This window comes from Manihot esculenta, chromosome 5, assembly GCF_001659605.2.
Source record: "Manihot esculenta cultivar AM560-2 chromosome 5, M.esculenta_v8, whole genome shotgun sequence".
Classification (NCBI taxonomy): Eukaryota; Viridiplantae; Streptophyta; class Magnoliopsida; order Malpighiales; family Euphorbiaceae; genus Manihot; species Manihot esculenta.
In genome coordinates, this window is record NC_035165.2 from 3,677,901 (window position 1) to 3,738,848 (window position 60,948).

A 60,948-nucleotide genomic window follows, 5' to 3' on the forward strand; every position below is an offset into this window, starting at 1 on the left:
TCATCTCTTAATCAAATTATAATTCTGAAAATAATGTAGCATAACACAAAAGCGCTTGTTATGGACAGAAAATGATGGGCATGGGAGAATAAGAATTTGAACCATGCAAAGCTAGTTGAACTTAAAGGAGGGAACCATAAATCTAAAACATATGAACAGGTCTCAAGAGAAGCATGCTATCCCTTAATTGGCCAACACTCTTAACAATGTAATATGCTACAAGCGGATAGTTAACATATGCCCACAATAATCCACACTAATGGAAATCTACACTCTTGTTTTTGGGAAACAACAGAAAAAGATGCTATGCTATACTTAACGTCAGATGATAGAGTATATAAATTCCAACACCAAATAGCACAGCTAATTACTACAACATGAGACCTGCCATCTACTTACAGAAATTTTATCCAAGCACCATGCAATTGAACCTAAATGCTAGAAGGATAAAAACACCAAGAAATGGCAAACTGCTTGTATATAGGACATAAAAGTAACTGTGTAAAGCAAATAAAGAACAGTTGTCAAGGCACTGGCACATGCACCTGAAACAAACAAAAAAGAGACCCTATGCATCATCTTGCCTTTTTTAGGAGTAGAAAGTAGAAAGCAAGCTTTAAGATATGTACATTCAAGAATTTTAAAGAACTGAATAACACGCATTATAAGAAGTAAGGAACCACCTGAAAGTTGTGATTGTCCAGAAGATGGTTACAAATAGTCATAAAGTATGTGCAGAAAGCCCAATTGGGCGTACTTTACAAAACAACACACAACAAAGATACCTAAAAGCATGTGAGAAGCTCCAATCTTCAGTATACATAAATGTACAGCCCACTTCCACCAGACAGAATATATGAATGGGCAAGATATAAACTCAATGACTATGTTAGAGCGGGTTAACCAACTCTCCAGGGCTCTAAACAATCTCCCCATGTCTGAATCCACTGTCCCCACAATCTGCACTGGAGTCTAACCCACAAGGAGAATCATACCATTTAGGATTCTCTTGATAGAAACTATCAACCTGTATAAGACCTACATCTGCCACTAAAGCCTCATCATGTCTCATGGGCTTGGTTAGTTTAGTATCTTCACAATCAAGAATGCTCTTTTCATCAAAATCACCGCATTTCAACCACTTTTCAGGCTTACAAGGCTCACTCATCAGATCTTTGTCACTCCTACAATCAGTCCTCATCTGGTCCCAAGGAACAACATCTCCAAGCGTCTGTCCAAAACTATCTTCATCATCATCAATCAATTCTGTTTCCTTGCCATTCCCATATATCCTTTCATGATGGTGATCATCCCAGTGTGGCAAATCATTCTCCCCAACTAGCACATCATTTGAATGAGGCTTGTGTGAAAGCAACCCAATTGCCTTTGAACTTTCTTCCCCTATACTCCTAACTTTATTAACAACATGAAACAACTCCTGTGACACTGTGCCCAAAAATTCACTTGGGATTTTTCTTAATCTCCCCTCCAACAACCCAATTTCACTTCTCAACTCCTGCACCTGCTGCAAAACAGAAAGCTGCAAGTCCCCTTCATCCTTTCCCATCAACCCAAACCCCTCATTGTCAACATCCTCACGCACACCATAGTCCATTTCTTGGTCCATCATAAAGCTACCTTTATGCCCAACTACGCGATGCATAATCCTCGCATTACCATCCAAAGGCCCAGGTTCATGGCCTGAATGCACTGCATATAGCTTGAAGACGGCCATCCCCTCTTCTTGATACACAAATGTCTTATCCTTCTCATTATAATTAGTAATTGGCACTATTGCCCGAATTCTAAACCCACACCCACATCTCTTTGAAGCATAAGGCTCCCTCTTCAACATCCTTGACTTCTTGGCCACAGGCTCACCAGCTCTATGACAAGCATAATCCTTAACTTCTGCCATAAAAGGCTTATACCTAATATATTTTTGCCTAATACAAAGCACAACCTTATGTTTGGCAGCCAATTGCTGCAGCCTATGTGGCACCTCCTTAGCAGGAACATCAAATGACTCGGTATATTCAAAACGACGGCGCTTATTCCTGGAACCAGAACCCTCAGAGACCGAGCACACAGGGCAAGCAGCAACACAAACCCTAATGTAACTCTCGGGAATTCCATAAAATTTAGCACCTACAGTCCAGACTTGTTTAATTCTCTCTATGGTTTCTCTAAGCCCTAGGTGTTTTAAATCCGCGTCCCCATGAAAACTCATAACAATATCTTGCCACTGATTAACATGAGACACGCATTGTTGAGAGTTGTTCTTGAAGCAAAGAAATTCGTTACCGGAAGTGGGGTCAACATGGGCCGTGAGTTTCTCCTGGATGCGCTTCCAACCGGTCACATAGGCGGTATCCTCGTTACGGTCCTTCCAGACGGCCCGCCACGATTTCAAGACGGAGTGGGGCGTAGCAGCGCGGATCTCGTCGGGGGTAGCCAGGCGGTGCTCGAGAATGCAGCGAATCATAAGAGAGTGAGATTCCGCATTGAATGTGTAGAATTGAGAGGATATATGAGGCTCGGGGTTAATGTAAGCAGTTGCATGACTGTTATTGGGGTCATTGCTTTTGGGATTGGAGTGAGAAGGGTGAATCAAGGAATCATCGTTGTCGGAGGATGACTGACTCGGCGACTCAGGGGAAGATGAGCGGAAGAGGACGATTTCAGAGAGAGAGAGGTCGTCTTGAATGGACGGCTGAGATTGAGTTTGGTGAGTGGGGAAGATCTGGGGAGGTGGGCCCAAATCATGGTGATGATTGTGGAAGAGATCGTGTTCGGTTTTGTGGGGATTCATGAGACAAATTGGAGAAGGCAGCAGCGGCAGCAAGCGCAGGAGGAGGAGGAGGAGGAGGAGGAGGAGGAGATGAAGGAGGAGGTTTCGAAGTAACTTCGTGGGACTTTGTTTTGCTCAGTTTCTATCTGACATCTTGGAACTCATCAAGGGTTTTCTCTTTTTCTCTCTCTTCGCTTAAAACTTCCATGCTCTTAACCAGCCTTCACTCTCTCTCTTTCTTTTTCCATCAATTATTTTATTTATTCGAAAAATTCATTATCTGTAGTGTATGTAAATTTCATGCTTATTTCTTATTTCGTCCACTTCCGTATTTTACATTAATTAAAAAATATTAGTAAAAATTAAATAATTCATATTATTCATTGAATAAGTAAAATTAAATAAATATTTAAAAATAATAAATAGTTAATTATTTTAAAAACGAAAATAACTAATAATTGAATTTAAATAAAAATGTAATACTATTTTATCAACTATTCAATATTATAATATTTTAAAGACAATTTTTTAATTAGTAAAAATAATTTTAATAAATATATGAAATAACAAGTAAATTAAAATATAATATATAAATATATTTGATTACTAAAAATAAAAATTATTTGGTTTTGCACTTAACTTGGTGGAAAGTGCATCGTTCCACTCCCCAACCCCATATTCAAAAAAAAAGAAAAAAAAATTATTTGGTTTTTTTTTTATCTACTTTCATATTTATAGGACATAGAATTATCCTTATTTATAGCACCTCATATTGCTTCAAACCGCAACGATAAAAGGAGCCACTTACTGAAGTTTTGTAAAAATAATAATATAATATAACATACTCGTCTCTCCTAAAGTAAAAATTAGCCTCTTTTATTTTTATGTAATTTTAAAAAATAACTAAACTAATAAGTTTTTGTTTAATATTATATAATGCACTAAAAATAATTTTTATTTATTAAATTTTAATTTTAATACATGTTAAATATATTAATAAATCTGTTCTTTTCTCTATCTCTCAATGAGGTCTCTATGTCTCAAGGAGATCTTATGATATCTGTTTTTTTCTTTTTCTGAGAGTGTTAATACTCACAACAATAATAGAGATAATCATTACATTATTATAAGATGGTGTTACGTCATTTATTCATATTTTCATAGTACAAAAATTTTTTTTCACAAATATTCTAAGGATTTAACCTTTTGTTCCTCCAACGATCATATTAATGGTTTCACTGGACCCATCATTCACTGGCCCTGCTCCCATTCTCCTGAGTGTCTGCGCTGCTAGGTTCGGCTGAGGCCCTTGTCCTTCCGGTTTCTTTATAAAGTTCTTGAGGTGTCCCCTCTTTATCAGCCTTTCGATCTCAGCAATCAACTGGAAGCAGTTATTAGTGTCGTGGCCGTGCGTGCGATGGTACTGACAATATTTGTCAGGATCTCGCTGGTTTGCTTCCGTTTTCATAGGCCTGGGCCATTGGAGGAACTCCTTGTCCTGGACGGCCATGAGCACTTCGGCTCTAGAGGCATTGAGTGGGGTAGGCTTCTCTGGAACCCACGGAGGGAGTGGCCTATGTTCTGAGACCCGAGGAGGGAGAGATCTTTGGTCCCTTCGCTCCTAGGGTTGTCTGTAAGGCTCAGGCCTCTTGCCATGCTTTTTCTCGTGTCTTTCCGGCCTCCCTTCCTCCGGTGCTTTCCCCTTATCTGTCGCTCCCCTGGCGAACCTGCTTGTCACCAAGGCATCATCCTGCCTTATGTATTTTTCAGCCCGCTTCATCAGCTCGGCCAGTGAGGTCGGAGGCTTCCTGCTCAATGAGCCAAAGAACTCGGCAGAGGTCGTCCCCTTTTGCATGGCCTCCACCGCCCTTCCCTCATCGAGCTCGGGAATCTGCAGGGCCTCCGTGTTGAAACGAGCGATGTACTCTCTGAGTGATTCGTCTCTCCTCTGCCTGATCGTCTCCAGGTAACTCGTCTTCCTATCTGCGGGCACCCCGGTGATAAACCGGCTGATGAAGCGAGTGGCCAGATCGCCAAAGCTGCTGATACTTCCGGCCTCAAGGCTGTTGAACCACGCCCGTGCTGGCCCCGAGAGCGTCGTAGGGAATACCTTGCACATCAAGGCATCTGAAAGAGTTTGTAGCTCCATAAAGGTCTTCTAATTCAAGACGTGCTCCCGGGGGTTCCCAGCTCCGTCGTACACGGTCGTAGGTGGCATCATAAATTTCTTGGGAACAGTCTTCTGCTGCACCCACTTCGAGAAGGGTGAAGAGGTGGGCAGGAGAGTTTGGTTCTGATCCTTCGTTCCCAACTAGGCCAAGAGCTGCTCTCTCATTTTTTGCAGCTTTTGGTCTACACTTTCCTCCTCCTGCCTGGGTTTCTTCTCCAGGTGGTACTCTTCCTCTTCCATTTCGCTTCTCGTCCACCTGGTTGTTCCAGCAGAATAACTGTCGGCCCCATCGTTCTCAATCATCTCTCTCATCCTCCTTCCATGAACCCTGGCCTCCGGTTCTTCCTCTTCCCCAGCTCTCCTCTCCCTCTCTCCGGTTTCGCGGCTAACTGTTTGGGGATGGTTGAAGGTAGGTTGATGTTCATTGGTCTGGGGCTCTTCTACCACTGGTAATACGTTTGCTGGGGTGCTAAGGCCCTGTTGCTGCATTATCTGCCCCAGCCAGTGGGCGGTGTTTTGTAGTTGGAGGGCGATGGTTTGGAGGTCCTGGTTAGACAAGGTAACGGCGAAAATATTCCCTGCCAGACTTGGCGAGGGGTTGAAAGGGATGGGTGGTTGATTGTTTGGAGTTGTAGGACTGAAAAAGGAGAACTGCTGCCCCTCTTGGGCAGAGCTCAGATCATTTGGAGTGACGTTGTTTTTGTTGTGATTAGCCATCGTGGATATCAGTGGGTTTGTTTAGAGTGGAACTCCGGTGATGAAAAGATCTCCTTCGTTCCCACAAACGGCGCCACTTGATGATCTGAGATCCAGAAAAATAGGGTTTTACAAGGGTTCTGTAAAACTGGCAAAAGTTTAGACCTAGAGGAGAGTATTTATCCACTTTATCTATTTCCTTTTGTCCGCTAGTGACATATAACAAATTGTCTATCATTGGGCCACCTGCCCCAGCCACGCTGATATGGACGTACAAGGAAATCAGATCCCTGTTCCATGCGTAACGGCCTCCGATTCTCTCAGACACGCGTGCGGATGGGCTCACTAGGCGAGTGGGCTGGTCACCTTCCTTCCTCTGGGCTAGGCTGAAAGATGGGATTAGAGCCGGGTCTAGAGAGGATCTGATCGCCGGGCCATAAAGGCTGGGCCGGCCTGATTGTGGAGTCGGAATAGAGCCCGGTCTCAAGGCTGGGCCGGCCTGATTGTGGAGTCGGAATAGAGCCCGGTCTCAAGGCTGAGCGGGCTGGCAGGCTGGGTCTGGATCATAAGGGAGACTTGAAGGTCTCTAAGTAATGGGCTGATATCATGGACTTGACCCCAGACCAGGGTGGAGAAATCCAGCAGTCATCAATAAATATATGAAATGACAAGTAAATTAAAATATAATATATAAATATATTTGATTACTAAAAATAAAAATTATTTGGTTTTTTTTTTATCTACTTTCATATTTATAGGATATAGAATTACCCTTATTTATAGCACCTCATATTGCTTCAAACCGCAACGATAAAAAGAGCCACTTGAAGTTTTGTAAAAATAATAATATAATATAACATACTCGTCTCTCCTAAAGTAAAAAATTAGCCTTTTTTATTTTTATGTAATTTTAAAAAATAACTAAACTAATAAGTTTTTGTTTAATATTATATAATGCACTAAAAATAATTTTTATTTATTAAATTTTAATTTTAATACATGTTAAATATATTAATAAATTAATATTTCAAAGAGATTTTTATGATTTGAAAAATTAAAGTGAATTTTTTTTTAGCGAAAAGTTATTTTTCTTTATTTGATAAAGGAAAAAATTAATTTGAGAAAAAAAAAAGTTAATTTTATCATAATCTCTCCAATTGGAATTATATTTTCTATAAAAAATTTAAAATTAATTTTTATAAAATTATATACTAATTTATTTTATTTAAGAATAAAAAAATTATAAATTAAAAAAATCAATTTTTTTTTCATTTCAACAACAATTTTATAGATAAATATTGAATTAAATTATTATAAAATTTTAAATTATAAATAAAGGGAAGAGAAAATTGGGTGGGATTGGGTGAAATTTATACCATTTAAATTAAATTACAATTAAACTCATAATAATTTAAATTTAAATTTAAAAATAAAAAAATAAAATAGTAATTATACATAGTATAATATTTTATTTTCTCTAATGGAGCAATGAAAAATAAGTACAGAAATTAGAAATAAAGAGAAAGAAAAAAGCAACAAGAGTTTGAGTTAGGGTTTTGTAGGCCGGCGGGATGAAGGCTTTGATCTCCGTTTTCTTTCCCATCTGGTTTTATTTCATCTTGGTGTGTGTGAATTTTACTTTTGTTGTCGTGGGTTGTAGGTTCTCTATTGGATATTGAATCATCTGTTTGTTTTGATTATTTGTGACGTTTTGCTTCCATTTTAAAAAAAAATTATTCGTTATTAATAATATTTTGAAATCGTGTCGCACGTTAATGAAACTTAATTTTGTTATTTTTTTTATGTGGTGACGTCCTTAGATGAATCAAGTTGTTTTAGAAATTAAGTTATTAATTGATGCTGAAACTCTTCTGTGTCGGTATTTTTTTCGTTGCATCTGCATGTGTTGGTTTTCATCTTCTTGCCTCTTATGTTTAATTTTTGCATGTCTCTATTTAATACATGCAATTTGTTTTCTGGCATGTCTTCTTGCCTTTTTTTTTTTTTTTTTTTTAAATTACTGGTTATAAATTGGGTCTTCAATTGGATTTATGGTTGTGCTGTAATGATGAATTTGTATTTTTTTATTGTAAATATTGCTCTGTTATGGGTTTTATTAAATGTTATTTTGAAGTATTGATAAAAAAGATATATAATTATTTTTACTTTTTAGCGAAAAATATGTAAAGAAAAAATTTTTTTTCTTCTATTGACATTTTGCCAACACATGAAAATGAAAACATTTCTAAAATAATGTTTAGACTATGTTAGTAAATGTTGCTGTTTATTATTTTTTATTTTATTTTGTTTGAAAAAGAAAATGCGAAACTCGTGGTGTTAACTTTGTCGTTTTCTCTTTTCACCTTTTTCATAACTGCTTTGCAAAAGCGAAATAGAATTTTTGAAAACCACCTACTACAGTTTTAGTTTTGTAATAATTGTTTTCCAGTTATACGCAAGTTTTTATTTTTCTTTTTTTTTTTTTCATTTAGAATCTTAACTTATATATTTTTACATTTTCTTTCATATGTTTTTCAATTTTTTTAACTTTTGCTTAAGATTTTTGAATGTGATTGAAAAAACATTTTAAATTACAAAAATACATATCAATATTAAAGCATAATGCTGCTTATTTTTTTATGATTATAATTATATGGATAATTTATGATTTGATAATCTATTATCATGAAAAAATTGATAGATTATGGGAATTTTTTTATTTATTTACGATGATTATATATACCTTTTCTGTACTATTGTCAGAGAAAATAAACTAGTGTTCAGTTTACTAAAATTTAAAAACCAAATCAATTTAAAAAAAAAAAAACAAAAAACAAAGAACGGAAACGTCACCTTGCGTAGCCTATTGGATATATTTTTTTTAATTTTTTTATGTCACTGTACATGAAATTCATTCTCCTAACCAGGTTATACAATATATCCAAATTTTATCCTAAAAATTTAAATTATTTTTCTCTCCAAAAATTATCTAAAAAATATGAACGTATTTAAATCAAATTGAACTGAACTAAATTTAAATAAGTTTAGATTCAATTAAAAAATAAATTTAAAAATATTAGTCCAAATTCGAAATCGACTCAAATTTTATTTATAAAATCGAATTTAATTTATAAAATAAATATTAAACTCGATTTTAGTTTATAATAAACTCATTTATCATAAATCAATTCAAATTTTATTAAAAAAATTTAAATTTAAATTTATTCAACTTTAAATTTGAAGTCGATTATATTATAAAAAATTTTGAATTGAACAAATTGAATTATTTTATTCTAATAAAATTATTAAAAAATTAATTAAATTAATTTTTTATGAAAAATTTAATTCCAAACCCATGGAAAGAAAGAAATGGACCATGGGGACATTGTCAAGTTGCAGGATGTGGAATGTTGCTTGCTGCTGCCACTTTCATCCTATGGAATTCTCCATCCAGATTGTAAAGAAACCACAATCTTTGCTTATAGACCTTCCTAATTGTCGCGGATTCTTGTAACTTTTGGATTCAATTGTCACGGAAATAGTGAAAAACTATAAATATTGGACAATTCAAATGCATTTCGCTTCTGGAATTGAAAATTTAATGAACAAAGAATAATATTGGTTCAATAGCATTAGACTCCTGCTGTTCAAAGATTTGAATTGTAGTCATCATGAGAACTTAAGAGGTAAGCAAACAATCATTTTGATTTTAAATCAAATTAAAATAATTGAATTAAATAAAATTGAAAATATTAAATAAAATTGAATAAGTTATGACATATCACGTCTTGGGGATTTCATCATAAAATATTAAAAAAATACAAATTATATCCCGCCAATAAATAATACACGTTTATTTTTTTTGAATTTAAATTTGAATAAAATTATAAAATATTTTTAAAATTTAAATTATTATATAAAAAAATAAATTAAAACAAAAAATATGAAAAGAGTTGGATTTTTAATGGGAATATCCCTAAAAGAAAAAGTAAAATAAAAGAAGTATACTCTTTCCATTCTCCATTTACACTCCAACTTAAAGAAGCGAATATTTGAGAGCTAAAAGAAGGATATGCCAGCCAATATGCCATCGCCTATCTATTTTTCATAGATAATTAATTAGTAGTTATAGAATTCTATCTACCTTAATATATTTTGAAGCAAAATATATTTATAAGATTATCAACAGCCCACCAACCACATAAGTAGCCTAAATAACTAAACCATTTCTAATTATTTAATTCTATAACTTTTTTTTATGATAATTTGAAACTAATATATATATATATATATTAGCAAGACTAATAAGACGTTTGAGCAACTACTAATGCATGACTGATGACCCTACTTGATCTGTGCGATGCAACCGTGAGAAAATGGTCCATCCGTACAGTAACATGCATTAAAAGTAGGAAACAGGAAATGGTCTATTAATAAAGTTAGAACATTCATGCACATGACACTAGATTTTTAGGATCAACATCGCCTTCTCCCCCCAATCCAGAGAAAAATTGACATGAGAATGGGAGGGAACGAAAATAATTAATGGGAAGCAATCAAAAAAATAATTGCTTCCCAAAAAAAAAGAGGACAAGCATTATTTTTCTTTTCGCCAACTTTCCAACATCCATATATTGCTTCCCTTGTTCAATGAGTGTCAAAATTTGAAAACCACAGTTACTAGAAATTATTCAATTTTATATTTAAAATTGAGTGTATCTGATAATATTTGAATTGGAATTTATGTAATTTTAATTTAAAAATGACTAGAGAGGTGGATCTAAATTTGAACGGTATCGGCACGGCCACGGCAACAGCACCTAATCTTCAATTGCGCACCAAAACGTAACACGCTCCTGTCCATGGCACACCAGCGAGACCCCATTCTACAATAATGACGCGTCAATATTACGTTTGGATAGATTGCTTCTTTTCCCGATGTAACGGTTCGTCCCGCTCCTTCCATTTCCCTCCTCATTTCATCAAATTCAAGCGTTACTTTTCTGTCCCCCCTTTCTCTTTCTCTGGGGCTTTCCTTCGAACACCCACCTCGACACACAGTTCTATATATACTCTCTATTTCAAAACTCACTCCATCATCCAACACTTAACAATCCTCCCTCCGGTGTCAGCGTTTACTGATCCTTTCCCCGTCGCCATGCATAACAACCACAACGATCGCTTCGCCAGTATTGAAACAACTTGTGGTTTGTTGCTATTGGAATTGCAGGTTTTTTCTCCTTTGTTGTTTTCAATTTGATTTGTGTGTGTGGTTATCTTTGTTTGGGTGTTTGTGTGAATTTTGTTTTCTGATTTTGTTTTCGTGGATATCAGAAACTATGGGATGAAGTGGGAGATAATGACGTTCAAAGGGATAAGGTATTGTTTGAAATTGAAGAAGAGTGCCTCGAGGTGTATAGGAGAAAAGTTGATGAAGCGGGAAAGTGTAGATCTGAATTGCTACATGAAATTGCTTCGCTTGAAGCGGAGATCAAGGATATATGTTCTGCATTGAGTGAGCAACCTGTAAAAGTAAGTGAAATTAGGTTTGCCAAGTTCATATTTCATGGAACAAAAATTGAATTGTTTGTTTTGCATTCAGGATGAGCAGAAAGCCGGTGAAAGTTTAAGAGAAAAACTTCAAATAATTGTTCCACAGTTGGAGGAAATGCGGAAGAGAAAAGCAGAGAGGGAGGAGCAATTCGCTGAAGTTTTAGACGAACTAAAGAACATTTCGATAGAGATATTCGGTTCTGCTACAGAAATTAATATGTGCGGGAAGCTTGTGGACAGTGACAACTTATCTATGAGAAGATTAGAACAGTTAAGGAATCAGTTGTGTGAGCTTCAGAATGAGAAGGTTTGTCTTCCTGTTACGTGCCGATCTCAAAATTATCAAAATTTGGAAATTGACACCGCAAATGTTTAGGGTATGATTGTTAATAACGTTGTAGAGCTGTCGTTGAGATATCAGAACATTAAAAATATTAGTTAGACGGCATTAAAATTAAAGTTAATATTTTTAATAATAAAATTTAAAACTCTAACATAATTACTCAATTTTCTTTTTCCAATTGTTCTTTTCAACCACATCTGAAATGGACAAGAAACACTTTTATTCTCCAAATATGAAACCAAATGTTGCTTTAATCATTGTATGTTCTGGTATATTTTTTCATAGACCATTATGGAATTGGGAATTGTGGTTCCAACATATTTTGTTATCTGACTGATTTACTGTATATCAAATGTAGAGCAATCGTTTGAAGCAAGTAGAGTGTCATTTGGACACTCTGAGCTCCCTGTGTGAGGTTCTTGGTATGGATTTCAAAAACACAATTCACGAGATCCATCCAACTCTGGATGATTCTAAACGAGCAAAAGACGTAACCAGTTATACAATTGAGAGGTTGACTACTGTAATACAAAGTGTTCGAGATGTCAAGATACAGAGAATGCAGAGGGTTGGTATTTGAGCAAATTTTCTCATGCATTGTTCCAGAACATCTTTTTGTTTTTATAATTCCTTCTGCTTGGCATACCTAATATTTAAAATTCAATTAGCTTCAAGGTCTTGGAACCGTCCTTCTGGAGCTTTGGGATTTGATGGGCACTCCTATTGAGGAGCAACAGATGTTTCAGAATGTTACCAGTGTTATTGCTGCTTCAGAACCCCAAATTACTGAGTGTAATATGCTTTCCATGGATTTCATTAACCAAGTGAGTTATAATTGTAGGAGTGAAAAGATTTTATAATTTCCTACTCAATTCACTTTATTTGCCAATTTCAGCACAAGCATGACTAGACATACCAAGTAATTGCTCTTTTCTTCCATAGGTTGAGGACGAAGTCTCAAGGCTCAAGCAGCTCAAATCAACTAAACTGAAAGAGATTATTCTGAAGAAGAGGTTGGAACTAGAAGAGATATGCAGGAATTCACACATTGTGACAGAATTACTTACTGCAGCAACATATTCGATTGAAGCTGAACCATCTGGTAAGGGTTTGAGGAAATGAACAATCTAGAATTAGAGGTATCCTGAGAATATTATCCATGCCAGCATAGTGGGACATATGTCAATGCTGTTCGTCCCTGCCATGAAGGCCTGGAAATGCTTTGATGCCAAAGAAAGTAGATGAGACAATTGTTATCTTATGAATCAGTAACCATACAAATGTCTTAAAGTTATGTAATATCATCTACAGGAGTGGATCCTGTGAATTTACTAGAAGAGATTGAGTTTGAAATTGCTAAGGTTAAAGAGGAAGCTTTTAGCAGGAAGGAAATACTTGACAAAGTGGAGAAATGGTTTGGTGCATGTGAAGAAGAGTGCTGGCTTGAGGAGTATAACAGGGTTGAGCATTTTTCTGCTCTTGAAAATAATTTCATTTATCTAGTCCTCAGTTCGATCTCCTTATGCATTGTATTTTATAGGATGAAACTCGTTATAATGCCGGACGAGGTGCACATCTTACTTTGAAACGTGCAGAGAAAGCTCGTGCAGTTGTTAACAAAATCCCTGGTAAGGATATTACCTTGCTGCTGTCTCAAAATGGTTCCATTCATGGCAAATCCATTTTGCTTTAACCTTCTTATACTTGGGGAATAGGATATTCTTCTGATAATTAGCTTATCTAGTTATGATATTTCTTTGTTTTGGTTGGTGATGGAGCAGCAATGGTGGAGACATTGACTTCAAAAACAAAAGCTTGGGAGAAAGAACAAGGAGTTCCATTCTTATATGATGGTGTAAGTTCTCTCTCTAAGCCAATAAAATTAATGGCAAGGTGGAGATCTTCATTTCAAAATTTAATCTGGTCCTTATCTAAGTTGTCCCAGATTGGATTTGATATATTCCATTGTCCTTAATTCAGATTCCATTTTTGTTGAACTTGAATTAAATTATTTGTCTCATAATTATTTGTTGTGTAGGAACGGCTTCTTTCTAGACTGGAACAGTACAACAACCTAAGGAAAGCGAAGGAACAAGAAAAGATAAGACAAAGAGTACGTATGAACTTTGTTCAATTAGTCTTTGCAAAATGTTCTCTTCCTTTCTCTTTCTCATATACGATACGATTTTACCTTATATAAATAGTTTCTGTATATTTTAGGACCAGAAGAAACTTCAGGTCCAGCTGATAGCAGAGCAGGAAGCACTTTTTGGTGCAAAATTCAGTCCATCAAAGAGTGGAAAGAAGGCCTCTAGAGCTTCAGTAGGATTTGCAAGCAACCGGAAACTCTCTCTTGGCGGAGCGATGCTTCAGAACTTAAAAGCTGATAAATCATGTCCTCACATGCATATAAATAAGAAAGGCGATGGTTTGAAGCAAAATGTCTACTTGGGTTCCCAGCAGAATGGTGGTTTTGCAACTCAGACCTATGGTATCTCGTTATATAATCAGAGCTCTCGTTTTCCGCTTGCACACATAAGAATAGAGAACAACTTGTTTGCTTAGGCCATCTTGGATTTATAAACTATGCCGTATCTCAACTATTTGTAGGTAGGAGAAATTCAGAGATTGCTGGTCATTTAGTAAAGAAGCAGTCTTCTGCAAAGGCGTCTTCAACTGAATTGCGTTTGATAAGAAAGCCCTTGTCTCCGATTCCTTTAAAAATGACTTCTCAGGCTAATATAGCAAATTTATCAGAAGATCAGAAAGGGATGCAAGATGAGATACCTCAAACAGCTGTTCCTTCCATTAAGACACCAGTGGGGACACCTACCAAATCGATCTCCGACGGAGGTGAAGAGAACGGAACTCCAAAGCTACATCCAATTCTAGTGCCGACAACTCCGACCACGATATCGGCTCCTATGTTGATGGCCTTAACACCGGCTACCCCTTACGTTTCTTCTGCTGCTAAAACAGCAAAAAAGGCTCTGGAACGAATTGAGTACTCATTTGAAGAATTAAGAGCTGGCTTCATCCATCACATAAACAAGGAATTTGTTGCGGGGTTCATTTCACCAAAGCACAAAGGTGAACCCATCAGTCTAGTTTATTTGGGAGTAAAATGATTGGATACCAGAATAGATTTTGAGGCTATGCCGGCTCATAGAAGCTGGCACTCATGTTACAGTTACAGTTACAGGGATGATGCTTTATTTTAAAGGGTGATAGCTTCGGGTTTAATTACTGCAAATTCAGTAGCCCTTTTTGCCGTAAATCTTGGCAAAAAATTTCCAACAACCCATTAATAAAATGCTTGATGGTTGCTCATTCCCACAAGGAAACAATAACACAGCCCACTCAAGTACGTAATAATACTAGTATAATGGTTGCCTTGTAGACATTTGAGTGGATGGACAAACCTTAATATACATTGGTCCAGTGGTGACAGGATTAGATTTCTATGGGGACAGAACAAGACGAGATTTAGGTTGATCTTCCTTTTTTGCAATCAAAATGTGGGGCCCAGCGAAATACTTGGTCCGAGACTGGTTGGCATGTGCAACTGTGCGAGTGTGCAAGTGCAACCTCGGACAAGTGTAACGACTAGTCCACCAACCCGGTATAGCTGCTGACTCCTTTGCACGGGAAGATCCTTTGGTCAATTCCCCTTCTCCCCGCCAACTACGCTTTTGCAGGTGGGGTGGCTCACCTGTAAGGCTGTAACTGTTAGCGTTGTTTTTTTTTTTTTTTTTTAAATATATTTATCCTTTTCAAAATCTACCGGTAATATATCTCATTATATCTCTTCTCTTGCATTCTATATTAATTTTTTTAAAATTTTATTTATACTAATTATTAAAAATAGTTTTTTCTCTCTCTCATTTAATGTAAATAATCTGTAGACTAGTATTTTACAAATATTTTAAATTATAATTAAAATGAAAATGAAACTGGAAAACTCTACTGGAGCTTCAGACAAACTAGAGTGGCCTGAAACGGTTAAAGGTCACTAGAACAATATAATATCAGCAAAGGACATAATGAATGCGAATGTAGAGATAAGATGAAAGCATGATAAGCTTGCCAAGTAGTCAAAGATTTAATGAAAGGCAGATCAGGCTTCTTACGGCCTTTCCTCAAAACTGATCCATTGCAGGCCCCACGTAGGCAGGTATGAGTATATACTGTACATACACTGTATTCGCCACCCAATTATACAAAATATTATTTTTCCCAAAACAGAAATTGCACTACACCACACGTGTGGATTTGGACGGCTATTGGTTACAACAAGAATATCAATCAGTTCACATGTGCCAAGTTTTTATTTTCTTTTTTTTTTTTGTAATAATTGTTTTCCAGTTATACACAAGTTTTTCTTTTCTTTTCTTTTTTTTCATTTAGAATCTTAACTTATATATTTTTACATTTTTTTTCATATTTTTTTCAATTTTTTTAACTTTTGCTTAAGATTTTTGAATGTGATTGAAAAAACATTTTAAATTACAAAAACACATATCAATATTAAAGCATAATGCTGCTTATTTTTTTATGATTATAATTATATCATGAAAAAATTGATAGATTATGGGAAATTTTTTTATTTATTTATGGTGATTATATATACCTTTTCAGTACTATTGTCAGAGAAAGTAAACTAGTGGTCAGTTTTCTAAAATTTAAAAACCAAATCAATTTAAAAAAAAAAAAAATAGAACAGAAACGTCACCGAGCGTAGCCTATTGCATATGTTTTTTTTTTCTTTTTACTTTTAATTTTTTTATCTCACTGTACTTGAAATTCATTCTCCTATCCAGATTATACAATATATCCAAATTTTATCTTAAAAATTTTAACCATTTTTATTTCTTTAAAGACTATCTCAAAAATAGGCCTGAAATTAAATCAAACTGAACTGAATTTAGATAAGTTCAGACTCAATTAAAAGATAAATTTAAACATGTGAGTCCAAACTCGAACTCAATTCAAATTTTATTTATAAGACCGAACTTAATTTATAAAATAAATATTAAACTCGATTTTAATTTATAATAAACTCGTTTATTATATTAACGAACCAATTTAAATTCTACTTAAAAAATTCGAATTTGAACTCGTTTAATCTCGAATTTGAGATCGATTATATTATAAAAAATGTTGAGTTGAGCAAATTGAATTATTTTACTCTAATAAAATTATTAAAAATTTAATTAAATTAATTTTTTATGAAAAATTTAATTCCAAACCCATGGAAAGAAAGAAATGGACCATGGGGACATTGTCAAGTTGCAGGATGTGGAATGTTGCTTGCTGCTGCCACTTTCATCCTATGGAATTCTCCATCCAGATTGTAAAGAAACCACAATCTTTGCTTATAGACCTTCCTAATTGTCGCGGATTCTTGTAACTTTTGGATTCAATTGTCACGGAAATAGTGAAAAACCATAAATACTGGACAATTCAAATGCATTTCGCTTCTGGAATTGAAAATTTAATGAACAAAGAATAATATTGGTTCAATAGCATTAGACTCCTGCTGTTCAAAGAATTGAATTGTAGTCATCATGAGATCTTAAGAGGTAAGCAAACAATCATTTTGATTTTAATTACATTGATTGATTTTACGTTTGGATAGATTGCTTCTTTTCCCGATGTCTTTCTTTCTTGTATGAGTAGATTAATTACTGCTTGTTCTTTAATCAAATATTTTGGAGCTTGATCTTAAGCTACCACCATGGAGATGGAGCCCATTAATCACACATGAAAACTTTTTTTTCTTCATAGCCTTGCAATCCTTTTCTTGTTTTGTTAAAAATTTTCTAGCATTTGCTATTGTAAAATCTCTATCTGAGTCTGAAACTCTTAGATAAAGCAACAACAGCAAACTGGCGAGTTAGTATTATTTATTTCCCATAGATCATATTTGGCTGTCTCCTCAAAAGGACAAAAAAAATTAGGGGTCAAAAGTCATTGCTATAGCCTATAAGAAATAATTCCAACATCCAAAAATAAAAAAGAAAACAATAGTAAGACAAAAGAAAAATGTACTTCAAGAAATTGAAGTCCTCACCATGGTCTATTTTGAAAGCCGAAGCGAAATTACTTCAAAATCAATTTAGTTTGATTTTAATATATTTTTTAAAAAATAATTATATTGATTGATTTAGTTTTTTATAATTTTTTATTATAGAAATCAAATAAATGTATGTGTTATAAATTTAAATTTTATAAATTTATATATAAAATTAAATATTAATATTTTTTTAGAAAAAGAAATTGAAACTAAGCGGAATTCAAACTTCAATGGAAATTGTTTTGAATCATAACAATTTTAAAATCATAATTCTTGTGAATTGTAGTGGTTTTGAATCAAAATCATTTTTTAAACAAGAAATCAAAACCATTTCGAACTAAAACCAGTTTGGATTATAAAACTCATGAATCGGCATTCCAGCCCAAAATCATGTCAAAACCAACCTGTGGTCAGCTCCATCCATAGCTACTACTGTGCTTGTTCTGAAGAATCTCTAATCTATTGAGAGGTATCCATATTTCCTTTTCTCTCAAGTTCTAACTTCACTGGTTCCGAATGGAACTCTTCTTTAAATTTCATTGCCTTGCCCGGTCGCACAATTTTAGATCCAATTTCCTGCATAGGAGCCTTGTAAATATTTATTAATGGTTAAATTAATAAAAATAAATAAATAGATAAACAAAAGCATGAAAAACATACTAATTTTATTGAAGCATAAAAAATTAAATATCAATTATGATATGATATACAAATAAATATATAATTTTAATAAAATTTTTTAAAATGTAATTTATATGTATACTTTTGTTATTTGGATCAATGAATGCAATTATAATACAGAAAATATTTTGTTAACAAAATAATTTATTTTTTATTGTTTACTTTTAATTTAAAGAATAAAATATACAAATTTATATATGGATATTTTTTTATAAAGTTATATATATAGAGAGAGATGTTTTACTAAAATTTTAAAATGTAAAATTATTTATTTTTTTCATTAATTATTTTTTAAAATATTTTAAATACTAAAAAATATTTAAATCTGCCTGATTTTTTACTCTTCCTATTAGACAGAGGAAGGCCTTTTTCTTTATTGAGGATGTGGATAAATCTTTCTTCATTGATGAGTCTTTTTGTTTTTATTTTGATTTTGGTATGTGCTTTAGGGTTTGTAAATGGTGCTCTTATTGTCTATTAAGTCTGAACTACTAGCATGCATGTGATTGTAGGATATATTGTGTTTGACTTATTTGATTAGTTTTTTCTTATATGCTTGATGTTTCTTTAATTTTTCATGAAAGTTAAAAGACTCCCATCGTTGGTTTTGAGTTCGACAATTTAAATTATAATCCTTTTTATCTCAATATTTTTAAATTAAGGACGATGTGCTTTAGTATGCCACATATTGGATTTTCAGGTGTTCTGCTATGAGCTCCAGTGTTTTCTTCAGACAACAGCAATCTTGTTTTGGCTTTTTTTTTTAAATTAAAGTAATTATTCGGTCGATTTAGTTTAAAATCGAATTGAATAAATCAAAATTAAAATTTTAATATTTATAAATATCAAATATGATATGCTAAAATTCAAATAATAGGATTTTACAATGTATTTCTAAGTATTTCTAAGTTTAGTTAAGGAATATCACATTTTTTCACTTTTATCCCTTTTTCTTTTGTTTACTAGTGACGTATAATCGCCTTTTTATTATAATCCCATCTGTCTTTATCACTCAGACCGTACATACAGACGAATCACAGTGTCATTTCACGCTATTTAATTCTCTCGACGCGCATGCTAGTAGGGCTGCGAAGTGATTGAGCTGACTATTTTGCCCCACGTCACATCACCAGACTAGATTATCTCCTGTTGGATCCGCGCTCATGGCTGGTGTGCCCTGCTCCACATCACCGAATTAGGACTTGTAATATTGGGTCGGTTTACTTGAAAATGGCCTAATAGTTTATGAGCCTGTAATCTTATTCAGGACCCGGCCTCACCCCAGGTGTAAGACGCCGTGATTATCAAAATCAAACTAATTTTAAATAGAAATTAATTTGAATCAAATTGGTTTTTTTTATTTGGTTCGGTTTAATTAATTAAGTTTTTTAATTAATTTTTTATTTTTTACGTTTTATTTTTATTTTTAGTATTCTCAATTTTAATTATTGTCTAAACTTTTTATATTATAAAAAATAAAATACTATTATTCACTAATCGATTTAATTTTATTAATTTTTTATAATAAAAATTAAAATAAAATAAAATAATTAAAATTTTTAAAAATAAAAATAAAATAAAATTTTTTAAATTAATTCGATTCATCAATCTTTTAAATTTAAATCGAATGCTATTTACTTTTAGACTATGAGTTTATTGTTTTTGTGTTAAGAGCTTTCTATTTTCAGTTTGATTGGGTTTTCAATAGGCTTAAGGCCTAGGCTTTTTTTTATTGATTTTTTGTTATTTAATTAATAAATTATATCTTTAAAGAAACCTAAAAAAGAATATCTTCAGCTTGTACTATACTACTGTCCTAATAAAGAGACAAAATTAATTATTACTAATAAGAACATGTTTGAATATATACATATATCTATATTTATTATAAGACAATTCAAATATGAAAATTATTGAAAAAATTTGAAAAAAAACATAAAGAAAAAGGAGATTAAATATTGAATAATGGAATTGTGATGGTTCATATCTTATGAAAAATACCAATGTCAAATTTGAATTTTGTATATTTGAATACCCATAATCTAGAGTTATTTATATAAATAAATAATTAAATATAATTATATAATATTATTTATACTTTTTTTGTAAAATAAAAAATTTAAAATTAAGCTTTAAATGATATCAATTATAATTTCGAATATATTTACTAATAATAAGATGCGTAACGAATTTCGAGTATATTTACTAATAATAAAAATTTAAAAATTTGTTGATTGATGTTATAGATTATAGGAAGTAAATATATTAATATAGAAAGTAAATATATTAATATAGGAAGTAAATATTGATAGATGGTTGATTGATGTTATAGATTATAGGAAGTAAATATATTAATGTAGGAAGTAAATATTAATAGATGGTTGATTGATGTTATAGATTATAGGAAGTAAATATATTAATATAGGAAGTAAATATTTATAGATGAGTTAGTTGTTTAATCTTAGGGATTGTATAAGTATAGATTTGATGAGCAAAGCATAGCAAGTATCAAACATTCATCATGGCAAAGAAATCTCAGAGACGCCCTGTGCGACAGGAAAGAGACCAATCTGGGTGTATGTGGGGTTTAGTTAGTATGTGGGGTTTAGTTAGTATGTTTGACTTCCGCCATGGTCGATCAACTCAAACGCTGCTTTCAGATAGGAGACATGGGCCCAGGCGTGCTGTTGGTGAGAAACTCTCTTCTACATCCATAATCTAAACAATTGTTTGACATTTGTCAGCATATAGGTGGACACACACACATGCAGTGTAGAAATAACCTGTTAATGATTTTGTACTTATTATTGAACCACAGTGTTATAGTTAACATGTTAGCTATATCCTGAGAATTTCTAACAGATGAATTTTTATTATTCACTTTAAGTTTGCAAAACTTTTCCATAACTGTTGAACTGTGTTGTTCTTCTGCAGCTGCTGTGAATGCAATGAATAAGTCTGCCTTGCTGACCAATCTTGATGAAAATCATCAAGGAATTATTGTAAGTTTGTCAACTTTTGCATCCACAACTGAATCTCTCTTGCACAATTTTTCTTGTGATAATTTTCCTTTTGATGAAGGGATGTATAATTGTAGTGAAAGCCTGTGAAACTTTGTAGGCCGCTCTCTCTTTGTTGATTACTTAATATTTACTTCTTTGCAAAAATATCAGGGGGGTGAAGAGAGAATAACAGTAGCAGTTGATGATGGTAAACCTAGTGTGAAGAAACTAATGGAAGAAGAGATGTTTTGTGAGGAAGGCTTAAAGAAGCAGATAGACAGTGCGGAACCAAAACAGTCTAATTCAGAATATGGAGGCAATAAAAGGAAAAACTGCAAAAGAACAAACAGAGGTGTGGAAAAAACTGGAACGGAAAAAACTCTTGGGTCATCACCTGAATCTCAGAGTATCATAAGAAACAAAGGGACAAATGGAGTTGGTTGCTGCTTTTTTCTCACTGAAATTAAAAGAAGATTAAAACAAGCTATAGGCAAAGAGCAGCAAGAGATCGCTCCTGATGGTGCTTCAAAGAGATTTGCTAACAAGTATCGAGCAAGGGGTGATAGTGACAAAAAATATAGAGAGAATAATGGAAGAAATTCTCTTGGTAAGGACCACTTCTTTAATGAAAAGATTGCCAGGCCTCCATCTGCTGTCAGAAAGGAAGAGAAGACTGACATGTTGAAAGAATGTGAAATAGATTTGGAGCGGGAAACTGCTGCTTGCCCCAAGAATAGAATGGCTAACATTTACGTGGAGGCCAAGAAGCATCTCTCTGATATGCTTACCAGTGGCACAGGGGTTCAGAATTTTTCGAGTGGACAGGTTCCAAAATCTCTTGGGAGGATTCTCTCCTTTCCTGAGTACAACTTTTCTCCTACTGGCAGTCCTGGAAGAGAGTGGGGGCAAGGCCTTGTTACTGCACAGATGAGGTTTTCTAACAATAACGAGTTTCAGAAACATGAAAGTAATGGTGGCCATCGCGGTCGAATGACACTAAACTCAGAAACTGACTTGTGTGTTTCTAATGACCCTGCTTATAGTCAAGCAGTAACATCTGCAAACCCAAATTCAAGTTCTCCTTGTGAACTTGCCCAGGATAATGAAGTTGATAAAATCTTGTGCACTATTGGAGATACTGACATGTTGAAAGAATGTGAAATAGATTTGGAGCGGGAAATTGCTGCTTACCTCAAGAATAGAATGGCTAACATTTACGTGGAGGCCAAGATCTCCTTTCCTGAGTACAACTTTTCTCCTACTGGCAGTCCTGGAAGAGAGTGGGGGCAAGGCTTTGTTACTGCACAGATGAGGTTTTCTAACATTAACGAGTTTCAGAAACATGAAAGTAATGGTGGCCATCGTGGTCGAATGACACTAAACTCAGAAACTGACTTGTGTGTTTCTAATGACCCTGCTTATAGTCAAGCAGTAACATCTGCAAACCCAAATTCAAGTTCTCCTTGTGAACTTGCCCAGGATAATGAAGTTGAGAAAATATTGTGCACTATTGGAGATACTTCAGGAGGTATTACCTTCTCACTTGCCTATGGCAATATATGGGTGGATAAATTGTTTCCTCCTGCATTTTTCCTTAATATTTCATCGTCCATAAATTATGCAGGTGATGTGGATATTGTAAAATCAGCTGAAATTGGAGTACAAGAAGACTGCAATATCTCGGATACTCTTTCTGAACCAATCAACTCTTCTAGGACTGGAGATGACCAAAATGGTGACGTATCTGAAGCTTGTGATGGAAAAACATTTTCTCGCTGCTCAAAACATGTAAATTTTCTTGCTGATTTCTGTGTCCTTGGCTACCTACTAATTCTTCCTCCTTCATCTGTAACATTTTGAGCCTAAAAACTTTATTGTTCCTTGTCCAGGATTTAAATGAAGAAAACCAACTTCCACCTTCTGCATTAACATCCCCATCCACCTCTCCAATCACCAAGAACGATAACAATCTAGAAGGTGTTGTAGAAGTATCAGAGCGGCCAAGTCCTGTATCTGTTCTTGAGCCACTTTTCACAGAGGAGGATGTCAGCCCAGCAAGCACCAGACTCCAACCTGGTAGGAACTCATACAAAATTTTGGTGACAAAATATTTATTTGGTACTTCAATATCAAATGATGTTTGAGCTAATATCAGTTCATTTGGCTTCAGCTCCCCTGCCAATTCAACCCCAAAGAATTCAGTTTGAAGAGCATGCCCCTTCCTCTGTGGATATAGGAACTCATTTCAAAGCTCATATAGCATACAAGGAATCAATATTCGAGTATGAGAAAGCAGTAGTGCAAGCCTCTGGAGAGAACTGGGATGAATCTTATATCATGCCAATCCTTCTGACCCACTTTTTGACCCATCAATATTTGATGAGGTAGAGTTCTTTCCGAACCAATTTTGCTATGACAAGAAACTTCTCTTTGATTGTGTTGATGAGGTTCTCAAGGAGGTAGTTGATAGTAAATCTTTTTTGCCACGTTCCTATGACTCAGTAAAATGTTGGTGCAACGTGTCTTTTGTAAGCCTATAAATAGGCAGTCATTTCATTGAATAATATACAATCTCATTCGCAGCTTTATTCCTCCTGTTTTGTGAGTTATATATTCTTTCTTTTTGTCTTTCTTCTTGTCGTTTGTCAGCTCTTTGTTCATCAGAAATTATGTTAGGCTGTATAAGTGGGATTTCAGAAGGTGGATTTTTTCAAATGCAGATGAATTGAAGGATCAGAGTAGCATCAAGTTGTGAATGACATTTTACTTCTGTTTGTTCATACCAATAATTGACTTCCATTGTTACTGGGTGGGAAGGAAACTAACCAAGCCATTGCTTGTGTGGCCGGAGCAGTTACATTTCAGCAGAAGGCAGCTTCTTTGACCTATTGGGATGTCCAGGACAGACTTGACAGAGATTTTTATTTCTAACTTTGCCATTGAGATCGTGCACATATCCAACAGTTCTGACATAAAACCATGAGAGCTTGGGAACTCTACCAGGCACAAGTCCTCTAATGAAGGTTGCACACTTCATGGACAGGAATCAGAGGGAGCCAATCAGGCAAGTGCTTGTTGCTATCAACAAAGACTACTTGCTCTCCATGGCAATTTCTTCAACCATGACCAGATCAGGGCCTTACGCTCAGTTGAAAACAGAAGTGTTATCATTGTAGAATTTGTAGATTATGGTGATTGGTGTGCATTGTGTCCGTTAAGAATGCTGTGTTATTTCTTGTTTGCCCTGATTTCATTCATGCTCCAGTCCAACTTTTGTTTATTTTGCCTCTTCTTTATTTATGAAGTTGGGTTTCTGTGAGTTTGTGGCTATTTGGATGTATCATAGGGGTGATTTTGCACGAGTGCAATTACCAAGCCATTACTTTGTGATCTGATTTATGAATAATTAATGCAGGGAATTCATGGGATACATGTGATGTGCCTGCTTAGCGGCTCTGTCTCACTCTCTTTCCCTCTCTCTCCCTCTCCTTCTCTTAACGGTTCGTCCCGCTCCTTCCATTTCCCTCCTCATTTCATCAAATTCAAGCGTTACTTTTCTGTCCCCCCTTTCTCTTTCTCTGGGGCTTTCCTTCGAACACCCACCTCGACACACAGTTCTATATATACTCTCTATTTCAAAACTCACTCCATCATCCAACACTTAACAATACTCCCTCCGGTGTCAGCGTTTACTGATCCTTTCCCCGTCGCCACGCATAACAACCACAATGATCGCTTCGCCAGCATTGAAACAACTTGTGGTTTGTTGCTATTGGAATTGCAGGTTTTTTCTCCTTTGTTGTTTTCAATTTGATTTGTGCGTGTGGTTATCTTTGTTTGGGTGTTTGTGTGAATTTTGTTTTCTGTTTTTGTTTTCGTGGATATCAGAAACTATGGGATGAAGTGGGAGATAATGACGTTCAAAGGGATAAGGTATTGTTTGAAATTGAAGAAGAGTGCCTCGAGGTGTATAGGAGAAAAGTTGATGAAGCGGGAAAGTGTAGATCTGAATTGCTACGTGAAATTGCTTCGCTTGAAGCGGAGATTGAGGATATATGTTCTGTATTGAGTGAGCAACCTGTAAAAGTAAGTGTAATTAGGTTTGCCAAGTTCATATTTCATGGAACGAAAATTGAATTGTTTGTTTTGCATTCAGGATGAGCAGAAAGCCGGTGAAAGTTTAAGAGAAAAACTTCAAATAATTGTTCCACAGTTGGAGGAAATGCGGAAGAGAAAAGCAGAGAGGGAGAAGCAATTCGCTGAAGTTTTAGACGAACTAAAGAACATTTCGATAGAGATATTCGGTTCTGCTACAGAAATTAATATGTGCGGGAAGCTTGTGGACAGTGACAACTTATCTATGAGAAGATTAGAACAGTTAAGGAATCAGTTGTGTGAGCTTCAGAATGAGAAGGTTTGTCTTCCTGTTACGTGCCGATCTCAAAATTATCAAAATTTGGAAATTGACACCGCAAATGTTTAGGGTATGATTGTTAATAACGTTGGAGAGCTGTCGTTGAGATATCAGAACAGTAAAAATATTAGTTAGACGGCATTAAAATTAAAGTTAATATTTTTAATAATAAAAATTTAAAACTCTAACATAATTACTCAATTTTCTTTTTCCAATTGTTCTTTTCAACCACATCTGAAATGGACAAGAAACACTTTTATTCTCCAAATATGAACCCAAATGTTGCTTTAATCATTGTATGTTCTGGTATATTTTTTCATAGACCATTATGGAATTGGGAATTGTGGTTCCAACATATTTTATCTGACTGATTTACTGTATATCAAATGTAGAGCAATCGTTTGAAGCAAGTAGAGTGTCATTTGGACACTCTGAGCTCCCTGTGTGAGGTTCTTGGTATGGATTTCAAAAACGCAATTCACGAGATCCATCCAACTCTGGATGATTCTAAACGAGCAAAAGACGTAACCAGTTATACAATTGAGAGGTTGACTACTGTAATACAAAGTGTTCGAGATGTCAAGATACAGAGAATGCAGAGGGTTGGTATTTGAGCAAATTTTCTCATGCATTGTTCCAGAACATCTTTTTGTTTTTATAATTCCTTCTGCTTGGCATACCTAATATTGAAAATTCAATCAGCTTCAAGGTCTTGGAACCGTCCTTCTGGAGCTTTGGGATTTGATGGGCACTCCTATTGAGGAGCAACAGATGTTTCAGAATGTTACCAGTGTTATTGCTGCTTCAGAACACCAAATTACTGAGTGTAATATGCTTTCCATGGATTTCATTAACCAAGTGAGTTATAATTGTTGGAGTGAAAAGATTTTATAATTTCCTACTCAATTCACTTTATTTGCCAATTTCAGCACAAGCATGACTAGACATACCAAGTGCTTGCTCTTTTCTTCCATAGGTTGAGGACGAAGTCTCAAGGCTCAAGCAGCTCAAATCAACTAAACTGAAAGAGATTATTCTGAAGAAGAGGTTGGAACTAGAAGAGATATGCAGGAATTCACACATTGTGACAGAATTACTTACTGCAGCAACATATTCGATTGAAGCTGAACCATCTGGTAAGGGTTTGAGGAAATGAACAATCTAGAATTAGAGGTATCCTGAGAATGTTATCCATGCCAGCATAGCGGGACATATGTCAATGCTGTTCGTCACTGCCATGAAGGCCTGGAAATGCTTTGATGCCAAAGAAAGTAGATGAGACAATTGTTATCTTATGAATCAGTAACCATACAAATGTCTTAAAAGTTATGTAATATCATCTACAGGAGTGGATCCTGTGCATTTACTAGAAGAGATTGAGTTTGAAATTGCTAAGGTTAAAGAGGAAGCTTTTAGCAGGAAGGAAATACTTGACAAAGTGGAGAAATGGTTTGGTGCATGTGATGGCTTGAGGAGTATAACAGGGTTGAGCATTTTTCTGCTCTTGAAAATAATTTCATTTATCTAGTCCTCAGTTCGATCTCCTTATGCATTGTATTTTATAGGATGAAACTCGTTATAATGCCGGACGAGGTGCACATCTTACTTTGAAACGTGCAGAGAAAGCTCGTGCAGTTGTTAACAAAATCCCTGGTAAGGATATTACCTTGCTGCTGTCTCAAAATGGTTCCATTCATGGCAAATCCATTTTGCTTTAACCTTCTTATACTTGGGGAATAGGATATTCTTCTGATAATTAGCTTATCTAGTTATGATATTTCTTTGTTTTGGTTGGTGATGGAGCAGCAATGGTGGAGACATTGACTTCAAAAACAAAAGCTTGGGAGAAAGAACAAGGAGTTCCATTCTTATATGATGGTGTAAGTTCTCTCTCTAAGCCAATAAAATTAATGGCAAGGTGGAGATCTTCATTTCAAAATTTAATCTGGTCCTTATCTAAGTTGTCCCAGATTGGATTTGATATATTCCATTGTCCTTAATTCAGATTCCATTTTTGTTGAACTTGAATTAAATTATTTGTCTCATAATTATTTGTTGTGTAGGAACGGCTTCTTTCTAGACTGGAACAGTACAACAACCTAAGGAAAGCGAAGGAACAAGAAAAGATAAGACAAAGAGTACGTATGAACTTTGTTCAATTAGTCTTTGCAAAATGTTCTCTTCCTTTCTCTTTCTCATATACGATACGATTTTACCTTATATAAATAGTTTCTGTATATTTTAGGACCAGAAGAAACTTCAGGTCCAGCTGATAGCAGAGCAGGAAGCACTTTTTGGTGCAAAATTCAGTCCATCAAAGAGTGGAAAGAAGGCCTTTAGAACTTCAGTAGGATTTGCAAGCAACCGGAAACTCTCTCTTGGCGGAGCGATGCTTCAGAACTTAAAAGCTGATAAATCATGTCCTCACATGCATATAAATAAGAAAGGCGATGGTTTGAATCAAAATGTCTACTTGGGTTCCCAGCAGAATGGTGGTTTTGCAACTCAGACCTATGTTATCTCGTTATATAATCAGAGCTCTCGTTTTCCGCTTGCACACATAAGAATAGAGAACAACTTGTTTGCTTAGGCCATCTTGGATTTATAAACTATGCCGTATCTCAACTATTTGTAGGTAGGAGAAATTCGGAGATTGCTGGTCATTTAGTAAAGAAGCAGTCTTCTGCAAAGGCGCCTTCAACTGAATTGCGTTTGATAAGAAAGCCCTTGTCTCCGATTCCTTTAAAAATGACTTCTCAGGCTATAATATAGCAAATTTATCAGAAGATCAGAAAGGGATGCAAGATGAGATACCTCAAACAGCTGTTCCTTCCATTAAGACACCAGTGGGGACACCTACCAAATCGATCTCCGACGGAGGTGAAGAGAACGGAACTCCAAAGCTACATCCAATTCTAGTGCCGACAACTCCGACCACGATATCGGCTCCTATGTTGATGGCCTTAACACCGGCTACCCCTTACGTTTCTTCTGCTGCTAAAACAGCAAAAAAGGCTCTGGAACGAATTGAGTACTCATTTGAAGAATTAAGAGCTGGCTTCATCCATCACATAAACAAGGAATTTGTTGCGGGGTTCATTTCACCAAAGCACAAAGGTGAACCCATCAGTCTAGTTTATTTGGGAGTAAAATGATTGGATACCAGAATAGATTTTGAGGCTATGCCGGCTCATAGAAGCTGGCACTCATGTTACAGTTACAGTTACAGGGATGATGCTTTATTTTAAAGGGTGATAGCTTCGGGTTTAATTACTGCAAATTCAGTAGCCCTTTTTGCCGTAAATCTTGGCAAAAAATTTCCAACAACCCATTAATAAAATGCTTGATGGTTGCTCATTCCCACAAGGAAACAATAACACAGCCCACTCAAGTACGTAATAATACTAGTATAATGGTTGCCTTGTAGACATTTGAGTGGATGGACAAACCTTAATATACATTGGTCCAGTGGTGACAGGATTAGATTTCTATGGGGACAGAACAAGACGAGATTTAGGTTGATCTTCCTTTTTTGCAATCAAAATGTGGGGCCCAGCGAAATACTTGGTCCGAGACTGGTTGGCATGTGCAACTGTGCGAGTGTGCAAGTGCAACCTCGGACAAGTGTAACGACTAGTCCACCAACCCGGTATAGCTGCTGACTCCTTTGCACGGGAAGATCCTTTGGTCAATTCCCCTTCTCCCCGCCAACTACGCTTTTGCAGGTGGGGTGGCTCACCTGTAAGGCTGTAACTGTTAGCGTTGTTTTTTTTTTTTTTTTTTAAATATATTTATCCTTTTCAAAATCTACCGGTAATATATCTCATTATATCTCTTCTCTTGCATTCTATATTAATTTTTTTAAAATTTTATTTATACTAATTATTAAAAATAGTTTTTTCTCTCTCTCATTTAATGTAAATAATCTGTAGACTAGTATTTTACAAATATTTTAAATTATAATTAAAATGAAAATGAAACTGGAAAACTCTACTGGAGCTTCAGACAAACTAGAGTGGCCTGAAACGGTTAAAGGTCACTAGAACAATATAATATCAGCAAAGGACATAATGAATGCGAATGTAGAGATAAGATGAAAGCATGATAAGCTTGCCAAGTAGTCAAAGATTTAATGAAAGGCAGATCAGGCTTCTTACGGCCTTTCCTCAAAACTGATCCATTGCAGGCCCCACGTAGGCAGGTATGAGTATATACTGTACATACACTGTATTCGCCACCCAATTATACAAAATATTATTTTTCCCAAAACAGAAATTGCACTACACCACACGTGTGGATTTGGACGGCTATTGGTTACAACAAGAATATCAATCAGTTCACATGTGCCAAGTTTTTATTTTCTTTTTTTTTTTTGTAATAATTGTTTTCCAGTTATACACAAGTTTTTCTTTTCTTTTCTTTTTTTCATTTAGAATCTTAACTTATATATTTTTACATTTTTTTTCATATTTTTTTCAATTTTTTTAACTTTTGCTTAAGATTTTTGAATGTGATTGAAAAAACATTTTAAATTACAAAAACACATATCAATATTAAAGCATAATGCTGCTTATTTTTTTATGATTATAATTATATCATGAAAAAATTGATAGATTATGGGAAATTTTTTTATTTATTTATGGTGATTATATATACCTTTTCAGTACTATTGTCAGAGAAAGTAAACTAGTGGTCAGTTTTCTAAAATTTAAAAACCAAATCAATTTAAAAAAAAAAAAATAGAACAGAAACGTCACCGAGCGTAGCCTATTGCATATGTTTTTTTTTTCTTTTTACTTTTAATTTTTTTATCTCACTGTACTTGAAATTCATTCTCCTATCCAGATTATACAATATATCCAAATTTTATCTTAAAAATTTTAACCATTTTTATTTCTTTAAAGACTATCTCAAAAATAGGCCTGAAATTAAATCAAACTGAACTGAATTTAGATAAGTTCAGACTCAATTAAAAGATAAATTTAAACATGTGAGTCCAAACTCGAACTCAATTCAAATTTTATTTATAAGACCGAACTTAATTTATAAAATAAATATTAAACTCGATTTTAATTTATAATAAACTCGTTTATTATATTAACGAACCAATTTAAATTCTACTTAAAAAATTCGAATTTGAACTCGTTTAATCTCGAATTTGAGATCGATTATATTATAAAAAATGTTGAGTTGAGCAAATTGAATTATTTTACTCTAATAAAATTATTAAAAATTTAATTAAATTAATTTTTTATGAAAAATTTAATTCCAAACCCATGGAAAGAAAGAAATGGACCATGGGGACATTGTCAAGTTGCAGGATGTGGAATGTTGCTTGCTGCTGCCACTTTCATCCTATGGAATTCTCCATCCAGATTGTAAAGAAACCACAATCTTTGCTTATAGACCTTCCTAATTGTCGCGGATTCTTGTAACTTTTGGATTCAATTGTCACGGAAATAGTGAAAAACCATAAATACTGGACAATTCAAATGCATTTCGCTTCTGGAATTGAAAATTTAATGAACAAAGAATAATATTGGTTCAATAGCATTAGACTCCTGCTGTTCAAAGAATTGAATTGTAGTCATCATGAGATCTTAAGAGGTAAGCAAACAATCATTTTGATTTTAATTACATTGATTGATTTTACGTTTGGATAGATTGCTTCTTTTCCCGATGTCTTTCTTTCTTGTATGAGTAGATTAATTACTGCTTGTTCTTTAATCAAATATTTTGGAGCTTGATCTTAAGCTACCACCATGGAGATGGAGCCCATTAATCACACATGAAAACTTTTTTTTCTTCATAGCCTTGCAATCCTTTTCTTGTTTTGTTAAAAATTTTCTAGCATTTGCTATTGTAAAATCTCTATCTGAGTCTGAAACTCTTAGATAAAGCAACAACAGCAAACTGGCGAGTTAGTATTATTTATTTCCCATAGATCATATTTGGCTGTCTCCTCAAAAGGACAAAAAAAATTAGGGGTCAAAAGTCATTGCTATAGCCTATAAGAAATAATTCCAACATCCAAAAATAAAAAAGAAAACAATAGTAAGACAAAAGAAAAATGTACTTCAAGAAATTGAAGTCCTCACCATGGTCTATTTTGAAAGCCGAAGCGAAATTACTTCAAAATCAATTTAGTTTGATTTTAATATATTTTTTAAAAAATAATTATATTGATTGATTTAGTTTTTTATAATTTTTTATTATAGAAATCAAATAAATGTATGTGTTATAAATTTAAATTTTATAAATTTATATATAAAATTAAATATTAATATTTTTTTAGAAAAAGAAATTGAAACTAAGCGGAATTCAAATTCAATGGAAATTGTTTTGAATCATAACAATTTTAAAATCATAATTCTTGTGAATTGTAGTGGTTTTGAATCAAAATCATTTTTTAAACAAGAAATCAAAACCATTTCGAACTAAAACCAGTTTGGATTATAAAACTCATGAATCGGCATTCCAGCCCAAAATCATGTCAAAACCAACCTGTGGTCAGCTCCATCCATAGCTACTACTGTGCTTGTTCTGAAGAATCTCTAATCTATTGAGAGGTATCCATATTTCCTTTTCTCTCAAGTTCTAACTTCACTGGTTCCGAATGGAACTCTTCTTTAAATTTCATTGCCTTGCCCGGTCGCACAATTTTAGATCCAATTTCCTGCATAGGAGCCTTGTAAATATTTATTAATGGTTAAATTAATAAAAATAAATAAATAGATAAACAAAAGCATGAAAAACATACTAATTTTATTGAAGCATAAAAAATTAAATATCAATTATGATATGATATACAAATAAATATATAATTTTAATAAAATTTTTTAAAATGTAATTTATATGTATACTTTTGTTATTTGGATCAATGAATGCAATTATAATACAGAAAATATTTTGTTAACAAAATAATTTATTTTTTATTGTTTACTTTTAATTTAAAGAATAAAATATACAAATTTATATATGGATATTTTTTTATAAAGTTATATATATAGAGAGAGATGTTTTACTAAAATTTTAAAATGTAAAATTATTTATTTTTTTCATTAATTATTTTTTAAAATATTTTAAATACTAAAAAATATTTAAATCTGCCTGATTTTTTACTCTTCCTATTAGACAGAGGAAGGCCTTTTTCTTTATTGAGGATGTGGATAAATCTTTCTTCATTGATGAGTCTTTTTGTTTTTATTTTGATTTTGGTATGTGCTTTAGGGTTTGTAAATGGTGCTCTTATTGTCTATTAAGTCTGAACTACTAGCATGCATGTGATTGTAGGATATATTGTGTTTGACTTATTTGATTAGTTTTTTCTTATATGCTTGATGTTTCTTTAATTTTTCATGAAAGTTAAAAGACTCCCATCGTTGGTTTTGAGTTCGACAATCTAAATTATAATCCTTTTTATCTCAATATTTTTAAATTAAGGACGATGTGCTTTAGTATGCCATATATTGGATTTTCAGGTGTTCTGCTATGAGCTCCAGTGTTTTCTTCGGACAACAGCATTCTTGTTTTGGCTTTTTTTTTTTTAAATTAAAGTAATTATTCGGTCGATTTAGTTTAAAATCGAATTGAATAAATCAAAATTAAAATTTTAGTATTTATAAATATTAAATATGATATGCTGAAATTCAAATAATAGGATTTTACAATGTATTTCTAAGTATTTTTAAATTTAGTTAAGGAAGATCACATTTTTTCACTTTTATCCCTCTTTCTTTTGTCTACTAGTGACGTATAATCGCCTTTTTATTATAATGCCATCTGTCTTTATCACTCAGACCGTACATACGAACGAATCAGAGTGTCATTTCACACTATTTAATTCTCTCGACGCGCATGCTAGTAGGGCTGCGAAGTGATTGAGCCGACTATTTTGCCCCACGTCACATCACCAGACTAGATTATCTCCTGTTGGATCCGCGCTCATGGCTGGTGTGCCCTGCTCCACATCACCGAATTAGGACTTGTAATATTGGGTCGGTTTACTTGAAAATGGCCTAATAGTTTATGAGCCTGTAATCTTATTCAGGACCCGGCCTCACCCCAGGTGTAAGACGCCGTGATTATCAAAATCAAACTAATTTTAAATAGAAATTAATTTGAATCAAATTGATTTTTTTTATTTGGTTCGTTTTAATTAATTAAATTTTTTATTTTTTACGTTTTATTTTTATTTTTAGTATTCTCAATTTTAATTATTTTCTAAACTTTTTATATTATAAAAAATAAAATACTATTACTCACTAATCGATTTAATTTTATTAATTTTTTATAATAAAAATTAAAATAAAATAAAATAATTAAAATTTTAAAAATAAAAATAAAATTAAATTTTTTAAATTAATTCAATTCATCAATCTTTTAAATTTAAATCGAATGCTATTTACTTTTTATTGATTTTTATTGATTTTTTGTTATTTAATTAATAAATTATATCTTTAAAGAAACCTAAAAAAGAATATCTTCAGCTTGTACTATACTACTGTCCTAATAAAGAGACAAAATTAATTATTACTAATAAGAACATGTTTGAATATATACATATATCTATATTTATTATAAGACAATTCAAATATGAAAATTATTGAAAAAATTTGAAAAAAAACATAAAGAAAAAGGAGATTAAATATTGAATAATGGAATTGTGATGGTTCATATCTTATGAAAAATACCAATGTCAAATTTGAATTTTGTATATTTGAATACCCATAATCTAGAGTTATTTATATAAATAAATAATTAAATATAATTATATAATATTATTTATACTTTTTTTTTGTAAAATAAAAAATTTAAAATTAAGCTTTAAATGATATCAATTATAATTTCGAATATATTTACTAATAATAAGATGTGTAACGAATTTCGAGTATATTTACTAATAATAAAAATTTAAAAATTTGTTGATTGATGTTATAGATTATAGGAAGTAAATATATTAATATAGGAAGTAAATATATTAATGTAGGAAGTAAATATTAATAGATGGTTGATTGATGTTATAGATTATAGGAAGTAAATATATTAATATAGGAAGTAAATATTTATAGATGAGTTAGTTGTTTAATCTTAGGGATTGTATAAGTATAGATTTGATGAGCAAAGCATAGCAAGTATCAAACATTCATCATGGCAAAGAAATCTCAGAGACGCCCTGTGCGACAGGAAAGAGACCAATCTGGGTGTATGTGGGGTTTAGTTAGTATGTGGGGTTTAGTTAGTATGTTTGACTTCCGCCATGGTCGATCAACTCAAACGCTGCTTTCAGATAGGAGACATGGGCCCAGGCGTGCTGTTGGTGAGAAACTCTCTTCTACATCCATAATCTAAACAATTGTTTGACATTTGTCAGCATATAGGTGGACACACACACATGCAGTGTAGAAATAACCTGTTAATGATTTTGTACTTATTATTGAACCACAGTGTTATAGTTAACATGTTAGCTATATCCTGAGAATTTCTAACAGATGAATTTTTATTATTCACTTTAAGTTTGCAAAACTTTTCCATAACTGTTGAACTGTGTTGTTCTTCTGCAGCTGCTGTGAATGCAATGAATAAGTCTGCCTTGCTCACCAATCTTGATGAAAATCATCAAGGAATTATTGTAAGTTTGTCAACTTTTGCATCCACAACTGAATCTCTCTTGCACAATTTTTCTTGTGATAATTTTCCTTTTGATGAAGGGATGTATAATTGTAGTGAAAGCCTGTGAAACTTTGTAGGCCGCTCTCTCTTTGTTGATTACTTAATATTTACTTCTTTGCAAAAATATCAGGGGGGTGAAGAGAGCATAACAGTAGCAGTTGATGATGGTAAACCTAGTGTGAAGAAACTAATGGAAGAAGAGATGTTTTGTGAGGAAGGCTTAAAGAAGCAGATGGACAGTGCGGAACCAAAACAGTCTAATTCAGAATATGGAGGCAATAAAAGGAAAAACTGCAAAAGAACAAACAGAGGTGTGGAAAAAACTGGAACGGAAAAAACTCTTGGGTCATCACCTGAATCTCAGAGTATCATAAGAAACAAAGGGACAAATGGAGTTGGTTGCTGCTTTTTTCTCACTGAAATTAAAAGAAGATTAAAACAAGCTATAGGCAAAGAGCAGCAAGAGATCGCTCCTGATGGTGCTTCAAAGAGATTTGCTAACAAGTATCGAGCAAGGGGTGATAGTGACAAAAAATATAGAAAGAATAATGGAAGAAATTCTCTTGGTAAGGACCACTTCTTTAATGAAAAGATTGCCAGGCCTCTATCTGCTGTCAGAAAGGAAGAGAAGACTGACATGTTGAAAGAATGTGAAATAGATTTGGAGCGGGAAACTGCTGCTTACCCCAAGAATAGAATGGCTAACATTTACGTGGAGGCCAAGAAGCATCTCTCTGATATGCTTACCAGTGGCACAGGGGTTCAGAATTTTTCGAGTGGACAGGTTCCAAAATCTCTTGGGAGGATTCTCTCCTTTCCTGAGTACAACTTTTCTCCTACTGGCAGTCCTGGAAGAGAGTGGGGGCAAGGCCTTGTTACTGCACAGATGAGGTTTTCTAGCAATAACGAGTTTCAGAAACATGAAAGTAATGGTGGCCATCGCGGTCGAATGACACTAAACTCAGAAACTGACTTGTGTGTTTCTAATGACCCTGCTTATAGTCAAGCAGTAACATCTGCAAACCCAAATTCAAGTTCTCCTTGTGAACTTGCCCAGGATAATGAAGTTGATAAAATCTTGTGCACTATTGGAGATACTGACATGTTGAAAGAATGTGAAATAGATTTGGAGCGGAAAACTGCTGCTTACCCCAAGAATAGAATGGCTAACATTTACGTGGAGGCCAAGATCTCCTTTCCTAAGTACAACTTTTCTCCTACTGGCAGTCCTGGAAGAGAGTGGGGGCAAGGCTTTGTTAATGCACAGATGAGGTTTTCTAACAATAACGAGTTTCAGAAACATGAAAGTAATGGTGGCCATCGTGGTCGAATGACACTAAACTCAGAAACTGACTTGTGTGTTTCTAATGACCCTGCTTATAGTCAAGCAGTAACATCTGCAAACCCAAATTCAAGTTCTCCTTGTGAACTTGCCCAGGATAATGAAGTTGATAAAATATTGTGCACAATTGGAGATACTTCAGGAGGTATTACCTTCTCACTTGCCTATGGCAATATATGGGTGGATAAATTGTTTCCTCCTGCATTTTTCCTTAATATTTCATCGTCCATAAATTATGCAGGTGATGTGGATATTGTAAAATCAGCTGAAATTGGAGTACAAGAAGACTGCAATATCTCGGATACTCTTTCTAAACCAATCAACTCTTCTAGGACTGGAGATGACCAAAATGGTGACGTATCTGAAGCTTGTGATGGAAAAACATTTTCTCGCTGCTCAAAACATGTAAATTTTCTTGCTGATTTCTGTGTCCTTGGCTACCTACTAATTCTTCCTCCTTCATCTGTAACATTTTGAGCCTAAAAACTTTATTGTTCCTTGTCCAGGATTTAAATGAAGAAAACCAACTTCCACCTTCTGCATTAACATCCCCATCCACCTCTCCAATCACCAAGAACGATAACAATCTAGAAGGTGTTGTAGAAGTATCAGAGCGGCCAAGTCCTGTATCTGTTCTTGAGCCACTTTTCACAGAGGAGGATGTCAGCCCAGCAAGCACCAGACTCCAACCTGGTAGGAACTCATACAAAATTTTGGTGACAAAATATTTATTTGGTACTTCAATATCAAATGATGTTTGAGCTAATATCAGTTCATTTGGCTTCAGCTCCCCTGCCAATTCAACCCCAAAGAATTCAGTTTGAAGAGCATGCCCCTTCCTCTGTGGATATAGGAACTCATTTCAAAGCTCATATAGCATACAAGGAATCAATATTCGAGTATGAGAAAGCAGTAGTGCAAGCCTCTGGAGAGAACTGGGATGAATCTTATATCATGTCCAATCCTTCTGACCCACTTTTTGACCCATCAATATTTGATGAGGTAGAGTTCTTTCCGAACCAATTTTGCTATGACAAGAAACTTCTCTTTGATTGTGTTGATGAGGTTCTCAAGGAGGTATATGGGAAGAATTTTGGTTGCCCCCTTGGGTTATCATTCGCAAAACCTACTGTCCGGCCTGCTCCAGACATGAAAAATACTATTCACAAGATATGGGAAGGAGTGTATCGGTATCTCCACCCATTGCCACTGCCCTGTACAAAAGAGCTGATAGTCGAGAAAGATATGGCTAAAACTGGAACATGGATGGACCTTCGATATGATAGTGAAACTATCATCACTGAGATTGGGGAAGCCATTTTCAAAGATGTGATGGAAGAAATTATTGAAGATATCAAAACCAGCCACCAACACGTGGTCATTTGTTGACCAAGCTTATTACCATCTTCTTTTTATTTATTTATTTATTTGTTAGCTAATGGCTTAGTGGTCTACCGAATTATTAGCTAGCTTTAGTTACCTAATCGTTTTGCTGTTACCGATTCTTTAGTTGATAGTAAATCTTTTTTGCCACGTTCCTATGACTCAGTAAAATGTTGGTGCAACGTGTCTTTTGTAAGCCTATAAATAGGCAGTCATTTCATTGAATAATATACAATCTCATTCGCAGCTTTATTCCTCCTGTTTTGTGAGTTATATATTCTTTCTTTTTGTCTTTCTTCTTGTCGTTTGTCAGCTCTTTGTTCATCAGAAATTATGTTAGGCTGTATAAGTGGGATTTCAGAAGGTGGATTTTTTCAAATGCAGATGAATTGAAGGATCAGAGTAGCATCAAGTTGTGAATGACATTTTACTTCTGTTTGTTCATACCAATAATTGACTTCCATTGTTACTGGGTGGGAAGGAAACTAACCAAGCCATTGCTTGTGTGGCCGGAGCAGTTACATTTCAGCAGAAGGCAGCTTCTTTGACCTATTGGGATGTCCAGGACAGACTTGACAGAGATTTTTATTTCTAACTTTGCCATTGAGATCGTGCACATATCCAACAGTTCTGACATAAAACCATGAGAGCTTGGGAACTCTACCAGGCACAAGTCCTCTAATGAAGGTTGCACACTTCATGGACAGGAATCAGAGGGAGCCAATCAGGCAAGTGCTTGTTGCTATCAACAAAGACTACTTGCTCTCCATGGCAATTTCTTCAACCATGACCAGATCAGGGCCTTACGCTCAGTTGAAAACAGAAGTGTTATCATTGTAGAATTTGTAGATTATGGTGATTGGTGTGCATTGTGTCCGTTAAGAATGCTGTGTTATTTCTTGTTTGCCCTGATTTCATTCATGCTCCAGTCCAACTTTTGTTTATTTTGCCTCTTCTTTATTTATGAAGTTGGGTTTCTGTGAGTTTGTGGCTATTTGGATGTATCATAGGGGTGATTTTGCACGAGTGCAATTACCAAGCCATTACTTTGTGATCTGATTTATGAATAATTAATGCAGGGAATTCATGGGATACATGTGATGTGCCTGCTTAGCGGCTCTGTCTCACTCTCTTTCCCTCTCTCTCCCTCTCCTTCTCTTAACGGTTCGTCCCGCTCCTTCCATTTCCCTCCTCATTTCATCAAATTCAAGCGTTACTTTTCTGTCCCCCCTTTCTCTTTCTCTGGGGCTTTCCTTCGAACACCCACCTCGACACACAGTTCTATATATACTCTCTATTTCAAAACTCACTCCATCATCCAACACTTAACAATCCTCCCTCCGGTGTCAGCGTTTACTGATCCTTTCCCCGTCGCCATGCATAACAACCACAATGATCGCTTCGCCAGCATTGAAACAACTTGTGGTTTGTTGCTATTGGAATTGCAGGTTTTTTCTCCTTTGTTGTTTTCAATTTGATTTGTGCGTGTGGTTATCTTTGTTTGGGTGTTTGTGTGAATTTTGTTTTCTGTTTTTGTTTTCGTGGATATCAGAAACTATGGGATGAAGTGGGAGATAATGACGTTCAAAGGGATAAGGTATTGTTTGAAATTGAAGAAGAGTGCCTCGAGGTGTATAGGAGAAAAGTTGATGAAGCGGGAAAGTGTAGATCTGAATTGCTACGTGAAATTGCTTCGGTTGAAGCGGAGATTGAGGATATATGTTCTGTATTGAGTGAGCAACCTGTAAAAGTAAGTGTAATTAGGTTTGCCAAGTTCATATTTCATGGAACGAAAATTGAATTGTTTGTTTTGCATTCAGGATGAGCAGAAAGCCGGTGAAAGTTTAAGAGAAAAACTTCAAATAATTGTTCCACAGTTGGAGGAAATGCGGAAGAGAAAAGCAGAGAGGGAGAAGCAATTCGCTGAAGTTTTAGACGAACTAAAGAACATTTCGATAGAGATATTCGGTTCTGCTACAGAAATTAATATGTGCGGGAAGCTTGTGGACAGTGACAACTTATCTATGAGAAGATTAGAACAGTTAAGGAATCAGTTGTGTGAGCTTCAGAATGAGAAGGTTTGTCTTCCTGTTACGTGCCGATCTCAAAATTATCAAAATTTGGAAATTGACACCGCAAATGTTTAGGGTATGATTGTTAATAACGTTGGAGAGCTGTCGTTGAGATATCAGAACAGTAAAAATATTAGTTAGACGGCATTAAAATTAAAGTTAATATTTTTAATAATAAAAATTTAAAACTCTAACATAATTACTCAATTTTCTTTTTCCAATTGTTCTTTTCAACCACATCTGAAATGGACAAGAAACACTTTTATTCTCCAAATATGAACCCAAATGTTGCTTTAATCATTGTATGTTCTGGTATATTTTTTCATAGACCATTATGGAATTGGGAATTGTGGTTCCAACATATTTTATCTGACTGATTTACTGTATATCAAATGTAGAGCAATCGTTTGAAGCAAGTAGAGTGTCATTTGGACACTCTGAGCTCCCTGTGTGAGGTTCTTGGTATGGATTTCAAAAACACAATTCACGAGATCCATCCAACTCTGGATGATTCTAAACGAGCAAAAGACGTAACCAGTTATACAATTGAGAGGTTGACTACTGTAATACAAAGTGTTCGAGATGTCAAGATACAGAGAATGCAGAGGGTTGGTATTTGAGCAAATTTTCTCAGGCATTGTTCCAGAACATCTTTTTGTTTTTATAATTCCTTCTGCTTGGCATACCTAATATTGAAAATTCAATCAGCTTCAAGGTCTTGGAACCGTCCTTCTGGAGCTTTGGGATTTGATGGGCACTCCTATTGAGGAGCAACAGATGTTTCAGAATGTTACCAGTGTTATTGCTGCTTCAGAACACCAAATTACTGAGTGTAATATGCTTTCCATGGATTTCATTAACCAAGTGAGTTATAATTGTTGGAGTGAAAAGATTTTATAATTTCCTACTCAATTCACTTTATTTGCCAATTTCAGCACAAGCATGACTAGACATACCAAGTGCTTGCTCTTTTCTTCCATAGGTTGAGGACGAAGTCTCAAGGCTCAAGCAGCTCAAATCAACTAAACTGAAAGAGATTATTCTGAAGAAGAGGTTGGAACTAGAAGAGATATGCAGGAATTCACACATTGTGACAGAATTACTTACTGCAGCAACATATTCGATTGAAGCTGAACCATCTGGTAAGGGTTTGAGGAAATGAACAATCTAGAATTAGAGGTATCCTGAGAATATTATCCATGCCAGCATAGTGGGACATATGTCAATGCTGTTCGTCACTGCCATGAAGGCCTGGAAATGCTTTGATGCCAAAGAAAGTAGATGAGACAATTGTTATCTTATGAATCAGTAACCATACAAATGTCTTAAAAGTTATGTAATATCATCTACAGGAGTGGATCCTGTGCATTTACTAGAAGAGATTGAGTTTGAAATTGCTAAGGTTAAAGAGGAAGCTTTTAGCAGGAAGGAAATACTTGACAAAGTGGAGAAATGGTTTGGTGCATGTGATGGCTTGAGGAGTATAACAGGGTTGAGCATTTTTCTGCTCTTGAAAATAATTTCATTTATCTAGTCCTCAGTTCGATCTCCTTATGCATTGTATTTTATAGGATGAAACTCGTTATAATGCCGGACGAGGTGCACATCTTACTTTGAAACGTGCAGAGAAAGCTCGTGCAGTTGTTAACAAAATCCCTGGTAAGGATATTACCTTGCTGCTGTCTCAAAATGGTTCCATTCATGGCAAATCCATTTTGCTTTAACCTTCTTATACTTGGGGAATAGGATATTCTTCTGATAATTAGCTTATCTAGTTATGATATTTCTTTGTTCTGGTTGGTGATGGAGCAGCAATGGTGGAGACATTGACTTCAAAAACAAAAGCTTGGGAGAAAGAACAAGGAGTTCCATTCTTATATGATGGTGTAAGTTCTCTCTCTAAGCCAATAAAATTAATGGCAAGGTGGAGATCTTCATTTCAAAATTTAATCTGGTCCTTATCTAAGTTGTCCCAGATTGGATTTGATATATTCCATTGTCCTTAATTCAGATTCCATTTTTGTTGAACTTGAATTAAATTATTTGTCTCATAATTATTTGTTTGTGTAGGAACGGCTTCTTTCTAGACTGGAACAGTACAACAACCTAAGGAAAGCGAAGGAACAAGAAAAGATAAGACAAAGAGTACGTATGAACTTTGTTCAATTAGTCTTTGCAAAATGTTCTCTTCCTTTCTCTTTCTCATATACGATACGATTTTACCTTATATAAATAGTTTCTGTATATTTTAGGACCAGAAGAAACTTCAGGTCCAGCTGATAGCAGAGCAGGAAGCACTTTTTGGTGCAAAATTCAGTCCATCAAAGAGTGGAAAGAAGGCCTTTAGAACTTCAGTAGGATTTGCAAGCAACCGGAAACTCTCTCTTGGCGGAGCGATGCTTCAGAACTTAAAAGCTGATAAATCATGTCCTCACATGCATATAAATAAGAAAGGCGATGGTTTGAATCAAAATGTCTACTTGGGTTCCCAGCAGAATGGTGGTTTTGCAACTCAGACCTATGGTATCTCGTTATATAATCAGAGCTCTCGTTTTCCGCTTGCACACATAAGAATAGAGAACAACTTGTTTGCTTAGGCCATCTTGGATTTATAAACTATGCCGTATCTCAACTATTTGTAGGTAGGAGAAATTCGGAGATTGCTGGTCATTTAGTAAAGAAGCAGTCTTCTGCAAAGGCGCCTTCAACTGAATTGCGTTTGATAAGAAAGCCCTTGTCTCCGATTCCTTTAAAAATGACTTCTCAGGCTATAATATAGCAAATTTATCAGAAGATCAGAAAGTGTTAGTCTAGTTGAGATTGTAGTTGGAAACTAGTTAGAAATATTTTGTATTTTTGTTAAGTTTTATCCTTTGGTTATTGCACTCTGGTTCTGTTAAACCTGCTTTATCAGAAACTCTGTTTCTGAAATCAGAATCCCAGATTTGATGGGATTATGCTTTTTAATGTTAGAAAGGTTAGATGCTAAGATGGACACTTTTGACTTGTAAAAGCTTTCTATAAAAGCTTCTTTTTGTAACTTCTCAAGTAAGAGAATACCAGATCAATAGAGAAGTCTTCTTCCTCAATTTTTCATTTTCTTCCCTTGCACTCCATTGCTGCAATTGTTAACAGTGGTATCAGAGCTTTTTATGGTCTTTGTGTGACCTGTAAAAGAGAGAAAACTAGCAAGGAAACCTTCCTACTTATTTACATTAGAAACCTGAATCCAGGTTGCGGTCAAAATCAAATTCTTGTGAGTGAAAATATGGCTTCAAGTAGCTATTCAGCTCCTCCACCACCTGTTTTCTCAGGAGAAAACTATCCCATCTGGTCAGTGAAGATGAAGGCTTATTTGAAGGCCTATGATCTATGGGAAGTTGTGGAAACGGGTAGAGACCCACCTCCTTTGAGAGACAATGCTACGGTTGCTCAAATGAAGCAACATAGTGAAGAGTGTGCAAAGAAGTTCAAGGCACTCTCTTGTCTTCATTCTGCTGTTTCTGATGTTATTTTCACAAGAATCATGGCTTGTGAATCAGCAAAAGAAGCTTGGGATAAGCTGAAGGAAGAGTTCCAAGGAAGTGACAAAACTAGAAGCATGCAGATTCTAAATTTGAGAAGAGAGTTTGAAGTCCTTAAAATGAAGGATTCTGAATCTGTCAAGGAGTATTCTGATAGATTACTCTCTGTTGTCAACAAAATTAGACTTTTAGGAGAGGAGCTTAGTGATAAAAGAGTTGTGGAGAAAGTTCTTGTAAGCCTACCCGAGAGATTTGAGCCAAAGATCTCTTCTTTGGAAGATTCTAAAAACTTGAGCACCATTTCTCTTTCAGAGTTGGTTAATGCTCTACAAGCTCTTGAGCAAAGGAGGACATTCAGAATGGAGGAGTCCTCAGAGGAAGCTTTTCTTGTGAAGCAAAAGGGCAAGCTAGTTGAAGAAGTAAAGAAAGCTGCAAGTAATTCTTTTAACAAGGGCAAGCAACATGCAAATAGAAGGAAGGGAGGTAGAAGAGCAAATTTCCCACCTTGTCCTACTTGCAACAAAACCAACCATCTTGAGAAAGATTGCTGGCAAAAGAGTGGAGTTAAGCCACCACAATGTGGTTATTGCAAGAAGCTGGGTCATGTTGATAAAAATTGCAGACTCAAGCAATATAGGCAAAACCAGAATCATAACCAGCAACCTGCACAACAACTTAATTACCATGATGATCAAGCTCAATGTGATGATCATATTTTTGCTGTTACACACTCCTCAAATACCGGTTGCAGACACACTTGGCTTGTGGATAGTGGTTGCACTTGTCACATGGCAAGAGATGAAAGCTTGTTCTCTTCTATTGATAAATCAGTGAGGGTCAAAGTAAAGCTTGGAAATGGAGAAATTGTGGAGTCTCAAGGCAAGGGTTCAGTATATATTCAGACTAAGCAAGGTATCAAACTAGTTCCTGATGTTCTTTTCATTCCTAGTTTAGATCAAAACTTGCTTAGTGTTGCTCAAATGATGAAGAAGGGTTATTCCTTGTCATTCAAAGACAATGTGTGCTCCATTTTTGACTCTCATGGTGCTGAAATTGTTAAAGTAAATATGGTGGGTAATAGCTTTCCTTTAAATTGGAATTCAGTTCAACAACACACCTCATATATTGCTAGAAATGCTGAATCTGATTTGTGGCATAAAAGATTTGGCCACTACAACTTGAATTCTCTCAAATACATGCAAAATAAAGAAATGGTTAGAGATATGCCTGAAATTTTTCTTGATGGTAGTGTATGTGGAAATTGCCAACTTGGCAAGTCTCATAGACAATCTTTTCCCTATAATGCAACATGGAGAGCCAAGGAAAAGCTGGAATTGGTTCATACTGATGTTTGTGGGCCAATGAGGACAGCTTCCATGAGTAACAACTTGTATTTCATCCTCTTTATTGATGATTTGACAAGGATGACTTGGGTTTATTTTCTCACCAACAAATCTCAAGTTTTTTCAGTATTTAAAAAATTTAAAGCTCTTGTTGAAAGGCAAAGTAGCTGCAAATTAAAAACTTTGAGATCAGATAACGGTACTGAGTATACTTCTGGTGAGTTTAACAAATTCTGTGAAGATTTGGGAATCAAGCATCAATTTTCAGTTAGTTATTCTCCTGAACAAAATGGTGTCTCAGAGAGGAAGAATAGAACAGTAATGGAGATGGCTAGATGCATGATGATTGAGAAGAAATTACCAAAGAATTTCTGGGCAGAAGCTGTACATACAGCTGTATATCTTCTCAACAGGCTTCCTACAAGGTCAGTGCAAGGAATGACACCTGTGGAGGCTTGGTTTGGTTCAAAACCATCAGCAAAACACGTGAAAGTGTTTGGTTCCGCTTGTTACATCCATGTTCCTGCAGTAAAGAGAGGCAAGCTTGATGATAAGGCAGAAATTGGTATCTTTTTGGGTTATGCAGCTCAATCGAAGGGTTATAGAGTGTACAAAGTTGAAGCCAAGAAGGTGGTTGTGTGTAGGGATGTGAAGATTGATGAAGATGCTTATTGGAATTGGAAAACAAATCAAGTTGAGTATTGTTGTTCAGATCAGCAGCAAACTAGATGTAACAGCCCGCTTACCGGACCATCACCGGCACTAGGATCCAGATCGGCTTAAGGCCGCCGGGACCCGTAGTAAGCCTACTGTCAACTCTGTGTACCTGATAAATCCCATACATGATCACACTTAAACTTAAAACTGTTACTTACTCTTCTCTCTCTTTTTTTTTTTGTTTTCTTTCTTTCTTTGCTTGACTATCCTTTCTTTTCTTGAAACTTTTCTCATCAACTAAGCCTGGACTATGCATGCTCTGTCTGTATGCACTCGAAGAGTGATACCTGCTATGGTACCATACAGTAACTACAGAGATAGAAAGACTACCATGCACCAAGCCTAGCGCATCATAACAACATTATCTCAAACATACAATGATCATGTGCAAAGGGATAAACATACACTAGGGCCAAGCACAATTCTATAACTCAATACATAACTGGTTATTACATCCTTTCTATACATTACATAAACACTGTACTGTACATCATTATCATGTCCACTATTCTATACTAGTACATATGCGTTTACCCTTGCTTTCTCTTTCTCTTTCTCTTCTCTGAGGCCCTGAAAAATGGGGTTAGGGAGAGGGATGAGCTGCTAAAGCCCAGTGAGCGGAATCTATAAAAAATCACATTTAAAACATGCTATCATATGATGCATCACTGCACAAACATTTCACATCTCGGGTTGGACATGATCCCAAAACTCCCTCTGTCAGTGCCCGGCTCCCAAAGGAGCTCACACAGGTCTTTCACTAACTACTCATGGTGCCCGACCCTATAAGGGCTCTCACAGGACTCATCCAAGGTAAATGCCCGGCCCCAAAGGAGCTCACACAGGACATACAATAATGACAGACTTATGGGCTATTGAGATCGCCTCGGTCCAATCCACATATACAAGTAATAATGCAATGCATCAACTTGATGAATACTAATGCAAAGCATCCTACATAAACATGGCATTCATGATGCATGAATCATGCTAAAACAGTTCTTAACTTTTAAAATAAAGTTCTGTTCCACTCACCTCTGTCAACTGCTGGGCAGTCTCTGTAACTCTAACTCTGTGGGCCTCCTTGGTCTCTCGGGTCCGTACCTACACAGGTGGACTCAAATGAGGACCAAACTGACTTAAACAGAATTCTTAATATCTCCCCAAAACCCCTCTAAAACATCATAGGCATGCATGGAACAATGGGCAAAAGAAGGCTGGACAGAGCACCTTCGGCGGCACTTTCGGCGGCCGAAACCCCTCTCCAGAGACGAAACTCATGCATGTTCGGCGGCACCTTCGGCGGCCGAAAGCCTCGTCCAGAGACGAAACTCATGCACTTTCGGCGGCCGAACGCCCTCTTTCGGCGGCCGAAAGTCCCTTTCTCACCCAAAAGCCTAGCTTTCGGGGGCAAGGTTTGGCAGCCGAAACTGCCCCCACAAGGGGTTCGGCGGCCGAACCTTGCTTCGGCGGCCGAACCTGGATTCTCCAGAAAGGCAGAATCCGAGCACAACTCATGCTCTCAGCCTCCAAAATCCTATCAAACACCCATAACATGCATACCAACACTTCTCAACTAACACACAACATATCTCATGCATATAGGGGCCTAAAAACTAGCTCAAACCCCAAAAACAACAACAAAACTCATACGAACTCATATGATTAACATATGCTCAAACTCATGCTTATACCCCAAAACATGCCATAAACCTCTCCAAAACTTCTAAAACTTGCTTTAAACATAAGGGGAGGTGAGGATCCATGCTTACCTCTTGAAGAACTAGAGGATTGATGATCCAAGCTTGGAGATGGGGGAAAACTCACTCAAAATCTCCAAGTACTCAACTTTGCTTCCTTTTGCTCAAAACTCTAAAACATAGCTCAAATCAAGTTAAAACATGCAAGATTTGAGAAAAACATGAGAAATCACACCAAGGAGAGCTTGAACCTACCTTTGACCCAAAAACAGAGTGTTTCACACTCAAGTCTCGGGAAAAAGGGCTTTTGTAGTGGCCAACCGACTCTTCCTTCGGCGGCCTAACGTGCATGCGAAACCATGCAACTTTCGGCGGCCGAACTTCACCTTCGGCGGCCGAACCTGGCTTTTGTCCCCTTGGCCTTTTCATTTCAAAACTCAATGTTCTTAACTCAAAACATGCAAACATGATAAAAACACTTAAAAACATCTTAAAAACCTTTCTTATACCCTTAGGGCAAGCTCCGACATCCTCGAATCCCGACTTCCAACGGAAAATCCGCCGGAACGTAGGAATTCCGATACCGGGGTCTAGCCGGGTATTACATTCTCCCCCCTTAAGAACATTCGTCCCCGAATGTTCCTCTCTAACGCAAAACAGAAGAAAAACATAACATAAAGCACATAAAGAACAAAAGAAGCTAACACTAACCTCAAAAGAGATGGGGGTACTGTTGGAGCATAGACTCCCGTGTCTCCCAGGTGCACTCTTCTATGTTATGGTGGTTCCAGAGGACTTTCACCATCGGGATCTCCTTGTTCCTTAGCTTTCTGATCTGGGTGTCAATGATCCGCACTGGTTGTTCTACATACGTGAGATCACCTAGGATCTCCACATCTGGTTCGCTGAGAACCTTATTCGGATCTGACACAAACTTCCTTAGCATCGAAACATGGAAGACTGGATGGATTCTTTCCATAGACATAGGCAAATCAAGCTTATACGACACATTTCCGACCTTCTGCAAAATCTCAAAAGGTCCAATGTACCGCGGAGCCAACTTACCTTTCCTCCCAAAACGAACCACCCCTTTCATTGGAGACACCTTCAACAAGACCAGATCCCCCTCCTCAAACTCTATGTGCTTTCTGCGAACGTCTGCATAGCTCTTCTGCCGACTAACAGCAGTCTTGAGCCTCTCTCTGATAATGGGCACCACCCTGTTCGTGATCTCTACTAACTCAGGCCCTGCTAGGGACCTTTCTCCAACCTCTTCCCAACAAACTGGTGACCTGCACTTCCTCCCATACAGAGCTTCATATGGGGCCATCCCTATGCTAGCATGATGACTATTGTTGTAGGCAAACTCCACTAAGGGTAGATGCTGCCTCCAAGATCCGCCAAAATCTAGCACACACATTCGAAGCATATCTTCTATGGTTTGGATGGTCCTCTCTGACTGTCCGTCAGTCTGTGGATGGAAAGCAGTGCTAAAGTCTAATCTTGTGCCCATAGCCTCTTGCAGACTTCGCCAAAACCTGGAGGTAAACTGGGGTCCTCTGTCAGACACTATAGAAATAGGCGCCCCATGCAACCTCACAACTTCCTCAAGATACACCTGCGCTAGCTTGTCCACAGAGTAGCCACTCCTGACAGGAATGAAGTGAGCAGATTTAGTCAGTCTATCCACAATCACCCATATGGAGTCTAGTCTGTTGGACGTCGCCGGTAACCCCACTACAAAATCCATCGCTATGTTCTCCCATTTCCATTCTGGAATCGGCAGTGGGTTAAGCATTCCAGCCGGCTTCTGGTGCTCTAGCTTCACCCTTTGACATATCTCGCAGGCTGACACAAACTGTGCCACTTCTCTCTTCATTGCTGGCCACCAATAAACTTTCTTCAGATCTTGATACATCTTGGTGGCTCCAGGGTGAATGCTATATCTCGCATTATGAGCTTCTCTCATAATGTCTCCTTTCAAACTGATGTCGTCTGGTACACATAGTCTATGCCCGTAGCGGAGAATCCCTTGGTCGTCGAATCTGAACTCTTCGCTCTTGCCTGACTGAACAGTCCTGGCAATCTTGACCAACACTGGATCCTCATGTTGTTTCTGAGCCACCTGCTCCAGAAACACGGGTGTAACTCTCATCTGTGCAATCAAAGCACCTGTACCAGTTACCTCTAACTGTAGCCCTTCCTCAACTAACCTGTAGAAGTCCTTCACCACCGGCCTCCTCTCTGCTGTAATGTGAGATAAACTACCTAGTGATTTCCGGCTTAAGGCATCGGCTACAACATTTGCCTTTCCCGGATGATACTGGATTCTGCAATCATAATCACTAAGCAATTCCACCCACCGTCTCTGCCTCAAATTTAACTCTCTCTGACTCAGGATGTGCTGTAGGCTCTTATGATCTGTAAAGATCTCACATTTCACCCCATAGAGGTAATGCCTCCACATCTTGAGTGCAAAGATAACAGCTGCCATCTCAAGATCGTGTGTTGGATAGTTCAGCTCGTGCTTCTTCAGCTGTCTAGAAGCATAAGCTATTACTCTGTCATTCTGCATTAACACACAACCTAATCCCACTCGGGACGCATCACAGAACACTGTGAAGTCTTCATCACTAGTAGGCAGAGCTAACACCGGGGCTGAAGTTAATCTTCTCTTTAACTCTTCGAAACTCTCTTCACATTGGTCAGACCATGTGAATCTCTGGTTCTTTCTGGTTAATCTGGTCATAGGAGCCGCTATCTTGGAGAAGTCCTGAACGAACCTCCTGTAGTAGCCTGCCAAACCCAAGAAACTTTTAACCTCTGTCACTGTGGTGGGTCTAGGCCAGTTGGCTACAGCTTCTATCTTCTTGGGGTCCACTGCTATACCTTGATCTGACACTACATGCCCCAAGAATGAAATGCTCCTTAGCCAGAACTCACACTTGGAGAACTTGGCATATAAACCATGCTCTCTCAAGGTCTGCAGGACTATCCTCAGATGATGGGCATGCTCCTCTGCATTCCTGGAATACACCAAGATATCATCTATGAAGACAATAACAAAGTGATCCAGGTACTCTCTGAAAACTCGGTTCATGAGATCCATGAATGCTGCAGGGGCGTTAGTTAACCCGAACGGCATCACTAAGAACTCATAATGCCCATATCTGGTCCTGAAAGCTGTCTTAGGTACATCCTCTTCCCTGATTCTCAGCTGATGATAGCCCGATCTCAGATCTATCTTAGAAAAACAACCTGCTCCTGCTAGCTGGTCGAATAGATCATCGATCCTGGGTAGAGGATACTTATTCTTGGTAGTGACTTTGTTCAACTGCCTGTAGTCGATACAAAGTCTAAGGGATCCATCCTTCTTCTTGACAAACAACACTGGAGCACCCCAGGGTGAGGTACTTGGACGGATGAAACCCTTATCTACCAACTCCTGTAGCTGCTCTTTCAACTCTTTCAGCTCTGCTGGTGCCATCCTGTAGGGAGGAATAGAGATCGGTCTGGTACCAGGCACTAACTCTATCTCGAACTCTATTTCCCTCACAGGTGGTAGTCCTGGAAGCTCATCTGGAAACACATCTGGGAACTCTCTGACCACGGGCACTGAACTGGGGTCCCTAACCTGACTGTCTAGCTCTCTCACATGAGCTAGATACCCCTGACATCCCCTCCTGAGCAACCTACGAGCCTGTAGGGCTGATATCAGACCTCTAGGCGTGCCCCTCCTGTCTCCTCTGAAGACAAACTCAGATCCATCCTCATCCCTGAACTTAACTACCTTGTCTCTACAGTCCAAGGTAGCACCATATGCAGATAGCCAATCCATCCCTAGAATGACGTCAAAATCTGTCAACTCTAGAACCACAAGGTCAGCTGGAAGGCATCTACCATCTATAAACACTGGACTATGTCGACAGACTGTCTCTGCCAACGATGGATCACACTTAGGGCCACTGACCCATAGGGGACACTCTAACCCAGACGTCATCAAACCCACTCTCTCTATGGCTCTGGGAGCAACAAAGGAATGCGAAGCACCAGGGTCTAACAAAGCATACACCTCAGAACACCCAATGAGAAGGTTACCTGACACCACGGTGTTAGAAGTGTTTGCCTCCTGCTGTGTCATCGTGAAAATCCGCGCCGGAGCTGACGGACCTCCACCTCTGGGACCTGCAGATGAAGAGGCTGACCCTCTCCCTCTGCCTCTGCCCTGCGTCATAACTGAAACTGGTGGCTGTGGCATGCTAGCTGGAGCTGTCTGCTGGGATGGTGCCGTGAAAGCTGCCTGAGGGCACTCACGAGCCATGTGTCCCTCCTGGCCGCACCTGTAACATCCTGTAATCCCAAAGCGACAAACTCCTCTGTGCGCTTTACCGCACCTACTACACACTGGAACCTCTGAACCTGAACTCATGCCACTGCCCAATCCCAGACCTGCTTTAATCTTGTTCCAGAACTTATTCTTCCTCGACTTCTGCGTGGAAACACTCCACTTCTTACCACTGGAAGTTGCTGCACCCTGTGAAGAGGGATCTGACTTACCCCTACCTGGGGTCTTAGAACCTGAAGACTGTGCCGGCTGCTGTTTCACTGTACCCTGTATAATGGCACTAGCCTCCATCCTCCGTGCTAAATCCACCACGGTGTGGAAACTCTCCCTCTCGGCTGCATGGATCAAAGAGGAATACCTGGAATGCAATTTCATAGCATACCTCCTAGCCTTTTTCTGTTCCGTATCATAGGCCTGTCCTGCATACCGCAGCAACTCCAGAAACCTGTCAGTAAACTCATCAATACTCATATCCTCAGTCTGCTTGAGCTGCTCAAACTCTATCATCTTTAGCTCTTTCGAACTTTCTGGGAATGCCCATCCGGCAAACTCATTAGCAAACTCCTCCCAAGACATGTTATCCAACCTAGGGTCCACATAGACGCCAAACCATTCCTTCGCCTTCTTACATTTTAAAGTGAACCCTGCCATCTGAATGGCTCTGGTATCATCTGCCCCTAGCTCATCTGCTATCATCTTGACTGCTTTAATGTACTCAAACGGATCATCTCCGGATTGATACTTAGGAGCATCTAACTTTAGGTAATCAGTCATCTTTACCTTGCTCCTCACAGATGGGCCAGGTTGAGGTGTTTGGATAACTGGGGCTTCTGGTTGTACCACTGGTGGTGGTGGGGGAGGTGCAGAACTTTCTGGTGTAGAGTATGCTGGACTGGGGTAAAAAGGTGAGGGTGGATACATGGGATATGGTGGATATGGGGGGTAATACGGTGGATAAGGCATATATGTGGGATATGGGTGAAAACTAGGATGATCCGATGTACCTCCCATCGAATATCCTGGGCCCTGTGGGTAGGGCTGATAATGGGGTGGATAACCATACCCCGAGGCCTGACCGCCTCCCTGTGATGATCCCACATCCTCCTCTGTAGTGCCAACACCTAACCCTCCATCCCTTCTTGGATCCACATCCATCTCTTCCCTTGTATCACTAGATCTTCTTCTCTGTTCTGTCTCCCTCCTGCTTTCATCAAAAGACCTTCTAGGGTCCCTTGATGATCTTTCTCTGCCTGCCCTTTGGGACATAGCTCTTGGCAAAGCAGGGGGACGCCCTTCCATACCCTCATTCTCGGGCGGAGCTCCAGTCAATCTAGCTGATCGACGGGTTCCTCTCATCTTAGCTTCTGAAAACATAACATAAACTTTAGCATCATATGATCCATGTAACAACATGAACCCTCAACTCATAGCATAGCATATCATAGCATTTAAATGCACATGCATAACATCATGGCATTACACATCAAGACAGGACTCAACATCCTATCCTAGTGGACATGATCTTCCTATTGTGCTTGCCCTCTAACACAACCTCTTTCCGATGTGAGATATCTCTAATCCCTGAGCATCTTAGCTCAGCACACCGTACTCTAGAGGCCCTATGCTCTGATACCAATCTGTAACAGCCCGCTTACCGGACCATCACCGGCACTAGGATCCAGATCGGCTTAAGGCCGCCGGGACCCGTAGTAAGCCTACTGTCAACTCTGTGTACCTGATAAATCCCATACATGATCACACTTAAACTTAAAACTGTTACTTACTCTTCTCTCTCTTTTTTTTTTTGTTTTCTTTCTTTCTTTGCTTGACTATCCTTTCTTTTCTTGAAACTTTTCTCATCAACTAAGCCTGGACTATGCATGCTCTGTCTGTATGCACTCGAAGAGTGATACCTGCTATGGTACCATACAGTAACTACAGAGATAGAAAGACTACCATGCACCAAGCCTAGCGCATCATAACAACATTATCTCAAACATACAATGATCATGTGCAAAGGGATAAACATACACTAGGGCCAAGCACAATTCTATAACTCAATACATAACTGGTTATTACATCCTTTCTATACATTACATAAACACTGTACTGTACATCATTATCATGTCCACTATTCTATACTAGTACATATGCGTTTACCCTTGCTTTCTCTTTCTCTTTCTCTTCTCTGAGGCCCTGAAAAATGGGGTTAGGGAGAGGGATGAGCTGCTAAAGCCCAGTGAGCGGAATCTATAAAAAATCACATTTAAAACATGCTATCATATGATGCATCACTGCACAAACATTTCACATCTCGGGTTGGACATGATCCCAAAACTCCCTCTGTCAGTGCCCGGCTCCCAAAGGAGCTCACACAGGTCTTTCACTAACTACTCATGGTGCCCGACCCTATAAGGGCTCTCACAGGACTCATCCAAGGTAAATGCCCGGCCCCAAAGGAGCTCACACAGGACATACAATAATGACAGACTTATGGGCTATTGAGATCGCCTCGGTCCAATCCACATATACAAGTAATAATGCAATGCATCAACTTGATGAATACTAATGCAAAGCATCCTACATAAACATGGCATTCATGATGCATGAATCATGCTAAAACAGTTCTTAACTTTTAAAATAAAGTTCTGTTCCACTCACCTCTGTCAACTGCTGGGCAGTCTCTGTAACTCTAACTCTGTGGGCCTCCTTGGTCTCTCGGGTCCGTACCTACACAGGTGGACTCAAATGAGGACCAAACTGACTTAAACAGAATTCTTAATATCTCCCCAAAACCCCTCTAAAACATCATAGGCATGCATGGAACAATGGGCAAAAGAAGGCTGGACAGAGCACCTTCGGCGGCACTTTCGGCGGCCGAAACCCCTCTCCAGAGACGAAACTCATGCATGTTCGGCGGCACCTTCGGCGGCCGAAAGCCTCGTCCAGAGACGAAACTCATGCACTTTCGGCGGCCGAACGCCCTCTTTCGGCGGCCGAAAGTCCCTTTCTCACCCAAAAGCCTAGCTTTCGGGGGCAAGGTTTGGCAGCCGAAACTGCCCCCACAAGGGGTTCGGCGGCCGAACCTTGCTTCGGCGGCCGAACCTGGATTCTCCAGAAAGGCAGAATCCGAGCACAACTCATGCTCTCAGCCTCCAAAATCCTATCAAACACCCATAACATGCATACCAACACTTCTCAACTAACACACAACATATCTCATGCATATAGGGGCCTAAAAACTAGCTCAAACCCCAAAAACAACAACAAAACTCATACGAACTCATATGATTAACATATGCTCAAACTCATGCTTATACCCCAAAACATGCCATAAACCTCTCCAAAACTTCTAAAACTTGCTTTAAACATAAGGGGAGGTGAGGATCCATGCTTACCTCTTGAAGAACTAGAGGATTGATGATCCAAGCTTGGAGATGGGGGAAAACTCACTCAAAATCTCCAAGTACTCAACTTTGCTTCCTTTTGCTCAAAACTCTAAAACATAGCTCAAATCAAGTTAAAACATGCAAGATTTGAGAAAAACATGAGAAATCACACCAAGGAGAGCTTGAACCTACCTTTGACCCAAAAACAGAGTGTTTCACACTCAAGTCTCGGGAAAAAGGGCTTTTGTAGTGGCCAACCGACTCTTCCTTCGGCGGCCTAACGTGCATGCGAAACCATGCAACTTTCGGCGGCCGAACTTCACCTTCGGCGGCCGAACCTGGCTTTTGTCCCCTTGGCCTTTTCATTTCAAAACTCAATGTTCTTAACTCAAAACATGCAAACATGATAAAAACACTTAAAAACATCTTAAAAACCTTTCTTATACCCTTAGGGCAAGCTCCGACATCCTCGAATCCCGACTTCCAACGGAAAATCCGCCGGAACGTAGGAATTCCGATACCGGGGTCTAGCCGGGTATTACACTAGAACCGTTCCTGCAGTTCCAGAATCAGATTCTAATTTCGATACAGATTCTGATTTTGATTCACCTCCACTAAGAACCAAATCTCTTGCTGAGATTTATGAGAGTTGTAACCTGGCTATTTCAGAACCTTCAAACTATGTTGAAGCCTCAACCAATGATGCATGGATAGCTGCAATGCAGGAGGAGATTGGGATGATTAACAAGAATGAAACTTGGATTCTTACCCCTAGACCTCAGAATAGGAGGGTCATTGGAGTTAAATGGGTATACAGAGTTAAATTAAATCCTGATGGAAGTGTGTTCAAGTACAAAGCAAGGCTAGTTGTTAAGGGATATGCTCAAGTCCCTGGTATTGACTATGGAGACACATTTGCTCCTGTTGCAAGGTATGATACTGTGAGATTGCTGATTGCACTTGCTGCTCAAAACAAATGGAAGATTTTTCACTTGGATATCAAGTCTGCATTCCTCAATGGCAACTTGGAGGAAGAAATCTTTGTTGAACAGCCTGAAGGATTTGAAATTGCTGGTTGTAAAGATCATGTCTACAAGCTTAATAAAGCCTTGTATGGGTTAAAACAAGCTCCAAGAGCTTGGTACAGCAGAATGGATTCTCATTTACTTGATCAAGGCTTTCAAAGAAGTCCTAATGAGCCCACTTTATATGTGAAGCACACCAAAGGCAAGAGTTTGCTTATTGTTTCTTTGTATGTTGATGATTTATTGGTAACAGGAGACAACTTAGAGGAAATTCAAAGATTCAAAGAAAGGGTTATGCATGAATTTGAAATGTCAGATCTTGGTTTGATGAAGTATTTCCTTGGCATTGAAGTCTACCAATCTAAAAGTGGAATATTCATCTCTCAGCACAAATATGCTCTTGATATGTTGAAGAAATTCAATATGGAGAATTGCAAATCAGTTGCAACTCCATTGGTACTGAATGAGAAGCTTCATAAAGATGATGGGGAACCAAAAGTAGAAGGTTCTACTTTCAGAAGTCTAATTGGCAGCTTGTTGTATTTGACTGCTACAAGGCCTGATTTGATGTTTTCAGCTAGTCTTTTATCTAGATTCATGCAATCTCCAAGTCAGAAGCATTTTGGTGTTGCTAAAAGGGTCCTCAGGTATTTGAAAGGTACTGCAAACTATGGTATTTATTATACCAATGTTGAGGATGCTACTTTGATTGGCTATTCAGATAGTGATTGGGCTGGTTGCTTGGATGATTATAAAAGCACCTCTGGTTATGTTTTTTCCTTTGGGTCTGGAGCCTTCACTTGGAATTCAAGGAAACAAGATATTGTTGCTCAATCCACAGCAGAAGCAGAGTATGTTGCAGCTGCATCTACTGCCAATCAAGCCATTTGGTTAAGAAAAATTTTATTTGATTTGCAACAACCTGAAGAGGAACCTACAACTATTTTTGTGGACAACAAATCAGCTATTTCCATAGCTGAAAATCCAGTTCAGCATGGTAGGACCAAGCACATTAATGTGAAGTTTCATGCTTTGAGAGAAGCTGAGAAGAATGGAGAAATCAAGCTGGTCCATTGCACTTCAAATTTGCAGCAGGCTGATATTTTTACAAAAGCATTACCAAGAGCAAAACTTGAGTTCATGAAATCCTTGCTTGGTGTTTCCAAAAACAATCTCAAGGAGGAGTGTTAGTCTAGTTGAGATTGTAGTTGGAAACTAGTTAGAAATATTTTGTATTTTTGTTAAGTTTTATCCTTTGGTTATTGCACTCTGGTTCTGTTAAACCTGCTTTATCAGAAACTCTGTTTCTGAAATCAGAATCCCAGATTTGATGGGATTATGCTTTTTAATGTTAGAAAGGTTAGATGCTAAGATGGACACTTTTGACTTGTAAAAACTTTCTATAAAAGCTTCTTTTTGTAACTTCTCAAGTAAGAGAATACCAGATCAATAGAGAAGTCTTCTTCCTCAATTTTTCATTTTCTTCCCTTGCTCTCCATTGCTGCAATTGTTAACAGAAAGGGATGCAAGATGAGATACCTCAAACAGCTGTTCCTTCCATTAAGACACCAGTGGGGACACCTACCAAATCGATCTCCGACGGAGGTGAAGAGAACGGAACTCCAAAGCTACATCCAATTCTAGTGCCGACAACTCCGACCACGATATCGGCTCCTATGTTGATGGCCTTAACACCGGCTACCCCTTACGTTTCTTCTGCTGCTAAAACAGCAAAAAAGGCTCTGGAACGAATTGAGTACTCATTTGAAGAATTAAGAGCTGGCTTCATCTGTCCAGAAGCAGAACTATGATCACTGTCGCAAGTTTGACATGTCAACAACTAGAAAGAAATTTCAAACTGTTCCGTTGAATTCTTTCTGTGAGCAACAACGAGGTCAATTTCAATTGACTTTGTCAGTTTTCTTTTTCTAGTTTCTACATCCATCACATAAACAAGGAATTTGTTGCGGGGTTCATTTCACCAAAGCACAAAGGTGAACCCATCAGTCTAGTTTATTTGGGAGTAAAATGATTGGATACCAGAATAGATTTTGAGGCTATGCCGGCTCATAGAAGCTGGCACTCATGTTACAGTTACAGTTACAGGGATGATGCTTTATTTTAAAGGGTGATAGCTTCGGGTTTAATTACTGCAAATTCAGTAGCCCTTTTTGCCGTAAATCTTGGCAAAAAATTTCCAACAACCCATTAATAAAATGCTTGATGGTTGCTCATTCCCACAAGGAAACAATAACACAGCCCACTCAAGTACGTAATAATACTAGTATAATGGTTGCCTTGTAGACATTTGAGTGGATGGACAAACCTTAATATACATTGGTCCAGTGGTGACAGGATTAGATTTCTATGGGGACAGAACAAGACGAGATTTAGGTTGATCTTCCTTTTTTGCAATCAAAATGTGGGGCCCAGCGAAATACTTGGTCCGAGACTGGTTGGCATGTGCAACTGTGCGAGTGTGCAAGTGCAACCTCGGACAAGTGTAACGACTAGTCCACCAACCCGGTATAGCTGCTGACTCCTTTGCACGGGAAGATCCTTTGGTCAATTCCCCTTCTCCCCGCCAACTACGCTTTTGCAGGTGGGGTGGCTCACCTGTAAGGCTGTAACTGTTAGCGTTGTTTTTTTTTTTTTTTAAAATATATTTATCCTTTTCAAAATCTACCGGTAATATATCATATCACACCTCATTATATCTCTTCTCTTGCATTCTATATTAATTTTTTTAAAATTTTATTTATACTAATTATTAAAAATAGTTTTTTCTCTCTCTCATTTAATGTAAATAATCTGTAGACTAGTATTTTACAAATATTTTAAATTATAATTAAAATGAAAATGAAACTGGAAAACTCTACTGGAGCTTCAGACAAACTAGAGTGGCCTGAAACGGTTAAAGGTCACTAGAACAATATAATATCAGCAAAGGACATAATGAATGCGAATGTAGAGATAAGATGAAAGCATGATAAGCTTGCCAAGTAGTCAAAGATTTAATGAAAGGCAGATCAGGCTTCTTACGGCCTTTCCTCAAAACTGATCCATTGCAGGCCCCACGTAGGCAGGTATGAGTATATACTGTACATACACTGTATTCGCCACCCAATTATACAAAATATTATTTTTCCCAAAACAGAAATTGCACTACACCACACGTGTGGATTTGGACGGCTATTGGTTACAACAAGAATATCAATCAGTTCACATGTGCCAAGGAAACATATATCTCTCACTTTTTTTGCCCTTTTACTTTGTCGCAGCATACGGTTTTTTTTAAACATTCATCTCTTTCAGATACGACAAATATTTTACTTTAATATTCTTAAATTTGAATATTTATATTATTCGACTTTGTCCTTATGCACAACATTTTTTTTGTGTGTAGACATATAGTTATTTTGTATTAATATATATATATATTCAAATTATTTACTTTTATAAAAAATAATTCGTATTTAATTATATTTTATATATTTGAGTTGCATACTCAATTTTCTAATTTTGAGAAAAAATTATTTATTAATATATATTAAATAAAGTTTTAATATTAAAAATTTCATAATAAATTATTATAAAAAATGGTCTATAATTTGATATAAATAAAAAAAATATATTTTTTTAAAAGAAAAAGAGTAAAAAAAATAAAGGGGAGTATTTGATTAATTCAGTTTAAAATTAAATCGAATCGAATAAATTAAAAATCGAAATTTTATTATTTATAAAAATCAAATAGAATGGATTTTGATTAGAAATTAAATCGAATCAAATCGATCTGATTCAGTTCGATTCGATTTAATTTGATCGATTTTAATTTTTAATAATTTTTTTATTTTTTACACTTTACATTTAATATTTTAAAATTTAATTAAAATATTTTAATATTAATATAATTTAATTTCTTTATATTATTAAAAAAATATATTATTATCACTAATCAATTTGGTTTAATTTTTTTAAATTTTTTTATTAAAATCGAATCGAATTAAAATAATTAAAATTTTTAAAATTAAAAATTAAATTAAATTAAAATAAAATAAAAATTAAATCAAAATTTTAGATTAGCAAAAACACCGATCTTGTACGCGTGCTATTCAAGGACCACTGAAAATGAAGCATAAAAAATCTGAGCCTCACCTCCAGGTGACGCAAGCACCACTTACTAACTCCTATTTATTTTGTCAAATATAACTACAGTGGCAATTTGTTGTAATTTAGGAGCATATCAAGGGCAATAGTTAAAATGTCACCTTTTATTCGCCGAAAAAGACAAAAAGCAGGTCAGAGGCAAGAAAAAGGTGGGCCTTTAACGCTCTCTTTGCAGCTTTAAATACAACACACAAATTTATTTTTAGATGTGATTAATAATTTAATATAAAGCTTGTCTGAAAAAATAAAAAACTTATTATTTTGATTGAGGACATCTTTTACAATTTATTTATTTATTATTATTATGTTTAATTTATTTTACTAAATAATATTAAATCATTTATAAATATTTTAAAAAATATATTATTTAATTTTTATGGTGTGAAAAAATAATTAATTAATTGATAAATTTTTAAAAATGTATTAAAATATATTTATTTTTTTAAATATTAATTAATTTATCCTTCAAGTATTAAAAAAGTTTTTTAAAAATAAAAAAATTAATTATTAAAATTTTTTTCTTTATAGAGTTAAACATTAAAC

General features: G+C 36.5%; 5 protein-coding genes, 1 long non-coding RNA gene and 2 pseudogenes across 7 annotated transcripts; 6 read left to right on the forward strand and 2 right to left on the reverse strand.

Annotated features, from left to right (window-relative positions):
* Positions 1 to 603: 603 nt before the first annotated feature.
* On the reverse strand, positions 604 to 3,030 carry LOC110615601. Its single transcript, XM_021757568.2, has one exon. It carries the CDS (start codon positions 2,810 to 2,812, stop codon positions 920 to 922), a length of 1,893 nt encoding a protein of 630 aa, XP_021613260.1. The 5' UTR covers positions 2,813 to 3,030; the 3' UTR covers positions 604 to 919.
* Positions 3,031 to 10,546: 7,516 nt separating this feature from the next.
* LOC122723610 (65-kDa microtubule-associated protein 4-like) lies at positions 10,547 to 14,892 on the forward strand. Its single transcript, XM_043956340.1, has 12 exons — positions 10,547 to 10,887; positions 10,992 to 11,189; positions 11,260 to 11,517; positions 11,912 to 12,121; positions 12,222 to 12,377; positions 12,496 to 12,655; positions 12,865 to 13,013; positions 13,094 to 13,181; positions 13,335 to 13,408; positions 13,592 to 13,666; positions 13,774 to 14,044; positions 14,164 to 14,892. Exons 1-12 carry the CDS (start codon positions 10,552 to 10,554, stop codon positions 14,679 to 14,681), a joined length of 2,493 nt encoding a protein of 830 aa, XP_043812275.1. The 5' UTR covers positions 10,547 to 10,551; the 3' UTR covers positions 14,682 to 14,892.
* A 6,203-nt stretch (positions 14,893 to 21,095) lies between these two features.
* Positions 21,096 to 37,878, forward strand: LOC110614500. The gene is made up of 7 exons (XM_043956723.1): positions 21,096 to 21,312; positions 21,484 to 22,447; positions 22,829 to 22,840; positions 22,937 to 23,100; positions 23,202 to 23,388; positions 23,483 to 23,759; positions 37,806 to 37,878. The coding sequence occupies exons 1-6, from the start codon at positions 21,259 to 21,261 to the stop codon at positions 23,698 to 23,700; spliced, it is 1,599 nt and encodes a 532-aa protein (XP_043812658.1). The 5' UTR covers positions 21,096 to 21,258; the 3' UTR covers positions 23,701 to 23,759; positions 37,806 to 37,878.
* On the forward strand, positions 23,886 to 29,092 carry LOC122723673 (annotated as a pseudogene).
* On the reverse strand, positions 27,791 to 28,679 carry LOC122723675. Its single transcript, XR_006350707.1, has 2 exons — positions 28,541 to 28,679; positions 27,791 to 28,466 (listed from the first exon to the last, which is right to left on the reverse strand). It is a non-coding gene; the product is annotated as an uncharacterized LOC122723675 (long non-coding RNA).
* Positions 35,141 to 36,298, forward strand: LOC122723646. The gene is made up of 3 exons (XM_043956498.1): positions 35,141 to 35,357; positions 35,529 to 36,182; positions 36,245 to 36,298. The coding sequence occupies exons 1-3, from the start codon at positions 35,304 to 35,306 to the stop codon at positions 36,296 to 36,298; spliced, it is 762 nt and encodes a 253-aa protein (XP_043812433.1). The 5' UTR covers positions 35,141 to 35,303.
* On the forward strand, positions 36,318 to 39,106 carry LOC122723672. Of its 2 annotated transcripts, XM_043956725.1 has the most exons (5): positions 36,318 to 36,492; positions 36,874 to 36,885; positions 36,982 to 37,145; positions 37,247 to 37,433; positions 37,528 to 39,106. In XM_043956725.1, the coding sequence occupies exons 1-5, from the start codon at positions 36,348 to 36,350 to the stop codon at positions 38,127 to 38,129; spliced, it is 1,110 nt and encodes a 369-aa protein (XP_043812660.1). In that variant the 5' UTR covers positions 36,318 to 36,347; the 3' UTR covers positions 38,130 to 39,106. The 2 variants fall into 2 exon arrangements, with proteins under 2 accessions (XP_043812660.1, XP_043812659.1); XM_043956724.1 differs by having other exon boundaries at positions 36,318 to 36,885.
* On the forward strand, positions 38,879 to 58,024 carry LOC122723674 (annotated as a pseudogene).
* The last annotated feature ends 2,924 nt before the right edge of the window (positions 58,025 to 60,948 follow it).

What these genes read in the sequence shown, in the direction of transcription:
- LOC110615601 (XM_021757568.2), bottom strand. Translation starts at nt 2,812, where the DNA reads ATGAATCCCCACAAAACCGAACACGATCTCTTCCACAATCATCACCAT.
- LOC122723610 (XM_043956340.1), top strand. Translation starts at nt 10,552, where the DNA reads ATGACGCGTCAATATTACGTTTGGATAGATTGCTTCTTTTCCCGATGT. An exon ending in TGAGTGAGCAACCTGTAAAA is followed by an intron (nt 11,190 to 11,259) that starts GTAAGTGAAATT and finishes TTTTGCATTCAG; the next exon opens with GATGAGCAGAAAGCCGGTGA. An exon ending in TTCCATTCTTATATGATGGT is followed by an intron (nt 13,409 to 13,591) that starts GTAAGTTCTCTC and finishes TTTGTTGTGTAG; the next exon opens with GAACGGCTTCTTTCTAGACT.
- LOC110614500 (XM_043956723.1), top strand. Translation starts at nt 21,259, where the DNA reads ATGAATAAGTCTGCCTTGCTGACCAATCTTGATGAAAATCATCAAGGA. An exon ending in TTTCTCGCTGCTCAAAACAT is followed by an intron (nt 23,101 to 23,201) that starts GTAAATTTTCTT and finishes TTCCTTGTCCAG; the next exon opens with GATTTAAATGAAGAAAACCA. An exon ending in AAGCACCAGACTCCAACCTG is followed by an intron (nt 23,389 to 23,482) that starts GTAGGAACTCAT and finishes ATTTGGCTTCAG; the next exon opens with CTCCCCTGCCAATTCAACCC.
- LOC122723646 (XM_043956498.1), top strand. Translation starts at nt 35,304, where the DNA reads ATGAATAAGTCTGCCTTGCTCACCAATCTTGATGAAAATCATCAAGGA. An exon ending in AAAATCATCAAGGAATTATT is followed by an intron (nt 35,358 to 35,528) that starts GTAAGTTTGTCA and finishes CAAAAATATCAG; the next exon opens with GGGGGTGAAGAGAGCATAAC. An exon ending in AGAATTTTTCGAGTGGACAG is followed by an intron (nt 36,183 to 36,244) that starts GTTCCAAAATCT and finishes TCCTACTGGCAG; the next exon opens with TCCTGGAAGAGAGTGGGGGC.
- LOC122723672 (XM_043956724.1), top strand. Translation starts at nt 36,348, where the DNA reads ATGACACTAAACTCAGAAACTGACTTGTGTGTTTCTAATGACCCTGCT. An exon ending in TTTCTCGCTGCTCAAAACAT is followed by an intron (nt 37,146 to 37,246) that starts GTAAATTTTCTT and finishes TTCCTTGTCCAG; the next exon opens with GATTTAAATGAAGAAAACCA. An exon ending in AAGCACCAGACTCCAACCTG is followed by an intron (nt 37,434 to 37,527) that starts GTAGGAACTCAT and finishes ATTTGGCTTCAG; the next exon opens with CTCCCCTGCCAATTCAACCC.